This window comes from Prosopis cineraria, unplaced genomic scaffold, assembly GCF_029017545.1.
Source record: "Prosopis cineraria cultivar Desert tree isolate PC_DT_omini unplaced genomic scaffold, ASM2901754v1 PC2, whole genome shotgun sequence".
NCBI lineage: Eukaryota > Viridiplantae > Streptophyta > Magnoliopsida > Fabales > Fabaceae > Prosopis > Prosopis cineraria.
In genome coordinates this window covers 45,552,892-45,624,980 of record NW_026555333.1, presented here as the reverse complement: position 1 = coordinate 45,624,980, position 72,089 = coordinate 45,552,892, and the positions used below count along the sequence as shown (strand labels likewise).

Sequence of the window (72,089 nt, the reverse complement as noted above, 5' to 3'; positions counted from 1 at the left end):
ACATATTCACCACTGTGATACATTCAGCGAGATGTGTTACCAAATACACAAGTAAGATCTTAAACAGCATAATCATATATACACATTCACATACACTTAAGCATCTTAGTTGGCAACTCAACATTTAACAACATTATATATCTTAAACAATTCAATCATATATACACATTTACATACACTTATACATCTTAGTTGGCAACTCAACATTTAACAACATTATATACATTCATTACACTAAGAGTAGTCATACCACTATCAAAAAGAAGCTAATCCTTCCTCACTTCTTGTCTCGACCTTCTTGTAATCTCTTCACCTGTATCTAAGGTAACGGAATGAGACATATGTCCTAATAACTTAGATAAATCCCAAATATTTGTTAATAAGTAAAATCATAAACAAGAGATAAAGTATCATCATTTTCAATAAAACAGTATAGATTAGCATATATACAATATCATTCTTATCCACTACTATGCTCATGCACTCCCAGTTCCCCCTAGCGAAGCAAGCTCAATGCTTAGACCAAGACTTTCAACCTTACACGAAATAACGCCAACTAACTCATTGTCTCAAACTTGGTATCATACATATGGGTGGTCTCCTAAGTCCTCACTAGCAAAGCATACTCAATGCTTGGATTATCAAGACTTTTTAGCCTTACACAGAGTAAGGCTATGACCCCCTATCCTAGTCTAGGGTACACTTGTGGATAATTGTCTTAGGTCCTTTATAGCGGAGCAAGCTCTATACTTAAGACCTTCATAACTTCCTAACCTTACACAAAGTAGAGCCATGACCCCCTAACTTAGTCTAGGGTACATTCACGGATGTAAATGTATATGCCTCTTCACATATATGTCAAACATCACTCATACTCACACATGCATATTACTTTTGCAATATTGCTACTTTACCAGTTCAAAAAACACAATGCCTATAATTCATATAAAATACTTGTAAATTATTTTACAAATTAACAAATAAAAGAGTTACTCTAGTTACATTTTACCCTTTTTACTAAGAGTTATCATTCCTGCTGAACTTTTCAATTTATGTCAACTTCCATGACCAATCCTTGCATGCTTAATCTACATAACAAACATCCCTTACTCAATTTCTAACATTCACCCAGAGCATTAACTTGGCTAAGCCAAATCTCTCAACACATGAATTAGTTCAACTAACCCATTTTGAATTCACATAACCCTTTATCTATAGTTATTCGCCCTTTAGCTACCCAAATGACAAAAACATTCCTGTTTCTCATTTGTTAATCAACTTTCCCATTTTCAACCAAATAACTTAAGTTAATGTAAGCCTTTATCCTTAAAGTTTAACCAGTAAACTTTAGATCAATCATAAAACCTTAGTTTTACATCTAAGACCCATTTTGAAACTTATTCCTTAGATTTTAACTCCTTAGAACTTTCTAATTCAATATTTTTCTACCAACTAAACTTGAAGAAATTAGGGTAGAAACATAGTACAGGGTAGTATGAAACTTACCCAACAAATCACTGGCTAAAGCAAACTCACAAACCCTCAATAATTGATGCCCTAGTAGAGATGAACTACCTCTCCTCTCCTTTGTGTGTTTTCTAACTTTTCCCTTATGATTTCATGAGCTGAGAAGGTCAATTTTATCAAACTCTGTGCCATGGCCGTGACGCAAGCAGCACATGTCACAACGCGTGGCATAATGAGAAAAATATCATTAGTACTCGCTCGTTAAGTCTCGAATCACAGTTCTACCATCTGATCATGTAGCCACACCAACCAATCAATACCACACATTAATCCCCTTTCTAAATCTACAATCAACCCACTAATTATTAATTTACCCCCAATTAGCAACTAATTTGCTTGGATTGAAATTCATGATGTTACACAACTTGCATTGCTTAGGAATAAATCTCAATATATGATAACACTGCCCCTCAAACTGAAGATGCCTTTGAGTTAATAACTTCTTGCATTGCTTGATCTGAAGAATATATGACAAAGAAATGAGGCTTTGAAGAGAGCAAATATAAACTTGGGGTGATTCTCTCATACATGAATCATAAATCATCCCTAAACAAAATCTTTAAAGTCCTGTTTGCTTACTAAAAAGCTATGAAATGGAATGGATTGAAAAAATAAAGGTAAAAAAGATTATCAAAGAGAATAGGTAAGTACATTCATAAAGGAGACAAGTAATTTAGTTTATGGAATTGGGAATTATGATGCATGAAATTTTTGGAAGGTGTAATTATTCTCATATTTGTAATAAATATTAATGAGTTTTATTATGTTTACCATAGGGGAATGGCAATTTAATTCATTTTTGTCTTAATTTTTTCAATTCATTCCATTCCTTTTTAGTAAATAAACAGGACCTAAGTGATTCTCAAGGGAGATGAATCGGTTAATAGTATAAAATTTGAGTGATTCTTCAAAATGAATCACTAAACCAAAAAGATTCGAAATGATTCTCACAAGAATGAATATGCAAGTGGAAAACTCAAGAATGATGGGAGATGAATCACTAGGCAAAAACCTCAAGAGTGATTCTTAGAGAAATGAATCACTAGGCGGCTAGAAACTTAGGAGTGATTCTCACAAGAATGAATCACCAGGCAAAAAATTCAAGAGTATTTCTCTGAGAGATGAATTATAAGACAGAAAAATCATGATAAATATTATATATTTTTATCCTTTTAATTTAGACTTTTAAATATTTATTTGAGACTAATTGAGTTTAATTAGATATTATTTGATTTTATTAGCCAATATTTAGTTTTGGGATTTTAACTAACTGAATATTTGATTTTAAAATATAAATATTATCTTTAATATTTTTGCATAGATGCTATTTAATTCTATTTTATTTGTGTAGATCTTCTAAATTCAATTTGGAAGATATTGATAGAGAATATATTGGATAAGAAGAATAGGGGCATCACGTCTTTTGTTCTGTTCTTCAGCTGCTGAGACGATAATTTCTCAATTTCTCATCTTATATTGTTTGATTTTTAGTTTTATGGAGAGCTAAATTTTTGGTGTGATCAATCACAAACCATGATCTTGAATTTTAATCAGAGTCTTTAATATTTAAGAAAGAATTTATTTTAGCTTTATTTCAATTTACTCTTCCTCTTTCTACCTCTAAATTTTATGCTTTAACTGCTATTGCTAATTAGAGTAGCTTTATTGCATAATTTTTAGATTATAAATTTTATTTGAGGTTTTGCTTGTTATAATCAATTGATATAGTAACATAAGAGTAATTTGGCCTAACTTGGGTGATTATTCATGCTTTGCTTCTGGTGTGGCTAACTTAAAATAATTGTTAGGTTGCGGGTTGAGAGAGATTTCAATTAACCTATAACTTAATTTCTTGTTTAATTCTCAAATGATAATTTGAGAAATATATAATAAAACTAAAATAATAAAGTTAAATAAAATTAATTTAATTTGTGGATGAGGAAGATTAGATTTAGGTGATTGGGTTGTGATTGATTGCGCTGCTTGTGCTTATAATTTTCTTAGTTGAAGTTCTTCTATTTATTTATTTTTAATTTAGTTTTAAATTTCATCATAAAAAAACCCACCTATTATTTACATTTTCATAATCATAATTCAAATAGTTACTCTATTGACTCTTAGGGAGACAACTTAGATTACACTTTACTGTAAAATCTAATTTTTATTAATTTTGATGCTATTCGACAGTAGTATCAAATCATGAGTAATTTTTATGAATCACTAGGTATAAAATTTGAGAATGATTCTAAAAAATAAACTATAAAGAGGAAGGGAGGGCTAGAGCTTTGCTATACAAAACAAAGCACTAATTTGAACGAAGTATAAATTTGATTAACTAGGCTATGATATGATGAAAGAAGTTATAAGAGAAAGAAATGGGGACTGAAAAAAGTGTGGCTCTCTGTTAATATAAAAAAATTACAACATATAGAGGGTCCTAATAATAATTAATAAATATCCTAATAATGATTAATGAATAACATAATAATCACTAATAAATACAAAATGTTCCATAGCTTTCTTAACAAAATAAATCTCAATAAATAATATATTCTAGTACTAATAATATTGTCATTGATTTAATTTGTGGGATTGCAGATGGTGACATGATATGGGGATTTGGTGATGTGGTTCGTGCTTATTCAACTTTTGTAGTAGAGGTTCTGGCTATCAAGAGAGCCTCAATATTCTTGTTGAACAACATATTACTGCTGTTGATATAGAAACATATAATGCTAAATTGTTCTGGTGTTGTAGGAAAAGTTCAATTTTTGGTGTTGAGTGGAAAGGCAGATGGGGATGCAAGAGGTTCTAGATTTGCTTTGAATTTGGCTCGGAAGGGTAATGCATTAGTTGATTGGATAGCTTTGTCCTGTTCCTGTAAAAAGGGTAGTGCCATTGGGTGGGTGAGTTCACTAACACCTCCTCTAGTTAAGATTTCAAACAATGATGTTGAGTCTTTTTGTTCCACTCGTGCAAAAGATTAGGGGGTGATTTTGAGAAATGTGGTGTTGGCTAGCTTGGTATGATTTTGCAGGTGACAATTTATTTTTTGGCTGATGACAGTTTATTTTATCTTTTGTTTTTGCTTCTTCACTGATTGTTCAATTAATGTTCCTGTTTCTTTGGTTTTTTTCATGTGCTGTGTGTTTAGTTTCTAATGTATAGGTTTGAGTGTTTTTTTTTTGTTTTTTTTCTTTCGGCCATTGGTATTTGTATATATTTTGTTTTATGATTAATAAAATTAACTTGTGTTTGGCAAAAAAAAAAGTTTAAAAATTCAATTGAAATTAAATTAAAACTATAAAAATTAATTTACACCAAATAACATAACATATAAGGAAGGAGTTGAAGGAAAAGACTAGAGAAGATTACGAGGACACACAACCCATTTGACTGCATGCCAGCTTGTACACTTGGCATGCCAGCTTGTATTTTCTGTTGTTTTTGTTTTGGGCCCTTGAAATGTTCTCTCGAGGGGCTTGAAGTGTGTGAAATGGTTTTATAGTTTAATAATATGTACTTATTTCAAAAACAAAAAATTCACTCATGTTTTGAACTTCTCAATCAGCAACGTGTGGTGTGATTTTTTTTTTTTTGCCAGTCACTTGTTTAATCAAAGTTCTCAAATTCAAGTCTTAAGTAAATTCTTTTCCTTCTCGATGAAGGCATTTCCTAAAGTCAAGCTTCGTAGGAAATATATGAATGTGTTACCTGTCAAGGTACATGTGATGATTATTTGATGAGATGAAGTGATTATTTTTTTCAACGGTAAATGCTATTTACTTTTGGTTCGTAGGGTACCAGCTGAACATAATTAATTTTATTAAAGAAAAATTAACATTTGATTCTTATAATTTTGACTCAATTGTTACTTAATTTTTAAATTTTGACTCGTTATAATTTAACTTTTAAAGTTTTTACTCGATTATAAGTCAGTTTTTAAACTTTAATTTTTGCAATTCAGCTCTTGTATTTTTAATCATTTAAACATTGGTTTTTATATCTTAAAAAATAAAAGAAAGTTATATATATAACTGACATAATATAAATATCTCAATATATATATTTATATTCAATTTTACAAATATACAACAAAAAATATATACTCCATCCATTAAAAAATATAAAACATTTTTAATTAAATCTCATCCTAGTAAAGTAGTTACTTATCTTTAAACTAACCATATCTTTTTATATTTACCTTGAAGGTGTTTTACCCTAAAATAAATATAAATTGATATATGTAATAGGATTACTATTGGAAAAATGTAATAATTATAATTTAAAAGACTATAAATGTTTTATATTTTTTAGCATCCAATCTCTTAGAGAATACTTTATATTTTTAAATAGATGAAGTGTGTGTATATAAGTTTTACTCGTCAATTTTTCATGATATAAAAATTATTAGCTATTATATTTATAATAAATATTTTAGTAATTTTATTTTTAACATAAATTATCAATTAAATTAGTGAAAATTTTACTATCCCATCAGTATTAAATAATTTAAATGTATCGTTACAATCGAAATTTCTGTAGCCCCTGCCTCTGCCCGCCTTTCACCCTTGCCCCGGATCCCGCGCTCTCCATCATCTTGTAATCCTATAATGTCTGAGAATCTAGAAACAAGGTACTAGGGTTGAAAACAACGATTGAACAGGGGAAGAATTGTAGAATGGGACAGGGGAAGCTAGAAGACGAGAGAGAGATAGTAGTGAAGGAGCTATCGGTGAGATCAAACTTGGGGAAGAAGTAGTTCTTATGCTTTAGACCTTCGAACGATTACTTTGTTTTCGCCTTCTTGCGTCACTGTAAACTGATTGATCCAACTCAATTTCGCGATTCTTTTTTTCTTTTTTTTTTTTTGGCCCTGCAGCTACGCATACTGACACTTTCGAGATCGTCCTGGTGTAAGAAGAGGAGGATTCTGGAGATGTTGAGCCAGAGAAGGGAAATGGGTTCTTGATTGATAAAATAATCTGGAGTTTTGTGTCAAAATAAAATCAGAGAGTAAATAAAGCAATAGCATCTGCAAAGAAGCTTGCATCTTTGACTGTAAACATATTAAATAGGGAGAATTACATCTGGCTCTATCTCAGAAATTAATCATGAAATAAATTGTTATTAAAATAAGACTTATTGTTAATTCTTATATGTGATTAATCCTTTTGAAAGGAGACTGGACGTGATTTTTCCTATCCAGTGACAGGAGACATCGAAGAGGATGTAGGTACCTGGTAGAAGGATCACACATGGAGAATATAAAATGAATATGATTATTATTGTTGCAAAATAATACTTGATACACTAAACAAGCAATCCATCTCTCTTGATTCGAAAAAACTTGTCATAAGGATTCTCATATATACCTTTGGGCTTGTAATCTTGTATGTTTGAGAGCAAGTTTTTATTGAATCTACAATTACATGGACAAATCTAATCACCCTCACGGTTTGGGTTACATCACCATTTTCACTCATAGAGGAAATTTCAAGACCCTTGATTAAAAAGTTGATTGCTTTGCTCAAAATGTTCTTCAACTTCTCAGCTACTTTAATTCTGCTAATATTGAGAATCAATAGTCATAGTGGCTAGTTGATCTTTTTCTTTGTGATTATCCTTTTTTAATTTCTTTTGAATTGTAAGACTACCTCTTTTATGCTTTTTAGCTAATATATTCATTTAACTTTCTTTTTTAAAAAATAATTTTAATGAATATAAAATATAAAAAATCCCATGAGCCAAATGACATCCACTCTAGTTTTAATTGAAAGATTTTTTTTTTGGGTGAAAGATTTAACTGAAAGTTTAAATCTGAAAAGAGTGAATCAAATGAAATGAGATGAAAAAATCTAGTTTTTTTTTCTTTTTTGGAGTGTCCTTACAATTGATAGCTTTTGACAAAATTTAAGCATCATTTAAGGGGTTGTTTTTTTTTTTTTTTTAGGCTATGCTCTCTCTATACATCTTCGGAAATCAAATATTGGAATGGTGTTTAATGGGCTGGGACTACTATCATTCGTGTCACACTTACTTGGTAAATCTTTTTTTTTTTTTTTGTCATCAAGTCCAGTTTTTGGAAGATTTAATCCAACCTTGTCCGATGTTCTGTCACCAAAATTCTACTCATTTAAAATTTTAAAATAATATCTACCTAATTTTAATGTAAGACTATCTTTGTTTTATGCTTTTTAGCTAATATATTCATTTAATTTTCCTTTAAAAAATAATTTTAATGAATATAAAATATAAAAAAAATCCAATGAGCCGAATGATATCCACTTTAGTTTTAATTGAAAGTTTTTTTTAGGTGAAATATTTAACTGAGTTTAAATATGAAAAGAGTGAATCAAATGAAATGAAATAAAAAAATCTAGTTTTTTTGAAGTATCCTTATAGTTAATTGCTATGAGACTAATATATCAAGAAATTAGTTCATCATTTAAGGGTTATTTTTTTCCAAGCGATGCTCTTCTCATACATATCTAAGAATCAAATGTTAAAATAATGTTTAAACCGCTAGGACTAATACTATTCATGTCACACTCACTTGGCAAATCTTTTTTTTTTTTTTAGTGTCATTAAATCTAGTTTTAATTGAAAGATTTAATCCAACCTTGTTCGATGTTCTTGGGCGAGGCCCAATGAAGAAGACAAAAAGACAAAGCTAGAAAGAATTGGGTTGGACCAATGAAAAAAGGATGGGAGGGAGGAGGACAGGATCCTCTCCCAATGAAAATTTTGTTTGTGGCTTCTCATAAGAATTTATGATCGAATTTTACTAATGCCTTATAGGAGCATTTTTTAAATTTTTGTTACAGCCTCAGAAAATTACCATGATGCCCTTAAAGAAAAGAAAGATGAGATCACACCGTATGTTTTTTTTTCTTAAGAATTATATCCAACCTCCTTTCAAAAAAATTAATCACAAATAAAGATAAATAATACTCTTTCCGTTTAAAAATTACATTATTATTGATTACATAGGAAGTAATTATTTTCTATAATGGAAATCGTAAATAAAATTAGATAATTTTGGAAAAAAACATTTAGTTGATAATTCAAGGATGAAGTTTGTTTGTTCTTATGATAACTTCTGAGACATATTTATAAAGTGATTGATGAAAGGGTTGAGAAATGAAGTTAATGGAATTGGATAAACATGATGATAACGTTATATAATCAAAAAAGAAGTTATTTATTTGATACTTTGAAACTTGGAAAATTTGTAGATGGGCTGTTGATAACGATGCATTACAGCCGTGACACTTGATTTCGTGTATCTAATGCCTGAGTGGTTGGATTAATTAATATTTATCTTCATGAAGAGTGATTCTTCCCACATTTGATATCTCAAATTAGATGGCCCATATGCTTTCGGCTTGATTTGTTGAAAGTGGTACTTGTAGGAAAGTAATCTTTTGAAAGTGGGTCTGCCCAATATGAAGAGAATGACCAACATGAGAAGGTATTTGATTTTAAGGTTCATGATTGTCAATAATATCTTATATGTTCCATACTATTTTTCCTAAATATGGTTGATTTAGTTTTCTTGTTTGAATGTTAGCATTTGAGTCGATAGAAATCTAAAAGTGTTTCATAGTTTAGTGAAGAAACATTGCTTACCATGTTGATAGCTATTTGTCTTAACTCGAACCCAAATTTAAAGCTTTCAAGATTGTTAATTATTAACTTGGTTGAGCTATCCTTGTAGTCCTCAAATTTCACTTGATTTTGATGTTGGTCTCATTTAAAGTTTGTAATTTAGTTTTTTGTAATGTTAGGAAAACCTTGATTTTATTTTAAATCGAGTAATAATTAAACATGTATTATTAAATTTATCAGAATAGAGCAGCTAAAGTGTGGAGGAGTGCTATTGAACACTATGGGTTCAGATAGCAATAGAATGTTGTTTTGTTGTTTTTGATTGCTAGGCATGCATATTTTTATTCTCTTGCATTCTATAGGGAATCCTGATGGAATGCTTAAGAAAAGAACTATATAGAATTAAGTATTTATTTTATTCTCCTTATTGATTTATAAGCGTTGGATATGTTACTTAGGCTTCACTAAACTGTAGATAAAGAGTTGAGTCATTCATATTTGGTTAGGTATTCATTCTCTTGAATTTCTTTCGTTTAATTATGTGCTGAATAGACTTTGAAAATATCAAAAGATGTTGTAACGTGATTATATTGTTTCCAAGTTGTTGATTTGCTCTTTAGCAGAAAGAAAGCTATTTGGCTCCTAGTATGTCTGAATATTAATTCATATGGTGGTATTGTGTGAAATTTCAATTTATTGGGAGGTTTATTGTACAACTATTTCTGAACTGAATGCATTAGCTTGTAGTATACATCTATCTTGGGTTGAGTTTGACAAATTGAATTTTGAAATGGGTTAGTAGAATATTTATGCATAAATGAGGATTTGCTTTGGTATGACTTATAAACTATGTTGATATATATATTTATTTCCAAATTATGAATTTCCATTGCTTAAAAGGGCCTCATCGAACCAAAAGAGATTTTAGCAAGTATTTGGATATCGATTCAAAAATGAGATTTAGCAAGTATTTGATGAATATTTGAAATTGAGATTTTTGCAATTATTTTTAAAATGATGACAAGCATATAAGAGTCTATGGAAGAAAGTTTGGAAAAATGACTTACAAATATTTCTGGTTTCTTTATAGCAAAAATTTCCACACATTGAAAAGTTGACTTTTTGAAATACCTTTTATAGAGGAATAAAACATAGTGCGCCTGTTATTAGTGGCCTATGTGCTATGCTTGATATTCATGGTTTTAAGATGTGCTGGATTCATTACTTATCCTCATGAATTATGTGTTCACGCTTATTTCTCATTGTCTATGAGCCATGCCATATTAGTGATTTACCCATATGGGTTGTGCCCATGATAGAAATATTGTGTTGTATGAATTCCTCTAAAGAACTTGTTTTGAATTTTTTTTTCCTTCTCTAAATTTCTGTTTTTGGAAAGGAATTATTATCATGAATTTTCAGATGAGTTGATTGTAGGATTACTATTACAAATTTTATTTTTGTTGCTATAATGATTTTGAAAGTATGTTTCATGCACTTGTTGATAATAGTATTTTTCTTTTTTTATATTGTGAGTATTGTGTCAGTAAACAATTATCCATGTCCATGTTTATATATTTGAAGTATTATCTTATGGTCTTAAGGAAATAACGTGATTTGAAATATATATATGTGTTTGCGCGCGCATGTTGATTTATCTTGTACTTATTGAATTGTTTGTATTTGAGATAATAGAAACCATCACCCCCTCCATCTACATTATGAAGCGGGTTTGTTAAATAATTGTAAAGTTGAATTTATATTACATTTGAATTATTGTCTTGTGATATTTGATAGTTGTTCCAAATAACAGGCAAAATATCCTTCTCTTTGTTTTTATTATTTATAGATTAAGGAAGTAATTCTTATATTTTGTTTAAATTAGTTGTTTAATCATTTTAAATATTTTATTTTTAAAGATTTATTGAAAATATTTACGGAAAGTCACGAGTGTTATAATATTGTTTGATTTTATACCGCTGAAGTGTTTAATTTTTTTAAAATGTAATTAGGAACATGTGTTTTAATTAGGCTTGTCAAGCAAAGTTAACTTTGTATGTCGTGCTCACGTTCAGTGTTTTGGGGCATGACAATCGCCTTCTGTCTGCTTGTTTGATTTGATAACAAACAATATTATATTTTATTTCAACCTACACCTAATTCTCCCTGAAGTTAATTATAGTCCCGACAATCTCATTGCAAGAAGTAGCGGGTCTATTTTTCTTCACTGACAAACAAGCATTCCCCACTTTGTCGGATGCTGTTCATCGTCGTTGGCCCTGCGTGGTCGTTCTCGGGCAAGTAGTGAAGAAGATTTGAACCCTAAGGCTTTATCTTTCCAACGGTGAGATTAATTTGTTTTATCAGGCTTTGAATCTAGATTTCAAGTTGTTCCCCGCGTCATCCGTCACCCGCTTGACCGTTCTTGCTTTGTTTTAATTTTTTTTTTTCATTTTAATTTGGCTCTGAATCTGGTTGTTAATCTGGTTGTCATAAGTCCTCTTGTTAACATGAATCCAGCATCGATAAGGTAATATTTACCTATCATAAAGGAAAATAATTACTATAATAATTTTACATTCACAAATATAAACTTTATCAAAATTGGTAAAATATTTACCTTCAGGAATTATAAGCTTATCTTCTCGTGTTAATGCATTTTTAATTATTCTTGAGTCAGATGCAGTACCTTCTCATCCAGGGAGCACATAAGTGAACTTTAGATCAAAGGTACATGTTGCTAAGACGTTCTGTGTCGGAAATTTCTTCCTACCACGATATCTAGGAGCATCTAAAGAAGGCACCTTGACTCGTATATATGTTCTATCAATAGCACCAACACAATCCTTAAAATATGGGAAGAATTTCTTATCTTTTTCAATTTCAGGAAGGATGGTTGAGCCATTAGGTTGAACAAGAAATTTTTCTTCTAAGTCAATAATAGCTGTCAAAACTTGATGAAAATGACGACTAATTGTCTCACCAGAACGCCTAAACCAAAAATTCACTTCACGATTTTTTGCATTGTGTGTCAATATATATAGAGTTTTTGCAACCATTTCTTCCACACTTGACCATCGCATAGGTTGCAGGCCAGCCTCTCTTTCTAACATACCACATAATTCTTAAAAAGTTCTAGGAGTCATTCTAATGATATTTCGACTAGAGGGACAATCACTAATTCGGCTCATTATTTCATCACGTACCATTTCTCTCTTGCCACTCAAATTGTAACTTATTTTTTTCGAACATATGTCACTTGCACATACTTTTACAAGGACACAAGCAAGAAGAGCTAGTGCTCTTCGACGCAATTCAAACAAATGTTGCACCAATAAAAGATTTTCAGATTCCTTGCTCATCTAACAAAGCAATCAAGAAGAATAATGGAAATCAATAAACAAGCCACAACATCATAAATAAGAGCAAAAGATTCAGTTTCATCAGCAAAAAACAATGATCATATATAGTACGAGCAAAAAACAAGATTTATGTGACTCTATAGATTCCAAACTTAGCAATCTCAAGACAGAAGCAAAAGAACTAGCAATATTCAATGCAATATCACATCTAAAACACGAATAGTAAAGACCCTTCTTAATTTGAAAGACACTAGAGTCTCACAGCTCTATCTAGTTAATAATATATGCGTCAAAATATAATATGACATTGGATTTCTTCAAGACCAAATTGAAAGGTGATGACCAGATAAAAGTAAAGCATTCAACTGGATCATCCCCAATTGAACCTCCGCCCCTCCCCAGCCCAATACATGCTAAAACAAAGTTAAATAACCACACCTTCTAACCATGCAAAGCTTGCAACTTTCGAGTTTCAAAGATCAGTATAATTTACAGCGTTCGGGAAATCGATTCTGGTGAAAAGAAAACAAAAAATATGATCACCGGGTTCGAAGAAAGATATCATCAATTGAAATCGGCTACAGTGAATGCCACCATAAACCAGGAATGCAAGTTCTTCGCTTTCATCCGATGATCAAAACATCAATTTTATAGCCCTAAATAGACAAAAAAAAGCATGAAATTTTACAGGGAAAAATGAATGGGCATGGACCAAATTACCGTAGAAGGAAACCGAAAGGTAGAGATGATCACAATCTGTGATCGAAGAAGCCAAGGAGATAAATTTCCCTGTAAATCTCTATCTATCATTGCCCCATACCAGACCCAACTTTTACAAAACAACCAGAACAAAGATCAAAGCCACGCATCTGACGGGATGAAGAAAATAGAGCAACCACAAATCTCAGAACAGGGTCCGAATGGAAAGAAAAGAATGAAGAACGAAGAAGAAAACCAGGACGAAACTCAAATCAAACATAAATCAAGCAGATCGATTTAAAGAAAAGATAGACTGAGCAAATGTGAGGAAGAATCTGACTTGAGAATGCACGGTGAGAGCTTCGAAGAGGAGGACCTGATGGGACGATGCACGGCGGGGCTTCGAGCACAGCAGACCAGAAGCACGGCGAGAGCTCCGACAGACTGAGAGCTCCGACAGATCGAGAAGAAGACCCTAGAGGACGAGACAGACCGAGCTTGTGGAAGAAAAAGAAAGCCAGCGAGCTTCTGTGAGTCAAACGTTTTTATTGGGTTTCAAGGGCAATATCGTAATTTTATAAAAATAATGAGGGCAAATTAGTCAACAAATTTAACTCTCCCTCCAAAAAACCCCAATTTGGAGGGAGCCAAAATGAGTCCTCCCCTCCAAAAATTTTGAACCAAATGAAAGATATGGAACCCCTCCCCTCCCCTCCCCTCCATTTACCTCCAACCAAACAGGCCCTTAGCGATTGAATTTATTATTTTTTTAATAGCTTTTGCTTTAATGGCACGTGATTGGCTATTTTACTCTCTGCCCTCTTCATTTTTTTTTGGGGAATATGAAGCTCAATACGTTCAAAAACTAAACATTATAGAAATTAGTTTAAGACCTCTCTCATCATTCTCCACCACTAGGTTGAGAGGTGGTGGATGATCAAAAATACAATAATAACTATCTAAACTATGATAGCAAAATACTTGCTACTATGTAGAAGTTCTGTAAAACAAGGCTCTAATCCTTGTGATAGAGTCATAGAGTAACTTAGCTCCTTCAATAATGTGATGGAACGAGTGGGAAGCTTCACATCCCTTAGTGATTAAACTAATGGCTTCTAAGCAATCATAAAAGACCATAACTTTCCTGTAACCATAATTCCATCATAAAAAGAGTTATTGGATAATGGGAATTATTTCAGCCATAGCAATGTTGGAAATTGTGCCCTAGGTCCAATCATTATACTATGCACATTGTTATTTAATGAATTTCTCTTTTGTTATCATAACAATTGCATGTTCAATATGATAACTGTATCATTGGACAAACTATAGTGATTGTCATAAATGTCCATGGTCGGTCATCTTTGAGGGATCATAGATGAAATAAGACTAGTATGACTTTGATTAATTATAGAGATATAAATTAAAGTCATAGGCATTTGAAAGAGTATAAGGTGCTGGATTGACCCGCTATGAGAAATTTGTATGGTACAAGTCATAAGCTTATCTTATATGTAACTATATCACTAAGCCCTTTGACCTGAGATCATCATGGATTCTTACATGATGACCACTGAACTTTGACTTAGTCAAAAGTCACCTTGGATCGAGTGATCATGAAAGTTATAATTGAGTTTAGTGATATTTATGCAGAGAAATATGAGTGGTCAAGATGAAATTTGTCCCTTATATTAAGTGAGAGATATTACTGGGCCCCTTCATAAGTAAGACTGAGAAAATATATGGTCATAATACAATGAAAGAGATTTTTTAATTGCTACTGTCAGCCTACTCAGAGATCGAGAAAGTAATTGTCAGGTAAAAGAGAATGACAATTCCATATCTCATACTTGACCAAAATATCACATGATAAAAGGGATGTGATATGGTTGCATGATAGGTCATATCGGATCATCGATCCCCATGTGAATTGGATATTTGTAATGTTTTACTAGAGGCCACTTGTAACTTGTGGGCTAATAACGTAATTAGCCTACTGCCAATTTCATATAGGCCTACAGGGTCACATACAAGAACATCCCAACTCGAGCTATAATGTTCAAGTTCATTGAATTTGAAATATATCTAGATTGAATGAATGTAATATAGGGTGAATGAATTTTATATATATATATATATTTGAATATTTATTTGATAAATATATATATATATTTATATGAAATATAAAATTCAAAATATAATTTTATATATATATATTTTTTGAAATATATATGTATATATATTCGTATATGTATATATATATAATATAATATGTATATGTGATATATATTATATTATATTGTGTTATGTTATGTTATGTTATATTAGTTTTAAATTTAATTTTATATGATACATTAAATTTAATAACTAACATGATATGAGAGAATATCATGTTAATTTTATAATTTAAATTTATAAGATAAATTTGAATTAGATATGATATTATGAATTAAATTTATGAGATAAATTTAATTAAATTTTTGTGGGCTTTTAAGTGGAAGATGAAAACCCTTATCTAGATACTATATATAGATGGGGACATCCTTTATGAAGGATGAGAGAGTTAGAAAAGTTTTGACGGTAAAAACACTCCAAGAGCCACGAAACACCTTATAAAAAGGAAAATTAATGTTTCAAAGAAGAACGGACGCTAAGAGCGCTAGCATGCTGTTTGAGTTAGAGAGTTGTTTGTGTAGATACCGATAAAGGAAGCAAATCTATGTTGTTGGCTCTTGAGATCTAAACTCTTGAAGAGAACGTGCACCAATTTCAAAGAATTAAAAGGTAATTCTTCTATCCATCTTGATTTAAATGAGTTCATTCGGTGCATATCAGGATAGGGACTTTAAAATTTTAATCTTCCGCTACACCTCCCCATCCAACAGTGGTATCAGAGCCAGGTCGAATTTTCATTTAAGTTAGATTTTCGTTGATTATGTTCTTAAATTTTTATGTGATGAACTTCATTATATGAACGTTGCTTGAGATTTTAAAATTTATATATGATATTTATGAAATCTATATATATTTTTCATGTGATGTTTTTGAAACATATATATATATATATGTGTGTGTGTGTGTGTGTGTGTGTGTGTGTGTGTGTGTATATAAACTCATTTTATATATATATATATATATATATTCAAATTTATATAAATTTAAATAAATTAATATTATTAATGTTTAGCTATGTGATGTGCGTCCTCAATATGACTAATGTTCGTCCATATGATGTGCGTTTTCAATGTCATTATTATTCGTTCGCATTCTCATATGGTTTAAGATGGATTGTCAATATGATTGATGAATCCAAAGGGTCTGAGACAGCAACTCATTCAAAGAGAATAAGCTTTTTGAAAACTCCAAGGGGTGCTGCCTCTTGACCCTACCTGCTAGCTGGCTAGTAGGACCATTGTGGCTAACTTTGTATAGCGCAACCTAATTCACAAGTTATAGCCTTTCATTATATATAAATTGTTTATTTGTTGTGGTTTTTTGCCTTGAAGTTGTTTGAGTATGGTGACACATATAGCTCTAGTTTTACAAGGGTTGTAAATTTTAAATATGGTTGTGTGTCGTGTCTCTCTCTATAAACTTTGAATATACATTATCTTCTCATCTCAATCCCCTCATGAATAAATGAGGTTTCTTGATGTAATTTATCTTCTTAGAGAAGTCCTCTCATTGGCTTGGAATAGATATAGGTTAGGTGAGCTATATTGTGTCACGTTTAATTATGCTTTTGATTAGATCATAATATGCATGATTTTATATAAGATACAATTGCTTTCACTTTACACATTTATTAAATTAATAAATCAAACTCTCTAATCAAAATCTTAAGTCATGATGCCATCAATGAATGAATACTTGTCAAAATCTAGATTATTCAAATGTAAGATCCACCAAAGTAGATACATTTGGGTTATCTTGGTGAGATAAGTGTGAGTAATGGTGCTACTTACCAAGATTCATTATTGTCTGACTTAATTAAGATTATCAAAACGGTTTTGGATCTCAAGGCATTAGATGTGATTGAACATGCCAAATCATATGATGATTGAATCCCATAAAGATCTAAGAGTTACATGTGATGTAAGTGGTAAATGAGTTACCTACCTAAATAACTTAATTTTAAATGTCCTGCCAAAGCAGACTTAAATTTAAGTGAAATATGGGTCTTAGCCCACTAATCAAATTTGAGGGTAGTTAGTTTTAGTGGGAGATATAAAATTAACTTTGTATATTTTATTATAGAATCATGTTGACTAGTAACACTGCTACGCTATTGTTACAATCAGTTCTTGAGAAGTGTAAACTCAATAGGAAGAACTTTTTGACTAGTTTAGGAACTTGAGAATTGTTCTCAAGCAGGAAAGAAAGGATTTTGTCCTAGACTAACCCATTCCTGAGGAGCCTACAGCTAACGCTCCAAGAGTTCAAAAGGATGCTTACATAAAGCACATCAATAACTCGGTGGATGTAAGATGCCTAATGCTAGCTACCATGGTTCTAGAACTTCAAAGAGATTTGGAACATATGGAGACTTATGAGATGATTGTGTATCTTAAAGAAATGTACCAACAACAGGCAAGGCAAGAGAGGTATGAGACCACAAAGACCTTACACTCCTATAAGATAGTTGAGGGTGCATCAGTTAGCACTCATGTTTTAAAGATGAAGAGTTATATTGATCACTTTGAGAAGCTCAGATTTCCCTTAAGCAAGGAGTTGGCTACAGATTTGATACTGAACTTACTCCCAAAAAGTTATGACCAGTTTGTTATGAACTATAACATGAATGACATAGAGAAATACATTTCTGAACTGTATGGAATGCTTAAAACTGTTGAGCAAAACATTACAAAAAAGCCAAGCACTATTTTGACGGTTCAGAAAGGAAAAGGTATGAAAAAGAAAGGAAAGGGCAAGGGCAAGGGAAAGAATAAAGGCTCAGATGGTAAGACCAAAGAGTTAAATAAGCCTAAAATCAAGCCTCCAGCTAAGAAGGCAAAGCCTCTAAAGGAAGGAGTTTACTTCTTTTATAATGAACCGGGTCATTGGAAGGGAACTGCAAGCTCTACCTGGAAGATCTGAAAAAAGAAGAAGGATAGTGAGGCTACTCCTTCAGGTATTTATATTATAGACATTCACATTTCTACTTTTTCGACATAAGTATTGGATACTACATATGGTTCTCACATTTGTACAATATGCAGGGTCTCATATATAGTAGAAAGTTGATGAAGGACGAAGTGGACCTACGAGTTGGAAATAGAGCAAGAGTTGCTGCTTTAGCCATAGGCACTTATGAATTACTTTTGCCTAGTGGGCTTTTGTTAGTTTTAAAGAATTGTTATTATGTTCCTGCTTTAAGTAACAACATTATTTCTCTTTCTTATTTGGATAAGGAAGGTTTTACTTCTATTACTGGGAATGATAAATGTTCTATTTATTGAAATGACATTTTTTATGCTAATGGTGATTTGCATTTTGGTCATTATCTTTTAAGTTTAGAACATCCTAGTAATAAAGACATCTATAATGTAACTACCAAAAGGATCAAATCAAATGATTTAAACCTAACCTACCTATGGCATTGTCGTTTCGACCATATGAATGAGAAATGCATTTTTAAGCTCCATCAAGATGGACTTCTCAACTCATTTGATTTTGAATCTTATGACACTTGTGAATCTTATTTATTAGGAAAGATGATGAAATCACCTTTTCCTGGGCATAGTGAGAGGGCTAATGACTTATTGGGACTCATACGTACATATGTATGTGGATCAATGAGCATAGCTGCCAGAGGGGGTTATCTATACTTCATTACCTTTATTAATGGCTACAGTAAATATGGATACATCTATTTAATGAAACACAAATCTGAATCTTTTGAAATGTTTAAAGTATTCTAAAATGAAGTACAAAACCAACCTAGCAAGACTATTAAAACTCTTCAATCTGATCGAGGAGGTGAATATTTGAGCTAAAAATTCATTGATCATCTAAGGAGATGTGAGATAGTCTTATAATTAACTCCTCCAGTAATATCACAATTGAATGGTGTTTCTGAGTGGAGAAATCAAACACTATTAGATATGGTTCGATCCATGATGAGTCAAGGAGATCTTCCACCATCCTTTTAGGGCCATACACTAAAAACAAATACATTCACACTAAACCGTATTCCATCTAAAGCAATTGAGAAGACACTATATGAGATATGGATTGGGAAGAAATCTAGTTTGTCTTTTCTCAAGAGTTGGGGAAGTGAGGTTTATGTTAAGAAACAAGCTTCAGAAAAGTTAGCACCTAAATTCACAAAGTGCCTTTTTATGGGGTATCTTAAAGAAAAAAAGGGATACTATGTCTACAATCCCACCGATAACAAAGTGTTTGTCATTTGAAATGGTATCTTTCTAAAAAGAGAATGTGTCTCTAAAAGAATCAGTAGGAGCAAGATACATCTTGAAGAAATTCAAGAACCACAAAATAGTATAGAGTTATAGATGGAAAATCGAGAAGACTTATAAGAACTAAATGAGCCTACTCAAATAATACAAGGCCCATGAAGGTCTAATAGGACACGACATCATCCTTAGAGATATGGATTTCTAATTAATGAATTTCGTGATGTGTTGCTCATTGAACACAATGAACCAACCACCTATCAAGAGGCCATAGTGGGACCAAATTCTAAGAAATGGCTAAATGCTATGAAGTCTGAAATGCAATCCATGTATGATAATAAGACATGGACCTTAACGATCCACCTGAAGGAATAAAAACCATCAAGTGCAAGTGGATTTTTAAGGAGAAAATTGACATGGATGGCAAAGTAAATATTTTTAAGGCACGATTGGTTGCAAAAGGATTCACTCAAACTCATAGTGTAGACTATGATAAAAATTTTCACTGATTGCAATGACCAAATTAATCAAAATCCTCCTTGCCATTACAACATATTATGACTATAAAATATAGTAGATGGATGTTAAAACAACATTCCTTACTAGATGTATACTTGATGAAGTGTACATGACACAACCTGAAGGTTTTGTGAGTCTAGAGGACTCTGGAAAGGTGTGTAAGCTTTAAAGATCTATTTATGGTTTGCAGCAAACATCTCAAAGCTGGAATCAATGTTTTGATGAAGTAATCAAAGAGTTTAGATTCATTTAAAACATTGATGAATCTTATGTTTGTAAAACGGTTAATGACAACATAATTATATTTCTAGTGCTATATGTCGATGATATCCTACTTATTGGGAATGACATTCTTACCTTGCAGAATGTCAAATCTTGGTTAGAAAAATCTTTCTCTATGAAAGACTTAGGTGAAGCCACTTACATTTTTGGGATTAAGATCTATAGAGATAAATCTAAAAAGCTGATAGGCCTAAGTTAGAACACATACATAGACAAGATACTACATAGGTTCAGTGTGTAGGATTTAAAGAAGGGTTTTCATCCTCATGTCTCATGGCATTCATCTTAGTAAAGGCTAGTGTCCTAGTACACAAAATCAGTGAGATCGCATGAGTAAGGTTCTATATGCCTCAGCAATTGGATCTATCATGTATGCCATGCTATGCACTTGACCGGATGTTTCATTTGCCCTAAGTATGACCAGCAGATACCAAGCAAATCTAGGAGAGGATCATTGGACTGCTATCAAGAATATCCTGAAGTACTTAAGAAGGATTAAGGATTTATTCTTGATATATGGTGGATTGGATGACGAGCTAGTTGTAATAGATTATATAGATGCAAGCTTTCAAACTGATTAAGATGACCTTAAATCACAATCAAGATATGTGTTCACCTTAAATGGTGGCATAGTGAGTTGGAAGAGCCTAAAGCAGAGAACAACAATTGATTCTGCAACAGAAGTTGAGTATATAGTAGTATCAAATGTAGCTAAGGAAGCTGTTTGGATCAGGAAGTTTATTGCTAAACTAGGAGTGGTGCCTAAAATCTCAAATCCAATAAACTTGTTTTGTGACAATAGCAGTGCAATTGCATAGAGCAAGGAGCCAAGGTCACACTAAAAGACCAAGTATATACTCAGGCATTTCTACCTTATCAAAGAGATCAATGATATATGTGATATAAAAATATGCAAAGTAGTAAGAGAAGACAATATTATTGATTCTCTTACAAAGCCTTTTGCACAGGGGAAGCATGAGTGTCATGTCAGGACAATGAGAATTAGACAAATTAATGATTGTACCTAGTGTAAGTAGGAGGATGTTGGAAATTGTGCTTTAGGTCCAAGCATTGTACCATGTATATTGTTATTTAATGAATTTCTCTTTTGTTATCATAACAATTGCATGTTCAATATGATAACTGTATTCTTGGATAAACTATAGTGATTGTCTTAAATGTCCCTAGTCGATTATCTTTGAGGGATCATAGATGAAACAAGACTAGTATGGCTTTGATTAATTATAGAGATACAAATTAAAGTTATAGGCACTTGAAAGAGTATAAGGTGCTGGACTGACCCACTATGAGAAAGCTGAATGATACAAGTCATAAGCTTATCTTATATGTAATTATATCGCTAAGTCCTTTGACCTGAGATCATCATGGATTCCTACACGATGACTACTGAACTTTAACCTAGTCAAAAGTCACCTTTGACTGGGTGATCATAAAAGCTATAATTGAGTTTAGTGATATTCATGCAGAGAAATATGAATGGTCAAGATGGAATTTGTTCCTCACATTAAATGAGACATATTACTGGGCTCCTTGATAAGTAAGACTGAGAAAATGTATAGCCATACTACAATAGAAAGGGTTTTTCTATTGCTACTGTCAGTCTACTTAGAGATCAAGAAAGTAATGGTCAAGTAAAGGAGAATAACAATTCTATGTCTCATACTTAATCAAAATATCGTGTGACAAAAGGGATGTGATATGGTTGCATGATAGGTTACATCGGATCATCGATCCCTATGTGAATTGGGTAATTGCAATGTCTTGTTAGAAACCACTTATGACTTGAGAGCTAATAGCATAATTAGCCTACTACCAATTTCATATGGACCAACAAGGTTGTACACAAAAACAGCCCAATTCGAGCTATAATGTTCAAGTTTATTGAATCTAGAATATGTCTAGATTTAATGAATGTAATATAGGGTGAATGAATATATATATATATATATATATCTATTTGAATATTTATTTGATAAATATATATATATATATATTTATATGAAATATAAAATTTAAAATATAATTATATATATATTTGAAATATATATGTGTGTGTGTATATATATTCGTATATATATAATATAATATGTATATGTGATATATATTATATTATATTATATTAGTTTTAAATTTAATTTTATATGATACATTAAATTTAATAACTAATATGGTATGAGAGAATATCATATCGATTTTATAATTTGAATTTATAAGATAAATTTAAACTAGATATGATATTATAGATTAAATTTATGAGATAAATTTAATTAAATTTTTGTAGGCTTTTAAGTAGAAGACAAAAACCCTTATCTAGATGCTATATATAGATGGGGACGTCCTTTATGAAGGATAAGAGGGTTAGAAAAATTTTGACAACAAAAACACTTTGAGAGCCATGAAACACCCTATAAAAAGGAAAATTAACGTTTAAAGAAGAACGGATGCTGAGAGCGCTAGCACGCTGTTCGAGTTAGAGAGTTGTTCATGTGAATACTGAAAGAGGGAGTAGATCTACGTTGTTGGCTCCTGAGATATAAACTCTTGAAGAGAATATGCGCCAACTTTAAAGAATTAAAAGGTAACTCTTCCATCCACCTTGACTTAAACAAGTTCGTTTGATCCATATCAAGATAGAAACTTTAAAATTTTAATCTTTCACTGCACCTCCCTATCCAACAAGCAATGCCCTCTTCATTTTGATTATTGGCAACTTGTATGCTTTGGACTGTGTTGTTTTGCAATGCTGGAATTGTTGTGTATTGGCATTCTGTTTATTAATTTCTTTATATTATCATCAATTTAGAAAATTCTCTAGGTATTTGTGAAGTATGATCTTGTAAATGACTTGTCTCGAGTGGTGTCAGAGTATGTAGAACATAAATTAAAAGGGTATTATATCAACTATGCATATTTCAAAGACTTCTAGGGGCAAATGCCCCCAGAGTGTAATTTAGGCCCGCCCATGATTCCACGTCCTTGTCTCTGTTTTAATCTGCTGCTACGTGAGAAAATGCTAATGGTCATTATATTTCTAAACTACTTCTATATATGTTGTCTCTTCTGTATGTATCAATCCATTTTTGTTTTGGTCATCATTTAAATTTCTGTTTGGTCTCTTTCACAGAAATTATTTAATTTTTTAGAAATAATTTATGCAGATTGACAATGGGAAAGAATTCGCATCAAAGCAAAGGGGCTGCAGAAGCTTCGATGGTACTGCCAGATGTGTCAGAAACAATGTCGAGATGGGAATGGGTCCAAGTGCCACTGCATGAGTGAAAGTCACCAGCGTCAAATGCAAATCTTTGGACAAAATCCATCTCGGATAGTTGAGGGCTACCTGAAGAGTTTGAGAGCTCATTTCTTGGCCACATGAAGCGCAGCCACTGATTCAGTCGTATAGCGGCTACAGTAGTTTACAATGAATACATTAGTGATAGACACCACGTTCATATGAATTCCACCCGATGGCTTGCACTGACTGAGTTTGTCAAGTATTTGGGTCGGACCCGCAAGTGTAAGGTTGAAGAAACACCCAAGAATTGATTTATCACATACATTGATAGAGATTCTGAGACTCTTTTCAAAGAGAGGATGAAGAATAAGAGAATAAAGTCTGACATGGCAGATGAAGAGAAGCAAGAGAAGGAGATACAAAAGCAAATAGAAAAAGCCGAGCAGTTGATGCAGCCGCTTGCTATTGGATCTGATCAACCTTCACAGGCTGAGCTTCCAAGAAAGTTGAAAGTGGAAGATGGAGTTAAGATTGGATTTTCTCTTGGTTCATCGGCAAAACCTATAACCAAGGAAAAACTGGGGGTACCGAAGGTAGTGTTCGACAAGGTTGGGGATGCCAAAAAGGAAGAAAGGAACCATGGAGGCTCTTTAAAGAGGAGAGAGAGTGCTGGTGGAAAATCAACATTAGATGAATTGATGCGAGAGGAAGAGAAGAAAAAGGAGAAGTTTAATAGAAAGGATTAGTGGTTGTAAGAGGGAATCCTTGTGAAGGTCATGAGCAAAGCCTTGGCTGATAAAGCATATTACAATCAAAAAGGTGTTGTTCTAAAGGTGATTGACAAGTATGTTGGGGAAATAGAAATGCTTGAAAGCAAGCACGTGCTCAGAGTTGATCAGGCAGAGCTTGAAACTGTGATTCCTCAAATTGGCGGTCTTGTCAAGATAGTAAATGGAGCATATCGCAGATCTACAGCAAGATTGTTAGGGGTTGATACACATCACTTTTTTGCCAAGGTGCAGATACAGAAAGGTCCTTATGATGGCAGAGTCCTCAAGGCAATTGAATATGAAGATATTTGCAAAATAGCCCGTTGAGTAAAATAACAAGGGATAAATGTGCATTGTCTTGTAAGGAAACGTGTACTTCGCATGAATATATTTGTGACTTGTCTCTCTGAAGATTTGGATAGGAGGGTTTTAATGACCATTTTCACCTTTATTTTCTTGATCTTGACAAGATTTGAAAACTACCACCTCCTCAAATTTGTGACAGGTGACAACTAAAGTACGCTTTGCAGAGACAATAGGTGGAATTTAAAGTAATGCTGAATAAATGGTTCTTTCACTTCTATTCTACAGGGAATTGCAGTAAAGCTTTTTTTTTTCCCCCCTCTCTCTCCAAACCAAGGTGGAAGACGTATTCTTTTATTGGCTTAGTGAAGAGGAACAAGATGCATAAAATAAATTGCAAATATTTTCACAACTAAACATTAAAGTTGCACATTTATCTCTCGATGAAGTTACTGCAGAGCAAGACCTCAGGAAATTCAAATAATGTTGAAGGAGATGGAGATTAATTTGCGTGAAAAATTCTAGCATTTGTTCTGCTATTTGATTTTTATTCTATCTTTGTTATGGACATTTTATTCATAATTGTATCTTGTTTTATCATTTACATTAAAATTTTTAGTATAGTATAATTCAGAAGTATGTGTAACTGTTTAGTGATTCAATTAAGGCACGTAAATATATGGGGGTGTGTGTGTCTATTGAAATTCTAAAATTTGGAAATTATCATATCTCATGTACTCTATCATATTCAAGACAAATAATCTTTATATTGGTGCTTCACAGGTGACAATTGAATAATGCTATAAATTAATATTATTGTGGCATTTAAACTTTTTTCACTGATATTCTTGATATTGAGTTTTCTAAAACCCTATATCAGCATAAAAATCCAACTATCATGATAAAACATGCATTTTCAAAAACATTAGCATAATTTTTTTTTCAAAAACATAAATTAAGGGCATGTTTGGTTTCTATTATCAAAAATTATTTTATATTTTTTAAAAAAATTAAAAAAATTGTTTGAGTAAATATTTTAAATTTAATTGTTTTCCAAATTATTCTTATTTATTGTTTTTTAAATAAAAATTTTTACTTTAGTTTTCTTGTTTTTAAAACATACTATATTTGATTATTGAAAAATATGATTAGTTTAACTAATTTTCATTATGAACCATCACCATTAACCATATGCAACTATCACTATGAGCTTATTTTTTTAATTCTATTTTTCTTAAATTAACATAACCTTTCATTTTGTTTTGTTTTTAACAATAATTTTAAAAATTATATTACGAAATAATTTTCAAAAAAAAGGAAACAGAAACCAAACTGGTCCTAAATCACTTGGAAAAAAACATTACAACAACAACAACAACAACAAGCCTTTATCCCACTAGGTGGGGTCGGCTACATGGATTGCAAGACGCCATTCTGCTCTATCATTTATCAAGCTTTTAGAATATTATTAATTAAAGATCGCGTTCAACAACTTTTAAGAGTGTTCTCTTAGGCCTTCCTCTACCTCTCTTAATCGGACTCAAAGTTATATGTTCCACTCTTCTTACTGGTGCCTCCCTTGGTCTTCTTTGTACATGCCCAAACCATCTCAACCGATTTTCTACCATTTTTTCCTCAAGAGGTGCCACCCTAACTTTTTCGCGTACGTGCTCATTTCGAATTTTATCTTTACGTGTATGTCCGCACATCCATCATAACATTCTCATCTCTGTTACTCCAACTTTATGCTCTTGCTGTCCCATTAGAGCCCAGCATTCACTACTATATAACATTGCCGATCTGATAGCAGTGCGATAAAACTTTCCTTTAAGTTTATTAGGCACCTTACGATCACAAATAACTCCTTTAGCTTTTCTCCAATTAAACCACCCAGCTTGAATTCTATGTGAAATATCTCCACTGATTTCGCCATCATTTTGAATAATGGCTCCCAAATATCTAAACTTTTCCACTTGAGGTATAATTTGATCTCACAATTTCACTTTCAAATTATTGTCGAATAGTCCTTTACCAAATTTACAATATAAATATTCCGTCTTACTCCTACTCAGACGAAAACCTTTCGACTCCAATGTCCTCCTCCATAACTCAAGTTTGCAATTAACTTCTTCTCTTGTCTCTGCTATAAGAACTATATCATCCGCGAAGAGCATACATTTCGGGATTTCCTCTTGAATATGTTCCGTCAAAACATTTAAAATCAAGTTGAACAAATAAGGACTCAGAGATGATCCCTGATGTAGTCCAATCTTTATAGGAAAATTCTTTGTTTGATCACTAGGAGTTCTTATACTAGTTTTTACCCCCTCATACATATCTTGAATGGCTTTAATATAAGCAATCCGTACTCCCTTTTTTTCCAACGCTTTCCAAAGCACTTCTCTTGGTATACGGTCATAAGCTTTTTCTAAATCAATAAAAACCATGTGTAGATCTTTATCTTTACAACGATACTTTTTCATTAATCCCCTTAGTAGATAAATCGCCTCTGTAGTTGATCTACCTGGCATAAAACCAAATTGATTCTCAAAAATACTTGTCTCCAATCTCAACCTGTGCTCAATTACTTTCTCCCACAATTTCATTGTGTGGCTCATGAGTTTAATCCCTCTATAGTTAGTACAATTCTGAATATCTCCTTTATTTTTATAAATAGGAATTAATGTACTTCTCCTCCACTCATCAGGCATTTTCTTGAACATAAAATCACATTAAATAACTTAGTTAACCATCTCACCCTTCTTCACCTAAACATTTACATGCTTCAATAGATATACAATCAGGTCCGTTGGCTCTACCATTTGCCATTTTCTTAAGAGCTTCCTTTACCTCCTTATCACGTATTATTCGATAGAATGACAAATTTTGTTCTCCTTCACCAGTTACTAAATCGTCCAAGTTACTAGATGAATCCTCTCCATCATTGAAAAGTTTAGAAAAGTAAGTCTCCCATCTATTTTTAATTTCATCATCTGTAACTAAAATTCTTCCCTCTTCATCCTTAATACACCTTACCTGTTCTAGATCTCTTGATTTTCTTTCCCTACTCTTGGCAATCTTATAAATATTTTGCTCTCCTTCCTTCGTCTCAAGGTTCTTATAAAATTCTTCAAAAGCTTTAGAACGAGTTTCACCCACAGCTCTCTTAGTTTCCTTCTTAGCCATACGGTACCTCTCCCAATTTTCCTCATTGTTACACAAATGTATGGCTTTAAAACAGTTCTTTTTATACTTGATTTTGTCCTGTACACTATTATTCCACCACCAAGACTCCTTATCTCTTGGACCAGAACCTTTCGATTCTCCCAAAACTACTTTTGCAACCTTCCGTATCTTTTTAGCCATATCCTCCCATATGATGTTAGCACTTCCCTGAGATTCCCAAATTCTTTTATCCAAAAGATTTCACTTGAAAATATCTTACTTCTCACCTTTTAATTGCCACCACCTAATCCTTGGTGTTACTACTTGTTGACATTTTTAAATTTTACTCATAATACACACATTAAGGACTAGGACCCTATGTTGTGTCGTTACAGCATCTCCGGGGATCACCTTACAATTTTTACAAAGTCTTCTATCTGTGTTCCTAACCAAAAGAAAATCAATCTGTGACCTTGAGGCTCCACTTTTGTAAGTGATAAGATGCTCATCTCTCTTCTTGAAATAAGTGTTGGCAATCTTAAAATCATACGCCAATGAGAAGTCAAGAAGAGTTTGTCCTTCATTGTTTAGCTCTCCAAAACCAAAACCACCATGCACCCTCGCATACTGACCAGCTTCCCTCCCGACATGCCCATTAAAGTCTCCTCCAATAAAAATCTTTTCACTCTGTGGTATGTGTCGAATCAACCCCTCCAAATCCTCCCAAAATAATTCCTTAAGACTGGCTTCTGTCCCGACTTGCGGCGCATAAGCGCTAACAATATTAACAGTCTCACGTTCAATTATCATTTTTAAGGAAATAATTCTGTCTCCAATTCTGCTAACTTCTACAACGTTCTTCTTCCACTCCTTATCTATAATGATGCCTACTCCATTGCGTGCACTTACTTTTCCTGTATACCAAAGTTTGAAACCTTGAATATCCTTAGCTTCTTCTCCACGCCATTTTGTTTCTTGCAGGCAAAGGATATTGATTTTCCTTTGAATCATAACCCCTACAACCTCTACAGATTTACAATTTAATGTCCCAACATTCAAGTACCAAATCTAATTTTGCTCTTATGGACTAACTTCTTTAGCTGCGTGCGTCCAGAATGACGCGGTAGCCCTTGCTCATTTAACACTACATCCGGGCGCTGATGCAGCGGCTTTAACTCACTTATCACTGTACTCGAGCCATGCAGCGCGTTACTTACGGGCAACGACCTAGCATTAACATTATAACGTCTATTGTCCATGTTCATGATAGATTCAACAAAGTTTTACATTGGTTGTTGATGGCCTAACACAACCCTCTTCCTTTAACCGAGCTTGGGACCGGCTATAAACATAGGCGGAGTTACTTGGAAAAAAAACATTAACCAAATAAAAAACTTGAACCATTCCGATTAAATTGACAATGCTCAATTCAATATATATATATATATATATATAAGTAGAACTGCAAGTAACATCCAATAACGTCACGTGTCCTTGATTATATTTTATTTTATTTATTTTTAATTTAAAAAAAAACTACCTTACCCTCAAATATCTTTCGATTATCTCAACTTCCTAAAAAAGCATAACCGCAAGCAGCATCTAATGAAAACACATGTTCCTAATTTTGTTTTACTCTATTTTTTAAATTTTCAAAAATAAATAAAAAACTATCTTTCCTTCAAACATCATCTCATTATCTCAATTTTCTAAAAAAGTAGAACCGCAAATAACATCTAACGACAACACATGTCCTTGACTCTATTTTACTTTATTTAATTTTAAATTTTAAATTTTTAAAATAAATAAAACTACATTATCTCCAAACATCTCCCCATTATTTCAACTTTTCATTTACATATTCATAATTTTAAAAATATAATTTTAAATAATAAATAAAATTCAAAATTCTAATTTTAAAATTAATGAAAAAATTATCCAACTTTCCATTAACTTATTTATTTACACTTTCAAGTTTCTAATTTAAAAATAATAAAGAAATTATATACTGCAATCAACATCTAACAGTGCCATTAATTCTAATTTTCTTTGTATATTTTTCAATTTTAAAAAATAAATAATACTACCTCACTGTCTAAATATTTTTACATTATTCCAATTTCTCATTAACTTATTTATTTATAATTTTAAATTTTTAATTCAAAAATAGTAAGAAAATTATGCACTCAAGCAGTACTTAACGCTGATGACATGTGTCCCTAATTCTATTTTGGTTTATTTATTTTCTCATTTTTAAAAATAAATAAAACTACCTTATTCTAAAATTTTTGATTAAATACATTATAATATTCTTCTCTTTTGTATATTTTTATGGCTGGATTATTGTGATTAGTTTATTTTCAAAACAAGTGTGAGGAAATTAGGTGACGCTTCTTTTATTTTTGCTATTGAATGTCATTTAATCAGTTTTTATTATAGGTGTGGATGAAAAAAATGTAATATTTTGAAGGAAATGTATTTTACATGTTTCAAATTTTATAGGTGTAATTTGACTTTGGATGACATTTGACATCTCTCACCATGGTAAGTGATTTTAGATATATTAATTAATCAATTCTTTGGCTCTTAATTGTTTGATGTATCATAAGAAGTAAAGCCAATATTAAAAGTAAAATAATAATTTAGTATAGAACATATAAAAATAGTTGAATGTATTTAAATTAGTAAAGATTCAAGATTTCTAAATTATTTTTTGATGACCGTGATCTTTTGTTCTTTATATTCATTCCTTTTTATAGCAAGTTCTTTTTAAACCAAATAAAATATAATAATCATTCATAAAATTTAGTGAAAAACAAATCTATATGAAATTAATTTTTGATGTAAATTAATTTGAACCATTTTCATTTTTTTAAAATCAATACAAGATTAATTATTGGCTTATCATTTTCAAACTTATTCTAAAGATTGCTTTAAATTTAATCAATCTTAATTGTATCATAATTACAATTACAAAAAGTATACCAAAAAATATCATGTGAATCAAAAAAATTTTAATTTAAAAGTTAACGAGAAACATTATTGTGATATTTATAAATTTTAATGTGGAATTAGCTTGTGCTTTGTAAGTGTCAATAACTAGCACTAAAGAATTTATTTTTCACCAAATAACATCTTATATTATGAATAATTATTAACTATTAGTATTTATTTATTTATTTTTTATTTTTTCACACTCCGTGCATCTCAGGGCTGCATACTAGTTTTGGACAAAAATAAAACCAGATTGAGCCTATAAACATCCTTCAAAGGCAGTGTACGTTGATGAGGCACTACCGTTGCAATAACCTTTCGAAGTGCACTTATTACATAGCAAACTGATTACAACAAGATCAGCAACAAAAATTCCTCCAAGAAAGACAACAGAAGTAAGGAAAACACTTGATCCATTACAACCTGTAATATTCTACACTGTATTTATTATCTTGTCGGAAAAAAGAATGCCAAAATCTGCCTCAGATTCAGCACATTCTTACAGAGAACCACATATTCTAATCACAGAAACTAGAGGAAGGTAACCTCCCACATCAGCATTAATGCTGGTAACAGCTCAACATATCTGAAAAATTGCTTTCCCGAAATACAACAGGAAGGATCCTTAACATGAGACTGCAAACATGATTCAAGCTGACCCGCCCAGTACTCATTCCAAGCTACAGATAAGGCAAACCAAGTTAAGCTATATCTCATTCCTAATGGATCCTCTCAATTATCAGTGAGAAAGTGGCAATTATTTTAAACAAAAGTTGACCATTCAATGAATTTTGGTAGTTTAAATCTGTTAAAAATAATTACGTATTTCATTACAAAAATCTGAATTGTTCAAATTAAATCAGGTGACTAAAATTTGTTCAGAATAAATTATTATTCCACTAGCAGTTGAGACAATTCAAATTGCATCTAATCCTATGCGCCTAAGCAAACACGCATGAAATATTATGTGCCATAAAAATTTGAGGCTTGTCATTTAGATGAAACCAGAAAAGATGCAAAGCCTGCCATTAGAATGCATAAACTATAGTATAATATGAAATCCAAACACTAGAAGATCCAGAGCCAGAAAAGCTACAAGGCATCATATGAACAAATAGTTGAAATTTCATCCACTAGATGATCGACTTTCATTCTAGTAGTGATGCCAATTATGATGCTTGAATGGAGATGAATCAGTGGATATAGGAGCTGTATTTTGTCCTCCATGATCCCAGAACTCATTAGTCATTGGGTTAAACCAATACATGGCAAAATGATTGAGAATCAATGATTAACAGGAAAACTTCAGAAAATGCTAAAATTCCCAGCAAATACAGATACAGGCGGTTGATTGAAGTTGTAAGAACTTTTGTGAATCCCGACCACTGCATCCATATTTAATAGAAGACCAAGTTGTAAATTGATTAATTAAATGCATTTCTAACATTTGCATAGGTATATAACTAAAAAACCCAAAGTACATGTATCTGTGGTTATCTAAGGCACTATCACACTATGATTTGCGATTTTGTATCATATAGAATTGTAAAGGTTTCAAATACTACCTATCATGTTGCTCCTCCCTATCCTCAAGTATAACATAATTTTCCACAGAATCTTTTGGGGACCCTGCTGCAAGATCTTCAACTGCATGGCCCTTCTTAAGCTTCCAGTATCTGAAATTTAAACATTCAAAGAAGCATTATAACTGAGGTCTACCAATAAGACATGGAAAACTAGTATATCAAATTGATTTGTGCTAGCATCTGAAAGTTCAGTTGCCTTTTTGTACGTAATATAAACTAGTGCGTAATTCATGAATTTATTCATTTTCCAGATTAAAATATTAAATAATAAAATAAAAGACATTCTCTTCAATATTCTTTAATGCCAGAGCTCTATGTAAAGCCAAAAATGTGGATTCCACAACCACCCCACAAAAAAAGAAAGGAAAACAAACAAAAGAAAAAATGCAGTTACATAAACTTCAAACTTTTGTAATTTGGGCAACAATGGAGAAAGGCTGTTCTAACTAAACTGAAAAAGAAACCATCCCCGGGAATTGAGATGTGAAAAAGGAGGATTCAATTGCCCCACTTTGCTCAAACAACAGATTGCCATGCATTTTTGGGGGAAAACAAAATGTTTCATAAGACCAATCTTAAAAAATAAGATAAAATTTTGCCTCAAAGTATCGGATTATAAACCATAAAATCAGAGGGGGCGATGTAATTTATTGCTTCAAAGATATAGACGCGGATGACTTACTTGTACCAATTGAATAAACTGACCCCAATCATAATAGTGATGAGACCATATCCTTTTAACCAAGTAAATTCATCATGAAAGTACAAGACCGCAACCTAGATACAAACAGCATGAAACCAGTAAGTCAAGTGCAAGTAAATGTCTGATCAGAGATTACAATATGAGAATAGTTAAGAAAAAGAAATAAACAATATAATACACTTATGGAAATCATAATATTTGACCATACAACTGTGATAGAATCGGTCCATATTTGAACGGAATTGCAGTCTGAAGAGCATATTGATTCTTAAGAAACAGTATGAGAATATTAAAATAACAACACATTATGTTGAAGCACCTATCTATCAAACATCTTAAATACATTTAATTTTGCCTTTACAATCATTGTAAATTATATAAACTGGGCCTTTTTTTTCTTCAGGAAAATCAGTTTTTTTTCCCCTCAAAAGAGTAATGAAGAGATTGGTGGTGTTTCTGAACAAAAGGCCTGAATACCCAAGTTTCTATGTAATCACAATATCAATCTCACTTATAATAAATATCCAATAGGCATAAAATGACTATTTAAAACTCCAGTTGTTGTTTATTTTCATCGACATTGACAGCATAAAATGACTTAGTTCATATTTTTCTGACAGATAAAATAACTGTTTTCAATCTTCTTATCTTATCCAATAGGCAAGAGTAAAACAATCACGTACAATATCACCTCATGAAGTGAAATGCAATAAAAATTCTGAAGTGAATTTTATCAACCATGAAAGCCTTTTGCATGATAAGTAATAAATATTTACTCTTCTGCTGAAGTTCTTTCTAGTAAATCCCATTTTTCAGTTTCTCAAGGATTTCCTAATAGCAAAAGTTTCCATTTTTACATGGATTTTTTGTTGTTACACTCTATGACACTTCATTTGGCCTGCTCACTGGTTAAAATCCTTTGCAGGTAGCCACTGATTTCATGCCAGTTGATAGGCCCTAACTAGGGTGGGGAACCCTCCCCTAAAAGCTATCTATTAAGGTGTGAGAACCATCAGAATAATAATCAATATGGGATTTACACATCACAAAATATCTTAAACTCTATAAAAAATTCTACTGCATTGCTTGAAAAATGGTGCAATTATGGAGTAAGTCACCGATACAATGGTTCTGTGAATGCTCATGTTTTTACATTGTAATTGTAATGATCATGTCGTAACTATTTGATGAACAATCATGTTTTACTCAGTACAGGTAATATAGAAATAATAGACTAAAAACTACAGAAAAACAATGATTAATATTCACATCAACAAGCATATGACAATAGTTAAATACCAAAATGGTAACAGCCTCCTTGACCACCCCTGCGACTGTGACTGTGACTGCACTAGTTACAGAGACAAGAATGTATTCAGTTAATACCTGCAGAAAGAACAAGGTCCATATGTTTTAGGAAACAGACCAAATTTTACTGATATACGTTTAAAATAAACAAGAGAGCCTGTTAATGACAGATTATATATTAAGTAAATTAGGCATATAAGAAAAAAAGGCCAAAATCGTACCATCAGAAAGGCAAGTGCCCCACCAAAAATCATCAGCAAGCAACTTCGACTGATATTTGATGGATTATTAAAGTAATTGTTATCTTGGAACTCATCCCATGGATCCACGGCAAGAGAGAGAAGAGCTGTTGCCAATGCCATTACTGGCGTTACATAGCTCATCAAGGTAAGTGGATTTTTCAGACCTAAAATTATTTTTAAAAAATAATATCAAAATTTTGGCAATAAGTAACAGCACTAATAAGTTTCAACTGGAAACTAAACATTGGTTAAGAAGACATTGAAGGGAAGAGTGTTTAAACAATAGAACATTGGAAAATGGCAATTCACTGAGAATTCAACCTCTCTGAATTTCCAAAAATAATCAATAACCCCTGACTAAGGAAAAAATTAAATTCTTATTCTTGTCTAAATAATAAATTATCATACTTCTCTAAAGGTTTAATTATGTGTTTCAATCCCACGAATGTTTCTGTAGAAAACCTTAATATATAATATTCCTAGTTCCTACAACCTAAGGCCACCAATATATCAATTGGTATTCAAGGAGGTTTGTTCTACCACCTCAACATCTAGATTTTGGGGTAAGGCTCCTCATCCCACTTAGGTTCCTTTCAATTGGCATTAAAGTCATGTTGTTGGCAGTTTTAGAGAGTGTTACTTATGGAAAGTTCTGGCCAGTGGAAGGTTTTGACCAACAAGGAAGTCAAGTAAAGTGTTATTGAGTGAAGTATCATCGAGTACAATCATAGGGACATCAACTTTACACCAAGGGTCAATTGATGGAGATGTGGTAGTAGTATAGGATACTAAATCCTATAATCAGTATATGGGATACTCAATGGAATATTTAAGTGGGTTGGTTCTCCTAACTCAACAACTAACTTTTAAGATAAGGGTTCCCTATTCCACTTATCTGCCCATAAAACTCAAACCCAAACTTATATCCTATGTCCTGTATCATAGTTCTCACAAACAAACTTCTGCTAGAACTAAATGATCAAGAATCCTATTTGTAAAATTCCTAAAATAGTATACATCCTTTCACCGATCAGTACCGGCCATTTCTCATTTCCTGGATTTGATTCAGCCTTTCAAGCATATTAATTCAGGCATACAAAATTTTAAATAAGATAGGCTTCAAAAGTATTTACACAATTGGTGAGGGTCACTCTGCCAAAGCTTTATTGTTCATAAAAAAGGAGTCAATTTATAGGCAGGAGAAGGAAAAATTAGTTCTATGCCAGTTAAGCTATATTCTCTCTGACATTTTTATAAGCAATGAAGTTTATATTCACTTAGATTTTAAAGAGAAAACAGATAAGAATGTTCTATGCAGTGAAAAATTAGTTCTATGCCAATTAAGCTATTCTCTTTGACATTTTATTTGGCAATATCCTTTTCTTCAAATTAAAGTTACTATCGTGGACACATCAGCTTTTCAACTAAATTCAAAGTTTTATGATATAGAAAATAAATAAAAAAACCCACTAATTGGCCTTTTCTTAACACTTTAAGGTTTTTGGTTGAATTGTTTCTTGATAGGCATTGGGACCTACCTGATCAAATGGTCAATATTTTATGACCAAATGGCTTTTGTGTGAGCCAGCATGTTAGAGATATTAATACTAATAATATGTGGGCCTATAATTGAAAGCTTAATCTGTGATAGGTTCTTGGCAGAGTGTGATTAACCTCTTATAACAATGTACAAATTAGTATGCTAAACTCTTCAGATTAACATGCAGGACTAACGTTTAAGTACAGTTGTGCAAAATAGTTATGAAAAAAAAAAAAAAAGTTCTCCCAAAATTGCGACTACATGCATAAAATTGTCATCTTCTAAATCAACAATTCTACACCATCATCAAGCTTTGATAAGTTACTTCTTTCAAGAAAGGCAAACTAAAACTACATTATCATTAAAAAGATACTTGAATTGCCTCAAATTTGACCAGAATCAAATGATTCATTTTCTTTTCAGACAACAGAAAAAAATTTAAAAATTGAAAAATGTCTATAAATGAATTGAATTTTGATGGTCTCAAGTGAGACTGTTAATATGAAATATTACAAAAATAATGGATGACAGTATTTGTCATAAAATTATCGGAATGGAATTATGAAAAGAACTTACCATATGCTTCTTTCTTTCACGTTAATTTTTGATGACAACATGCAGGAGGAGAATGGAATCAGGTTCCAACCCAGAAATGGAGTGAAAATACTTGGTTATTAAACGAGGAAACAGAAAGAAACAATAACATTTGTTTTTGTGTGTGTACGTAAAGAAAGGAAAACTTATAGAGAAATAAGAATTCAGATATCATACCTGCAAAAGGATCTGAGTCATGCACCAGCGAAAACCAGACATAACAGCAGCAAGCATAACTAACATGAATCCCCAAATTTCGAATTCTGTATCTTTTGCAACTACAGTACACAGAAACAAAGCTCAAGATTAAAGCAACAAATTTTCGATGAGATAAATAACTAGTGTTTAGAAAGTACAATTGGTAAATTTCATTTGAAAATGAAGAATCAAGAGGGCTTGGCATTGTGGTTGTTTTACAAGGGTAAAATTAACATTAAAAAAAAAAAACTCACAATCAATATAAATCCATAATTTTTAACTGTTTTAACTCCTTATCACAATTCTAAAATTTTTATGATAGGAAAACCATCCTTTACCACCAAACTTGAAATCTGCATGCGAAGTATGAGGAAGAAATTATATGATGTGTCAAATTCTAATAAATGTTGCAAAATACCATAAGCAAACTATTTATGTGATTGAGAAACTGATTAGCATAAAATAACTATTCTCAACTCCAGTCTGGATGCTGCCAATGCTGGGATGCCATAGTGGCATGAAAATCCTTCTCATAGAGGGAAGGTTGCAGGTTTGATCCTATGGGGTGTGAGTGTGGATTTTTTGTAGCTGTTCCTAATTAAAAGATATAAAGAAAAAAACACTCCTGTATGGATGCCATTTGAACTATTTAATATTGAAAATGAATCATGGGCAACAATTATTCTGTCTTGGAAAGGAAATATCTCTCTTTTCCTAACCACTGAACTTGAGTGCAGCCATAACTGTACTAAAGCTCTGATTCTTTCTTTGCAACTCAATTCCTATTAAATTGCACAAGAATAAGTGTGACAGTGAGAGGTGACTTCTATACCTGTCATTAGTATCCCAATAGAGATAATAATCATGATGCCTGAGAGTTTAAAGCTTGGCGTCTCCAACCTTGCCATCAAATGGCAGAAATCAGGTGACAGGGAGTAATAGAAACATTCATCTAAAAAATGTAAAGGAGTATATGGGAAATTTGAAAACATTAAACAATAAGCATAACATGTTCTACACCAAGTCGCAGAAGATTGTTTTTTAATATTATTAAAAATGAAAAATAAAATGTTATTTCTTCTTGCAACAAAAAGAAAGGAGAACAATTTACATTTTATGAGACTATAACACATAGACATATTGTAAAGTACAGCCATTTGGAACAAAACAATTTGTACAAGAATATTTAAGAAAAAGTATTAGAACATCAAAATAGTCAAAAGCCACCATAGAAGATAAGATGTCAACATAAAACTATTGAATTTCATGTCATTACTTGACATTGGGTGATAATTATTTCTAAGGCATTGGGACAAATCAGTGTCCTTTTCACCTTTGGGTTTATCATCTATCAATTATTTGAGCTCATTTTTTCATCACATTGGCAAAAGGAAAAATAATGTATCCTACTTATAATGGACAATGAAAACAGTACTACAAATCAAACAAACTTATCAGTGCAAAAATGCATGCATTCTTTAATCTCCCTGCAGATTTGATAGGTTCCCTTTAAGCATGCATTAGCAAAGAAGCAAAAGAAGTCGTTGAAAGTATGCTTTGCCATAGCAGTAGTAAGGGCAATGAAGCGCCCAGGAAAATATGAGCATAAGGAAACACCCAAATAAATGAAGGGAAAAACAGAAAAAGCAAGTTGTCTCCCAGATATTCCAACATTTCTTAAGTTAATAATAAGGACTTCCCCAAACTTAAACCACACAAACAACATCTACTAAATACTCAAAACAACTTGTACCAAACAAAAGTAACTCCAGAACAATGTAAGAAACAAGAATAACTGAGAAGATATATCCATGCTAGAAACACAAGAACCTGTGAAAATATGAAAAGTTGATTAAGCATAATGCTTAAGAATTGAGAGTTTACTAGAACTTATGATAATCCCAGCATAACAAGGAAGAAGGTGGACTTCCTGAAAGTTGAAGGTATCATCAATCTTTAGTTTCACAGGGTTTCCAGATAATACGCAGCCATTGTCTTGAAAGCATCCATTCATCGAAGTAGTTATTTGGAATACATAATTATGGGTCTTGTGAACTGCGTGCTATCAATGACACAATTCCACCACAAACCTTTGGCATTCAATATGACAACACATAACTAATTTTGTCTTCTAGTGGGACAAGACTTCATTATCAAAATTTATCATCCAATCAACAATTACACAGTCCTTTCTTCCACCATCTTAGTAATTTGACCCTCGTATTTTAGAATGTTCAACTTTTATTCAATCATTCACTTTCATAATTAGTGTGGGCACGTGCACATTTCATCATTAATGAGAATATTTTTTTATTGACTTTGCTGAGTTGTATATGAGTGTACAGATCAAAATCAATCAATGAAAAGTAGTTTTTGTGGCATTATTCTTCAATCAGATAGGTCACAAAGACCAAATGGAACAAGGAAAGAATACCTGAAAGCAAAAGCAAACAGAAGCAGAAAAATTGGAGCACCAGACTTGCACTGCAAGAACAAATAAAAGGACAATGTAGATGAAGCTACCTCCACAACAATGAAATAAAAAATGTGGAGAATTTAGTAACTTCTCCAGGAAATTGAACGATTTGACCTTCCTCCTCTCATGCTACATGACAAGAAAAGAAATATCACCAACCATTGTAGCAAATGTGACAGAGATGGAAACAAGAGATGCATTGCTCAGGTTAACATCCATTGCTGTTCCAAGAGCAGTTGGTACAACTGTGAAAGGCAAAGTCCATCTGTGGCATTAGTTGATAGAAAAGTTAATATAATAAGAAGTTAAAATTGTCCCATAAAGGTACAAGTGTGGAAAGACAGCATGATAGGGGAGAAAATAAAATTAATAGAAAAAATGCATGTCCAATGGCTCAGTCTGGGACAATCCTGAAGGGGTTTTAAACATTTCCAAGCATTCAGAAAGATATAGGAAATTTTGGCTTAAGCCTCAAGAAATATAAAGAATTGGTTTTGGGTGAAGAACTTTTTGGGGGTAATTTTCAAATATACAAGAATTAGTTTATCCATGTATTCTTTTCTTGCAAAACAAAAAACCACTTCTCAAAGAAAAAAAAAATCCAAATTAGCAAACAATGTCTTTGTTTTATAAGCCAATATAGAGATTACACATTTTGAATAACAATGCCACCAGAATCTTGAGGAGTTAGAGAAAAGAAAAACAATGCCTGACTCACAAGAGCTATCACCACATGCAGCTAAAAAATACACATTATTCTAAGATATCAAGCATATAGAAAAACAAGAGTCACAAATACTACCTAAGTAGGAAAGATGTTTAAAAATGGTTTAGCTCGGCTGGCCAACTTAACAAACTAAAACAGAGAGAAAAGAGAAAGAAAGGAATATGTTAGTATCTCATAATTATGGGCTCTTTCATTTCCCAATTGTCCATTGTTTATCATATGGAGTTTTAGCATCATAGTTGACCTATTTCTTTCCTTTTATATTTCTATATATATGGATTTCTTTATCATTTGTTTATTTCCTAACCTCCCTTCTTGATTCATGGTATTGGTTGGCCAATTCCTAGGTCAATTATCTCCTTTATGTTTATTGCTCCTATTTCAAAATAAGATGAATCACAAAAAAATTTGAACTCCAGAATTCTACAAAATATGAGTTGCAGAACAATTGAAAGTTTACCTCTTAAAAAGTAATCCCTCCAAGTCATGACAATGCTAGCTGGGAATTTATGAGACCAAAACGAAGTGATAAATTTTGATATCACAGCTTGCATTGCAAAGTGAACAGTATTCATCAATAAAGGAGCTGGGAACTTTCCCAAATCATCTCCTAACAGAGTTTTATTGTACCTGCTTGATCCATTTCAGAATAAGAAATAAAGTAAGAAGAATTTGCATAAGGAATAACATTAAGCAGGGTATCTATTAGATGGAACTTACAAGGTCAAAAATAGGCTGCAAGTGTACCATAAAAGTATGAAAAACAATGTCTTCAAAACAGAAAATGAATTCCTGGAGACTTTTTCCAATGATCCATGAGAATTCACAGAAATGGGGGAGCCAACAATTGTACCCCTTCCAGTCCCATTTTCAATGTCAAAAGCCACCTGCTTCTCAGTTCCAGTAGCCCTTAAATGAAAAAATTCATTATCCATGTTGCCAGTACCATTCATATGCAAAATCCCTCAATGGAAAGAGTCTCTCTTTATCTAAAGGTTTACTTTGAGGCTCATTCCTTTCAAAGAAAAGCTATTCAAAATCAGAATCTTCTTCTATCCATCCACATTACCAAATTGATAATTTACATTGACCATTCCATCTTTCATCACACTAAACTGAAAATGAAAGCTCGTGGAAAAAAAAAAAAAAACTAGGCTTCCACTATCATTTTTGCTGATTCTTTTTCTAAAATCTTTTGTTTCTGAATCCAATTCACTCCGTACCATCTCCTTCTCCACATTGAGTTATGGCCATTTATATACACCAACGCAAATCAGGTCAGCTGATGGCTTATTAGTATCATCACTTGCCACCAAGTCTGATAACATAAGTTAGCTTAAACACAGCTAGCATATGAACCACTGTTCAGGCTTGGGTACCTGGATTAACTAATACCAGTAACTAAATTTCAACCATCTTCACAACGTAAAGATATCAAGATAATATCTCAACCTAAAAGAAGCAACCGCTCTAGAGCTCTTTCTTAGATCAAACTAAAGACTCCAACTTGATCTGTACAAGTCAAAATTTACATAGTAATTATCGGAGTTAAATTTGAATTTAGCCGAAATACAGAGTTTGCTTGCAGAGAAACTATCTAAAAGCTACTAATACATACAAAGCATTACACAATGAAGGCATAAAGATATAGTATAGTGTTTAGCTGCAATTTGAAGTGTTGTAATAAGTCAAAGTGTCGCATACACCACCACAAGTTTATCTGCTTTACGGTAAGCCGCAGTGGAAACAGATTTCTTTTTAGTTATTTTTTTAATTAAAAATGAATCCAATTGATGTCAAAATTCTGTCACAGTAAACAGTTATACCCAAGAGCAAAATTACATAATCAGGGGAAAACTACAAGGAAATTTATCAACACGAAAAAAAGGAATTAAACAAATTTTGTATTTTTACATTCAGTAACGCATATCATCATGATTCAAAAATAAATAATAAATATGCACAGCATCCCAGATTCGCGAAATTCAACTCAAACTTGCCAAACTCGAAGAATGCCAGCAAAATAAAAATCAATAATTCAGATAAAAGGTATCTTTTGTTCATGCATTCATATTCGAGAAAATCAAGGGGGAAATTGTCATTCAACTCTTGATTACATTCAATCATTATCAACGCATTATAACGAAGCCAGAGCTTGATCATCATACAAGCCAAGGTGAGCATAGAACTAACCTGATAGATTAATGAAGAAAATGGGAGAGATCAGATTTTGGCGGGTGGGCTGGGCGTTAGTTTGTGGGATTAGCTTGGATGAATTACCATTTTCCTTTTTTATTTTCTTTATTTTCCCCCATCTCCACTGTAATATTTCTGCATACGAAATAATATAAAATCAAAATTTTCCCATAGTAGAACAAGAAAAAAATATAAAGTAACAAATAAAATGGTGAAGGAAAAATCATATCACATATGATAATAATTGATTAATTGGAAGATTAAGATACCACACCCGGTCTTAATTATAAGGGTTTTTTTTTAACAAGGATAAGACTTGTGTACTATTTAAATTTATTAAATATAGTTTGAAATCTTTTTTTTTTATAATTTTTTTTAAAAACACCCTTCGTGAATGGGAGAGGATGAAAAAAAAATTATTTAAGGAGTGAAATAATAAAAAATAATATTATAATAGTTATCATTAATGGGGTCATATATTTTTTTTTTTTCAAAACATCTTATATATTAAAACACTAAATCACTTTAAAAAATGTCAATAAAATGAGAAGGTGGAGGGAATACTTCAATGGCAATTCCTGTAAAACACTAAAACATAAAGATGCTACTATCAAGTGATATCTTTTTCTGAAAATAAATTGCAACATATCATTATAGGCATCGTTTAGAGGAAAAAATATGTAGTTTTTATTATAAGTCAACGTATTAATTTAACCATGTATCATAATTTTACTATTTAAGGCAAAAAGTCAAAAAGTATGCATGGTGTAAAGGAAAGGTGCCTTGAAACGGATCCAATGCAAGAGTCAAGACAAAGCTGAACAGCATACATGTCCCCCAGGATCAGTAAGACAAAGCTGAGAGAGATTGTGAGGCTTTGTTATTATTATTTTTCAATTTCTAATGTTTGTTCTTTTGCGCAAGGATGAGTGAGTGATCCTAATATAGGCCAGTGCACTAACGATAATCATTAAGCCAACTTGTCTAATGGAGTGCTAAAAGTCATTTGTTTAAGGTGACTTCGTATGTTAAACTTGTTCTCTTCAGAGTAGCTTCGATCACTTGCTATGTCAAAGAAATCATTTTATTTTGTTGTCCGGATAATTTGGGGTTCCTTTTCGTTCCAAGAAAATTCACAAAAATCGTGTGTAATATGGATTCAGGTCCAGGTGGCACGTAATCTATGGGACCAAAGATATTTAGATTCAATGGATTCCAGTCAGGCAAGTCACTGTTCTTTTCTCTTGAAAAATATCTCCTTCCCGGGAGATAATATTTAATTCTTCACCATTTCCTCCTCCACCAGCAAAAGGCATCTCCTTCTCGATCTTCCTTTTCAATTCTGATTTGCTGAAATTGGGGATATGGAGAGTGAAGCAGTGAGACGCAGAGTCCACATGATCGCTGCCCACTTTGCATCAAAGGATGATCTCTCGCCAACCCATCTTCTTCCTATGGTATTTCGTTTTTCTTTTTGGATTTTTTTCCTTTTTCTTTTGTATCGCTACCTTCGCTGCGTGCCCTTGGGTCGATCTGCCAACACTTCTTTTGATAAGTTCCCGCTCGAAGATATTTTTGGATCCCGAGAAACTGCTGGAAAATGAAGGAAATTGATCGAGATATGTTTATGAGTTTTCATTAGATAAACACACTAGTGAAGTAACTTGTATATAACATCCCCTTTTGTACCCGTATCTGGTTTCGTTTTATTTATCTCTTGTACTCATCCATTTCAGAACTGCAGTGGGGCTTTGAACTCTGTGCTCCGAAGATGTGATAGTAAAATATATTTTGCACGCCAAGCGTCTGCATCCCTTGGTCCTTTTATGAGGCAGGCTTCTCTTGCATCGAAGGATGATATCTCACAAACCGATCTTCTCCCTAAGGTATTTGTTCTTTCTTTTTCAATTTTGGAATTTTTTTTCTTTTGCACTGGAAACTGAATGATATTGATTGAATTATGTTTATGTGTTTTCATTAGACAGACGCACTTGTGAGATAAGTTTTGTAACATCCCCTTCTATCCACGTATCTGGTTTCATCTAATTATTAATTCATTATTTACTCATCCATTACAGAACTGCTGTGATAGTTTGAACTCTGTGCTTCGAAGATGTGATAACAAAATTTATTTTGCACGCCAAGCTTCTGCATCTCTTGGTCCTTTTATGAGGCAGAGTTCCCTTGAAGAGGTTCTTACGATTGCTTTGTTTTTTTTTTTTTTTTTTGCCTGGTTCAAGATTCCTCTTATATGAACATATTCTGTGTAATTTTTCATAATTGATTCTTTTTTCACTAGTTAATAGTTATCTTCCCACAATAAATTTCCAGGGTCGCTTGACTTCCTCTGTCGCTCCCAAATCCTGTGATGTTGCATCTGAGACTCCTTGTAATGTAAGGGAACCTTGTTTTGCTAGACTTGCAAGGACAGAGTCAAATTTCCAGAGTAGCTTGACTTCCTCTGTGGCTACCAAATCCTGTGGTGTTGCATCTGAGACTCCTTATAATGTAAGAGAACCTTGTTTTGCCAGACCTATGGGGACCGAATCAAACTTCTCAAATGTTTCAATGGGCCAGCCCCTGGTCCAGAGCTATGATGTTATAGCACCGGACCCTCCTAGTTTCGCAAGACGAGGCAGACTGGCAGCAAAAAATGATCAGTTACATTCTGAGAAGAAAATGTGCCGTTCTGAAGTCAGCGGTTAGTGTTTTGAACTCTGTATTATTAGGATTTCATGGGAAAAAGAATCTATTATTCTGAATTGTTTTCTGTTTGTGGACACGGACTTTGTTAAAATAACTACAGCAAGCAGCCTTAAATCATATCTTTGGGATAAAGGCTTCATGCAGTTGCTGGAGTGACTAAGTTCTGTTAATCAAAATAGTCTTCATGCAAGCAATCAGTGGTATCCGTACGATAGGATCAGTTACAGAATTGGGAGACATTTGGTTACAATTTGCATATGTTCCTGCTGATGCAGTATGTTAAATGTTATTTGTTTACGGGTGATTTGGAGTTATTTGTGTTTTTTATTTAGTGGAATTTTATATTCTATTTAGGTTACTCCTCACATTGATTATTGTAATTATTATAATCATTGTTGATTGTATTTTCTTGTCTTACAATTCTTAAGGTTTCATATTCTTGTTTACGTAAGCCTGCACAAGTTGAATGAGTAGATACGATAATAAAGTTTAACTTCAACATTGCCTCTTGTTTTGCTTCTTGAGTTGTCTCCCTTTAAACTTGATCTATTCTCACAATGATCTGTTTGAGTTTTTGATAATGTTAACAGTATGCAATGTAGAATCTTATAATTGTCATTTTGCCACTTTAGTAATGAAACTAAATTTTCTTGGAATTTTCTTTGCAGGTGTAGAGTGGTCCCCAAGGATGGATATTGCAGAATCAGAAGGAAAATATGTTATGACAGTGGAAGTTCCAGGTGTCAGTATCAAGGACATAAGAGTAGAGGTTGATGATCAAAAGTACGATGCTTTTCTTATCTACAGCCATTCTGGTTTCCAGTGTCAACACATGAAGTTGAAAAAATAAGGACCACTATGTGTTCAAAGCCATTCTAGATCTTGAGTACAAATTGTTCGAAAGTTTTAGACATCTTCATTTCTGATTGAAATACCACTGTGTGCCATGGCAGGTTGTCTGTCAAAGGTAAACGTTCCTCTAGCTTTTGGAGAGTCACTGGTAATCCGAATGGTTCATTTTCTTCATATCACAGAAGAGAGATATTATATGGACCATATGAGGTTGTTTGGCCACTTCCTGCTAGTGTGAACAAGGACAGAGTATCCGCTGAGTTTCTGTAAGTGCCAAGGCATCTTCTCATTAATTCATTGTTCGTGTGTATGGCAACAGCTATGACATGGATTGTATTTTTAAATATTAAAAATCATTGCTAATTTGATCTGTTGCATTATGTTAATTTCATCCAGTTTTCACCTGTTTGCAGTCACTGGACTCTTGGCTGATTATATTAATTACTGACAAAGTTCAGAATTAACATTCTCATTGTGGATTAGTACTGTTAGGCCTGAGTTGTCAATATACAGTGGGAAGACTTGTGAATCTAACAACTATGTTCGTTACTTTTCCTTCTGATGGGAATTTGCAATTTCTGATTGAGGTTCAAGAGCGCCTCTATAAGAAACAAATGAGAATTTTACTTCATCTATGAGTACATGAGGATTTCTCTTGTTCATATCTTGGTTTTTCATTTCATGGGCACTATGTTTTCAACTTACGCTGTGAAATGCCCATATGGGTTGGGACTGTTTAGAAATTCAATAACTTCAGCTTTATTTAACTTATGCACCTAAATTTTTCTTCTGATGATCCAAAGAAAATTATGTGCCCATTGCTCCCATTGATCAAGATAATAGATCACATTAATTTTCTGACCTCTTAAAAGCCTGCTACATTGCCTTTATTATATCATGAGCTCAAATTAAAAGCTTGAGCAGTACTGGTTTTTGAGATGTGATTTTTAAAACTTAGGCTTCTATGGTTCCCTAACCTCTTCGTTATGTTAATGGATTGGAAATGGTTTTAGCTTACATTGGTAAATTCCTAGGTGCACATGATATATCAGCAATAATAAGTTCCGATACAAAAAAATGTAATAGCTAGATATTGTAAGAAACTAATCTTAAACAGTTTTGCATGTTATTAATACTAAAAGGGACTATACTAAAAGGGACTGTAGTTGGCATTTTCTGGTTATAGTATCATTTCACTGTATCTCTTTTGTTACCGCATAAGTTAATCAAATCTAGATCAAGTGAACCGAATGTTACAAGAGGACTTCTTTATTGTTATCCTGAGTTCCTACTGATTAATTACAACAATTGGCCAACGAGTCTACATAAAAATATCTCTGTTTTCTGACATCAGTATATATATATAGATATGCTGTAAAAATGAAACTGATGATTTTTTTGGTTTTCAATTTCAGGGATGGATTTTTACAGATTATTATTCCTAAGCTTTGAAGGTGATGGAGCTGGTACCTATCATACTTGGAATATTCATATCTACATATATCTTTTTCCTTGTAGCATATGATAACTTCATGCATCTTCCTATCAACCATGTTCATGGAGAAAAAAAGTGAGTGATTGTGGCTGTGAGCCGAGAATCTATGTCTTCTCTCTTTTGTACGCTGCTCTAAAGATAGATGTTATTACTGTGAATCAGCCATGTCCTCCTTTCCTTTTACGTATACAAAGACAATAACTCTGTGTGTGTGGATGTGCTAGAGTAGAATGGTATATATTATACTTTTTAAATTATTTTTTGGATCAGGTTTTTCTCTTTTTTCAAATTGAAAGTAAATATCATTATGGATAAAACGACTATAAACTAACAGGTTTGGTATGTTGGAATAGATTACGGAGAAACAATAATGGAATGATGCTACTAAAATAATCTTCTTAGAAGCTTTTTTTGTTCGTCTGTGCAAGTATTTTGTAAAATCCATAAAGCAATTATTGCAATTATTATTATTATTATTATTATTATTATTAATGGTGCTCTTACTATGAATATTGCTGAGCAAGTGTGGTGAAGAGAAAATTGAGGGAATTAAGTAAAAGTGAGTTAGAATGTAGGGAAAATGACAATAATTTTTTTTAAATTATATAAATAATAATTTAATTTTTAAAATGTCATAATTTTTTCAAAATCTTTAGGAGTTTTTTTATTATTAATAAATTTATATAAATGATTAAATTGTCTTTGTTAAAAATAAAATGATCATCTTATGTTAAATTCTTAATATTATTACAAATGTTAAAAATAACAAGCAATAATTATAAATTTTTATTTAAATTATTACAATTTGGCTTTTTATATTCACAATAATATAATAAAAAATTATAATTTTGCATGTTAAATTTATAATATTGTTATGGGTCTTAAAAATGATAAATAATGATTATAAATTTTGTTTAAATAATTATAATTTTATTTTTTATATTTACAATAACACAATAACAAATTGTAATTTCGCATGTCAAATTTTTAATAATATTATAAGAATAATTTGATCGAAATTCATTGATGATAAAATCTCTAAAAATTTTAATAAAATTATAACATTTTAAGGGATAATATCAATTAATTTTTTCTGATAAAATAATATCAATTAATTTTAATTAACATTTTTTATTTGTGAGTTAAAAGTTACTTGTACATTGAAATTGAAAAAGAGGGAATATGCTACAGGGCATGTTACATGGTATGGGCAAAAAAAAAAATAATGTAATAACAAGTCGGCCAAAAAAAAACTATAACAAGAAAGAAAATTATCTAATAACAATTTATTAAATTACCTACAATGATAAAATTTTAGTTATATACTCCTCCATTAAAAATATTTTTAACTAAATTTCAAACCCTCCAATAAAATAACTATTGTCTTTAAGTTAATATCATTTTTTTATATTTATTCTTATTTAATGAAGTATTTTATTTTAAAATAAATATAAAATAATTTATTTATTAGAGGCACTTTAAAAAAACCTCAATGATTATATCTTAAAACACATAAAATATTTTTTATTTTTTTTTACATTTAACTCTTAAAAAATACTTTATATTTTTTAACGGAAGAAGTAAATATGAGTGCAATTCACATTTTTTTATACTATTATGTAAAAGGAATGGTTTATTTCCATTTTTATTGAAAATAGAATGAGAGGCATCAAAATTCAAGAAGCGTGGGTAGTCCTTTTCCAATTCCCTGGTCAATAAAAGGCAAAAAAAAAAAAAAAAGCTAATCGTTGTATAAAGAGAAAAAGTGAAATATCAATATTATCAAATTTAGATGAAAAATACAAACTACATATATATTTTAGATTTTAGAAGCGTGTGGAGTGGAGAATTCAGAATTAAATAAATGAAAGTGACTAATAAATTGCCGAGATATAATTGATTGATGGATCAATTACAATGTATTAGTAAATACGCAAATAGACCTGTTCAATTAAAACTTGATTGTAAATACATTTAATAAATTAGCAAATAGACCTGATCAATTAATTACATTATTGTGGTAACTATGTAAATTGTTTTATTTAATTTATTTTTAAGAAAATAAAAATACCTTTCGTTATAAATCTTTGATAATTATTATATTCTAAGGGCTAATTAAGTATAAAAATTAATATAATATAATGAACAATAAAATGAACAAAAGTTCAAAAATGATTTGAATCATTATTTAAAAATAATAAAATTCAGATAAAAATATTGAATAATTATTACATGGTCATAAATATTTTTTAAAAAATCCTTTTTCCTACTCCCTCCTTTCCAAAATATAAAACATTTTTTAAAGAGTTAGATATTAAAAAATAAAAGATATTTTTAATTTTTCGAGATGTAATCATTTCCTTTTTTTAAATACCCCTATTGATAATGACTTTATATTTATTGTAGGGTGTTTAATAGGGATAAATATGAAAAGATAGAGTTAGTTTGAAAGTAGGTAATTACTTTATTGAGGGGTGAAATTCAATTAAAAATGCCTTATATTTTTTAATGAAGGAGTAAATCAAAAGACCCTTGTTTCCTCCACAAGACAACTAACACCCAATAAATTCAAGACAATAATAATTCATAAGAAAATGAACAATTAATTGCTCCAATTAAATTTTGATGACTACCTTTTTTTTTTTATAAAACAACACAACCTTACATGTGGAAAGGCAAAAGAAAAAAAGAAAAAAAAAGAAAAAAAAAAACAGAGACAGGAATTTTTATTTTGTGCTATAAAATTGGAATTTACTTTGAAAAAGGATCGACAATCTTGTCATGAAGCAAAAGGGCACCTTTAGAACATGAGAATTCCTCCACGACTAGTGACAGTTACCAAAATGATTTCAGTTTTCACCATATTTAACTTCTTCTTTAAAGCAAACCATCACGTCCCCATCGTTCATAAATCCAAGACAACAAAAACCAATTGCCAACACTACATATATATAAACGCTCTCTATTTAAGCTTCCAGAATATAAAATTCAGATACACACATTTTGGCAATGGCTGTTCCTGTTGCTGTAATTTTGGTGGTAATACTAGTACCATTTAGTGGGGTTGTGAATGGAAAAGAAGAGCTTAAGGGGTGTGATATATACAATGGAAGATGGGTTTATGACTCTTCATATCCTCTATACAATTCAAGTCAGTGTTCCTTCGTAGAGATACCATTTGCTTGCCAGCAAAATGGTCGTCCTGATAATCTTTATGTCAAATACAGATGGAAACCCTATTCATGCAACCTGCCAAGGTACTTATCCTTTTTGTTTATTTTTTGATGAATTGTGAATCTTTGACAATGCATAGATTGATAAATTTAAGTTTTAAAATTCCAGAGTGAATTCCTATAAATATGAATGTGTAGCAATTAATGTGACACAGGTTTAGTGCAACTAAGTTCTTGGAGAAGTATAGGAATAAGAGAATAATGTTTGTGGGAGACTCCATAAGCTTGAACCAGTGGCAGTCACTCGCCTGCATGCTTCATTCTCGAGTTCCTCATGCTGCTCACATTTCAGAGCGAGTCGAAGGTGTCTCTACCTACACCTTTCTGGTCAGCTTTTCTTTCTCTTATAATCTTTCATTGAACAAACTACATGATTGGATTTAAGGTGCTCTTCAATATATGTTATGTACCTTATCATTTATGATGACGTAACAAGCGTCCACAAATTTTGATGGCTTCATACTTCCCACGAAATCATGATTCCTGCACCAAATAGGACCTTAGAGTTTTTGCAAATATGCAGGACAAAACTGAAACTCTCCTTGTGTGTGCGCGCGCGTGTGAGAGAGAGAGAGTCAACCCTTTTTACCTAAATCTTTTTCCAGATAAAATGGCAATAACTAAAATATAATGTGGCATAAGTGTAAGACCAAATACAACAACAAGGCTTTATCTCACTAGGAGGGAGTAAGACCAAGATAATTAAAAACAAATATGTTCACCATCCAATAACACAATGAAGAACTAGAAAAAAGTAGGTAGAGAGAGCATCCATAAGGTTTTTGAAGTGAGTTTCTTGTAAAAATGTTCGACAAGACAAGCATGAGATTGGATTATACGGTCAGCCCCTACAACCTTCTGAAGTTGAGTTCTTGCATATTCATGCTGAATAACAAACAGTTCATGTGCTCTTCTGTAGGACCACAATGTGTCGTTGATACTTTCCAGAAACGCACTGCTTGTAGACATTGCTCACAAGTCATGGGGGAGGGTTCTGAAACTGAATTCCATTTCTGAAGATGATGCTAAACTGTGGCGAGGGAGCCATGTCTTGGTGTTCAACTCGTGGCATTGGTGGCTTCACCGTGGCAGGAAACAACCGTAAGAACATAAGACTAATTGACATATATAGATGAAGCTGAATGTTCTGTTCTCATTCAAAAATCAATAACAATATCAACTAGGCTAAAGATACAATACATTAGAACAAGGTCATTCTACAGGAATTTCTACCTATGAGGAGATTGAGCTATCATATTTTATTTACTCAGACTCTCAAACTTCTAAACTTTAAAAAGGTTAGAATAGATTCTTAAAGTAGATCTAATTGTCAGAAGGTTTGACCTTGTTGAGAGATACCACGTGGAAAAAATCATGTAAAATGTTCCACGAATGAACTTAAAGGACCTATAATCACAAATATATGATCCTTAATGTAAAAAAAAAAAAAAAAACAGTACATGAACCCGTTTTTGCCCCCAGTTTTATTTGTTTCACGTTGTAATTTGTTTGCAACGGTTTTGAATTGAATGCAGATGGGATTTCATTACAGATGGAGAAGATTTACATAAAGACATGGATCGTTTAGCTGCCTACGAGATAGCCTTGTCAACATGGGCTAAATGGGTAAATGAGAACATTGATTTTACCAAAACTGAAGTATTCTTCCAAGGGATTTCACCAACGCATACGAAGTAAGTCCAATAATTTTAGATAAAAAAAATATCAAAATCATTTACCAGTTACTTATAACATTAATTGGAATACCGGCATCTCATTAGTACTATACTCACCATCACTAGATTTTGGAGCAATTCATATTGCCAGTGGCCAGTGCTAAATTTAGATAACAATTTGAAACCATTTACCTGTTTCTCCATATTCTTCATTGGTAAAAAATTCTGCATTCTTCACTCACTGTATATTTCAACAAGAAAGAACAAACAGTCAGGCATAGACATCTCATTAGTGCCATTATTGCCAGTGCTAAATTATGGGGGAACTATGATGGAGAGAGTTGCCGTGAAGAAACAAGGCCAATGTTTGGTTCACCATATCCAAGAAAAAGGCTTCCAGCTGAAGTGATAGTTGAGAGAGTAATAGGCATCATGTCTAAGAGGGTACATTTGCTCAATATAACAAGACTGTCACAGCAAAGAAAAGATGCGCATCCTTCTGTTTATGGCATACCAGAAAAGCATCTTCAAATTGGCATGGATTGCAGCCATTGGTGTCTTCCGGGAGTTCCTGACACATGGAATGAGCTCTTGATTGCTGAGCTCACAAGGAGTTAAGATTGTATTGCCATGCCTGCACTGAATGGATTAGGGAGGCACAAATATCAAAGTAATGAAAGAATATAAAGTAAATGATTTTCTATACACCGCTTCAGTTTCAAGTAATTAAGTCCAGAAGTACAATAATCGGCCTATTTTCCTGGTGTTCTTTATCTATGAATTGAAACAGGAATAATAATTTGGTCTGTCTCCTGATTAGACCAAAAGAAAGATAGATGCAAGTTTCATGTCAATTTCAGATAATATTTACCTTTCAGTCCGTTCTCTTTCATATTAACTTTTATGCTTCAATTCCAGTTATCTTTCCTTTCAAAATACTAATTACTGTACATTTTATCGTCCAAATAGTTACTTTTGTTTTGGGGGAAAAGAAAAGAAAGAATTATTTGTCATCATACATTCTGACATTGGTAATATCACAAATACATTCACGAGCTCATGTTACTAACTAAACTTGCAAGTATTTTTTATTTTTTATTTTTTAAAAAAAGAGAAAAAAAAGCTCTACCCCAACGCTCTTGATAAAAATCAATACTAGAAGACCCTAACACGTCCAACAACAATAGTTCTTGTACAAGGGAGCCAGAATGACAAGGCAGAGAAGAGAGAACCAGACATTATTTAGATTTTACCAAACATTCTATTATATGTGCAAATTTAAGTTTACTATTATTCTGATAATTGAGAGAAAAGAAAACAGTCAGCTATAACCATGCTATGATGCATTGGAAGCTTAACTACAGGATCTACAAAATGAATATTTTGTTTTCTTAATGAAAAGGATCAAATAAATGTTATTCTCAAAGAAAGAAAATAGAGAGCAACTGCTTATAGGCAACAGATAGATACTGCCATACTGGTTGATGTGTTAAATATTGTTGTGAACATTCAAAGGTCAATCAGCTAAAAGGGTGAATTGAATCTGATAGTTAACATTAGTAAATCAAGCGGTATCAGCATAAAACATAGCGAGCGAACACAAAAGGGTTGGTCCAAAAGACAGCATTATATCAGGGAAGACAGTTTTCTGCATCTTTTGTGGAAAGATATATCGTCAGCTTCCCTTGGCACACCTTACTCCTAACAATCAAACAAACCCCTAGTTGAAGCTGAAATTGTTATGCAACAGATAAATTAGCTTAGCAATATATGTGCAAGCATGTGTATTCATGCACATGTGTATTCCTAGACTAACCAAACTTTGGCAGCAACAACGAGAAGTCTTATCCCATATTGACTACATGAATAGCACGGCACTATTGCGCTCTATACTAACCGAACTTGGCATCAAAAGAAAATTCCTGATAGTAAATTGTACGAGTAACAATACTGATACTTAATCCAATTTCCTTCTTTTCCTTCTCTAAATATAAATATGCCAATTTCCTTCTTTTCCTTCTCTAAATAATAATTTAAAATAATAAATTTTAGCGAAGTAAATTTATTATTATATATTTACGTATTCAACGGGCGTGGGCATAAAATAATAATTTTTAGAATAATCAATAAATAATTGGATCATAACTGCGATTATCTCATAAATACAATATCAATATTCTTGTAGTAAACAGCTTTCCTTAATTAGTACATTGGCAGTTAATGATGGAGACATCCACTTCTACATAATCCCTAACATATTATAATCATATATACTATATGGAGATAATTACAGAAGATTATCAAGGTGCTTTGCTAAAAAGTTTAGAACTATGTATAGTAACACTTCAGACATTACAACTAGATTGAGAACCTTCTCTGGTGGGACCGCGAGTGTGAAACCTCCATTTTAAGAGATAGTCCCTGGATTCGCAGGATAATCTGATGACGTCACAGAAAGCGTTAAGTGAGCTGATTTTTTCGTTAGTTTTCCATTCGATTCTCACCCAGCATGTAAACCCACTTGATGAAATCGGTATACTTGAATCGCAAAGCAGTGTCACCTCCCCACTGATTCTCTTGCACGAGCGACGTGGAAGTCTTCCATCACTGGTCACCATCGAGTCGAGCCAAGGGCATTCTGGTTGACCCACCATCTCCTTGTAAGCAGAATTTGCCATTCTAACCTGGTTGTTTGAATCTGATATAACAACAGGCAAGGCCTCAGACTCAACCTCTAGCTCGACCTCCTCTGGCGTTTTCGGGGCTCGAGCTGTTAGGGGCAGGCTAGGGTCTTCATTGATGCACCCCACGCTTATGCTAGACCCAAGGGGGCGAACTGGCCGAGGTGCGATAACAATGCTTACTGTTGGTGTCTGCAGCTGCTGCAAGAGATCTTTTTCTTCTGGGATTTCTGCTATGGCGTTCAAATCGATAATCTCTTCTCTTCCCTTGACCATGTCAGGTTCAGGCGGAGAACACGGAAGAAGTGGAAGTGTCACTAAACTGGGAGTATCATTGTAAGGCTTTTCCCAGCCGGAGTTGAGCACTCCATGGTTAGGAGGAGGAAGAGGGAGATGAGGTAGGCCATGGCTATGAGAAAAACTCTGTAAACATAGGTTCTTTGCGGGAGATGTTACATGGCAAGGCGAGCAAAAGCCGAAAACATGGGTCTTCTGGCTCTTGAGGGAGGGCAGTGGTATAGAAGCTCTGCCTCTCTTCCGGGTCCTGGTAGGGCGTGCCTGCAACTGCGGCCACAGGTTCCTGAGGTAAGGAGACTGCTTGATCTTTTGACACAGGGAGGAACCCTCAGTCATGGAATTCCCGGGAGTCTCAGGCTTCGGAGCTATGGGCCTATACCTGGACATGATTTCAGCAGTTTTTGCAGTATTGGAATAAGGATGTAAAGTCTTAACCATGGTGATATCTAGCTTTGTTTGAGCTTGAGAGTATTTTGTTTTAGCAGACGACGCATAGAAAATTGAGTGAAGAAACTGATAGTGAGGAGGACAGAAAATGAGGCTGAAGCAGGAGAGTTATAAAAGAAGGGGATGACTATCGGTGGTGTTGAAGTAGGAGAAAGAGCCAATGAGGAGTGGGCACAGTAAGGGGAAGGAGGAGGAGAAAGTGACACTTGTAAATGAAGGGTGGGTACGTGTTGAAGGGGCTCAGATAGGAGGACATATGGGAATGGAGAAACAAAGAGAGAAGGGGAGTGCAGAGTCATCAATCTCTCACGCCAATCAGGGACCTTGCCTGGCTTCTAATTATACGAAAAGCGAGAAGGTGGGCTCGCATTATAACGCGTGTGGTGATGGCCGCCATGCGTGAAAACACCTATCCCTCTCCAGTCGGTTACATTTGTTCGCTCTCTACGTGTCACAAATCAGATAGCAAGAAAGAGAGTCAATCATACCTGAGTGCGATAAAGAGAGAAACGGAGGGAGTCGAGCTCGAGCACACCACTAATACAGGGCAGACAGCAAGAAGACTTCACGCCTTCAGGGATTCACAGATTCGACAAGGAGAGGCAGAGGAGCGGGAGCGAGAAGGGACGGACGAGAGCGACAAGACTTCACACTCGCACAGCACACTTGCTGACTCGCAGCCTTCGTTCGGCGTTTAGGGGAGGCGAAGGGGAAGAGAAAGCGAAGCCTTCGTTCCGCGTTTAGGAGGATCCTCGTTCCGTGCTCATCACCCAAATGGGCGATCTTGCCTTCCATTTCACCTCATAATATCTGCAGTTAATTTTAAATATTATATTTGTGAAATAAAATTTAAAAATTACTAAAAAAATAATATTAAATCTGGTACTAGTACATCTACATAGCGAATTTGTAAATATTATAAATGATTTTAATCTTAAATTGAATTATTCAAATTATAGTCAATTTATAAAAATACTTGAATGACAGTTAAAGACCATTTACCTGTTTCTTCATGTTTTTCATTGGCACAAAAATCACCATTCTTCAGTTACTGTATGTTTCAACAATAAAGAACAAACAGTCAAGCATAGACATCTCATTAGTGCCATTTTGCCAGTGCTAAATCATTGGGGAACTATGATGGGGAGTTTTGCCGTGAAGAAACAAGGCCAATGTTTGGGCCACCATATCCAAGAAAAAGGCTTCCAGCTGAACTGAGAGTGGAGAGAATGATAGGCAGCATGTATAAGAGGGTACATCTGCTCGATGTAACAAGACTGTCACAGCAAAGAAAAGATCTACATCCTTCTGTTTATGGCATGGATTGCAGCCATTGGTGTCTTCCGGGAGTTCTTGACACATGGAATGTGCTCTTGATTGCTGAGCTCACAAGGATTTAAGATTGTGCTGCCATGCCTGCACTGAATGGATTAGGGAGGCACAAATGCCAAAGTAATGAAAGAATATCAAGCGAATGATATTCCTTATACAGCTTCAGTTTCAAGTAACCAAATCCAGAGGCACAATAATTGGCCTATTTTCCTCGTGGTCTTTATCTACGAATTGAAAAAAGAATAATAATTTGGTCTGTCTACTGATTAGACTAAAATATAGATAGATGCGAGTTTCATGCTTCAATTTCAGATAATATTTACCTTTCAGTCAGTTCTCTTTCACATGTAACTTTTATGCTTCAATTCCCGTTGCTATTTAGCTAGTTATTTTTCCTTTCAAAATACTAATTGCTCTACATCTAATCATTCAAAGTAGTTACTTTTGTTTTGAGGGAAAAGAAAAGAGAGAATTATTTGTCATCATACATTCTGACATTGGTAATATCACAACTACATTCACGAGCTCATGTTGCTACCTAAACTCACAAGTATTTTTTATTTTTATTTTCTCTAAGAAAAAAGATCCACCCTAACACTCTTAATGAAAATGAATACTAGAAGATTCTAACACGTCCAACAACAATAGTTCTTGTACAAGGGAGGCAGAATAACAAGGCAGAGAAGAGAGAACCAAATATTATTATGATTTTACCAAACAGTACTATATGTCAGTTATAAGCAACAGATAGACAGAAACAGGGAAAATACCATCTCCAACCAGAAGCAAAACTCGTAACCTGTCCGTACATTTTGGCAGTGACGGTGTTAAATATAATTATGATACATATCAATCATGTACAACCTGCCCTGGCTTAATGGTACCAACTATCAAGGCCTCTCTTGTTAATCTAACAGTTCAATCACCCCACTAATTCAACTTAAGCTACTTTGGAGAGATACCAATAACAATGTAACGTACAGTGAGTCAAGCACATACTTTGCCGCTGCATTCTATGCAGTCCATCAAAATTTTCCACATTTTTGGTTAGAGACCATGAGATCTTGATACTGCCATACTGGTTGAGATGTGTGAAATATTGTTGTGAACATTCAATGGTCAATCAGCTAAAAAGGTGAATTGAATCTGATAGTTAACATTGATAAATCAAGCAGTATCAGCATAAAACATAGCGAGCGAACACAGAAGGGGTTGGTCCAAAAGACAGCATTATATCAGGGAAGACAGTTTTCTGCATCTTCTGTGGAAAGATATATCGCCAGCTTCCCTTGGCACATCTCATTACAAACAATCAAGCAAACCCCTAGTTGAAGCTGAAATTTTTATACAACAGATAAATTAGCTTGGCAATACATGTAAAAGCATGGGTATCCCTTTACTAACCAAACTTGGCATCAGAAGAAAATTCCCGATAGTAAATTGTACCAGTAACAATATTGATACCTACTCCAATTTCCTTCTTTTCCTTCTCTAAATATAAATATGAATTTTGCAGTCCTTGGCCAGAACAACATTTTAGTCCTTGAGGAAAACCTTGTCAGTTGTCACAACTCTTGGCATACTTCTTACTGCCATCTTTCACCCAGCATAGATTTAGATTATTGAGAACATTTAATCCGACATCTTCTAAGACAAATAAGCAGAACTGCTAGTCCAATTCTTGACTCCTTTAGAGCCCAATAATTAAAAAAAATTATAGAAAAATCATAATCTTCTCGCTCAGTTAATCATCTCCAACTGATCAATCTAAAAGGTAATCAGGGACAAAATGAGAGGCCTTTAGAACCAACTGACATCTAAAACAAATAACGTTACTGGTCACCAACCATCCTCAATTGGCAAATTAGTATTCACTTGGATGTATTGTGTAATTGAGACTTTTAACTAATAATAAATATTCCATGATTACCAACAAACAGTGTTTGTCACCAATAATCACCACACGAGCAAATTCCATCTTTAAAGTGATGGAAACGGTTTGAATCCCTTACAACAATCTCCCTCTCAGTAAGTTTGGATATGTACTTAGTTGCGTTATGGCAATCGCCACAAACACGTAAGTTCTTAAATATCCTAATTATGCTTCTAGGTGGCGTGCTTATAATTCCAAATGCAATTGCCAACCTCTCACTATGACTTATCAGAATTTGCTCCTTCTCATCATCTTCAACATCCTGCAAGACAAAGCTATAGTCTGGAACATAACCAAGGTTTTTCATTCTTGCAGTCAAAGATCTTAATTCTTTGTATATTTCCATGCATTTTGGATGAGTTTGGTTGCCAGTATAAAATATTTCAACTTTACTGCCCACTATGACAGAACTCCACCCAGGAGTCTTCCTCAATCCTCTATCTCTGGCTAATGATCTTACTTTAACTGCACCTTCCCATTTTCCAACTTTCGCATAAATATTTGACAACAACACATAGTAACCAACATTCTCTGGATCAATTTCAAACAAGCGGTTAGAAGCCAATGTACCCAATGCCACATTCCCATGAACTCTACAAGCAGCAAGAAGAGCACCCCAAATGGATGCATCAGGTTTCAAAGGCATATTGCTCACCAAATTATACGCCTTTTCCAAGTGCCCTGCTCTACCTAGTAAATCCACCATGCAGCCATAATGCTTCAAGTTTGGCATGATCCCATACTCTTTCTGCATGATGTAAAAATACCATTGACCCTGATTGACTAAACCTGCATGGCTAGAGGCAGACAACAGAGATAAAAAGGTTACATGATCTGGCTTTACTCCTTGAGCAAGCATATCTTTGAACAGTTTCAGAGCGATATCTCCATGTCCATGAATTCCATGACAGGATATTATGGCATTCCAAGGAATTGATGTATCCCTTGGGATTTCATAGAATAAAAACATTGCATTATCTAAACTCCCACATTTTCCATACATGTCAATCAAGCAGGTACCCACAAAGACATCCAAGTACAAGCAGCTTTTGATTAGCCTCCCATGGATTTTCATTCCTTCTTGCAAAGCTCCCAAATGGGAATATGCAGGTAGAATGCTCACCCAAGTCCCTTGATTTGGGATTATCTCTCCATACTCTTCCATCATGTTGTAAGCATCAATTCCCTCACTTGCAAGACCATTATGAACATGACCTGCAATCAAAGTGTTCCATGAAACTACATCTTTGATAGGAAGTAGTTCAAAAACTCTACATGAATAATCCATAGCACCTAATTTTGCATACATGTTCACTAGCGCATTTCCAATCACAACATCCTCCTCAAGCCAATCATGTCTCATAACAAATCCATGAACAGACCTGCCATGCTTTATATCACTTAACTGACCAAAAATAGAGGCCAAACTCACAACTGTTAATAAGTCAGGTTGAATTCCTATCAGTTGCATATCTTTATAAAATTCAAATGCCATAATTGGATCACTATTCTGCTCATATGCAGCAATAATGGAGTTCCAAGTTACCAGGTCCCTCACTTTCATGCGATCAAAAACTCTTTGCGCATCCCTCAGGTAACCAAACTTGGAATATGTGTTGATTAAAGCATTAAAACAAATAGATGAGTTTCCAGCCCATGTTTTATAACATACGAATGAATCAAGATACCATTAATGATATCATCTGATTGTGCACAAAGTGGGAGTAGACTTGATACAGTAATTGGATCCATGTTCACCCCCTCAGATTTCATATTATTCAAGACCTTCAATGCCCCAGCTGCATTCCCATTTAGGCAAAACCCAGAAATCATTGCATTCCAAGATCCCAAATCTCGAACTGGCATGTCAGCAAATAATTTGCAGGCAGCATCTAAGGTACCAAACCGTCCGTACAAATGGATCAAGGAAGCAGCCACAAAAACATCTTGCTCAAATCCTGTTTTGAAAACCCAGGAATGTATTTTCTTCCCATCAACCAGATGCTTACATGCTTTCAACACAGGAGGGAAGGTGTAAAAATCAGGTCGAAGACCAGAGATGGACAAGAATTCACTGAAACATTTTAAGGCTTCATGATATTGGCCACAACGAACATATGCAGCTACCATTGAATTCCAAGTATGGATATCCTTTTTTTGAATTTGATTAAAACTACACCGAGAGAATGAGACATCCCCAAGATAAGCATACAAATTGACCAGTTTAGCAGACAGAAAAACATTTTGAAATTTTCCCAACACCACAAGAAGAGCATGAAGTTGCTTAGCATCATCCACCTTTGTGCAGGAACGAAACAGAAAATCAAAATCAGAAACTCTATTCTTGTTCTCAAAGCCATCCAATATGAACTGCAGATAATTTGCAGTTACTGAAAACGATCTATAAACGATTTGATCCAATGGCAAAAGTTTGGATAGTGGCTTAGCGTTGCAGGTTGACAGCAGTTTGAGAAGAGAAAGCATAGAACATCAGCAGGAACGTATAAAATCTGGGTTGATTTTACACCAGACATAAAACACGAACAGGATAGCTACAGAAAAGAAATATAAGACAATTTATCAGTAATGCATACAAAATAATTAATTACAGAAAAAGAACCATTTTTATGACTGTAAGCACAAAAGACTAAGAAAGGATGTGGTAAAGTCACGATCTAAAGAATGAGATTTCCCACTAAAATAAGAAATAGATAGATATTACGCAACAAGAAATGCCATGACAAAGCCAAAGGTCACTCTTATAGCATGCCTTAACTTTTCACTTTAAAAGAAAGTGTTTAAGCCTTCTTCTTACAAAGGCATAACAGAGAGTGCACGCCTACAAGAACTTGTAATAAACGTTTTTCAAGTGAAACAAAGCCAACTTCACGACTTCAGCATCAGAGAATAGCAGAATGCCAACCGTCCCGCTACATGCTAATGCGCATCAAGTCACTTAAAATCACCAGCTGAATTGACTAATTGAGCATCTATGACGCATCTAATAGATTGGACTGAGCTAGCGACAAATGCTCTGACATGCTTAACCAAACAGCTTTATGTTAGGATTTACAATGCAACGATTAGCTAAAAGATCCAAGAGGTTGATCAGCATTCTACCAAGAAAGGCTTGCGTGATGAACAAGGGCAAATGCTGATTCAAGGAGAAAAGGGCTGGGGTAAAATTCTAACTTCTCATTTCCAGTCAAAAGGAATCGAGAACCCAGACAAATATTATTACCTGTTACATGACTAGCTCTCAGTCCTTCTATGTGAGACTGCGCCTCCTCGGACTCCCGCCTCTGCTATTCTGTCTTCTCTCAATCTCACCCTCTGCTCTGGCTTTTCTTATCTCTTCCAGTATAGCTGTGTATTTCGTATACCCGAAGGACGTGATCTTCTTGTTCCAATCTCTTGAATGAAATCGTCCTCCCTGGTGTTCTCCGCTTCGAATCTGTTCGTCCTCCTTCCCGTTCTTTCTCTACTGCAACCATGAAGAAGCTATAGTATAGGCTAGCAAAAGGAGCAGCCTTTTTTTTTTTTTGTCAAAAAAGAAGAAGAGGCTATTCTCTTGTCTAAAAGCGTGTGCGAGACCCATTTTCCATTTTGGGCTCTAAGGCTAATGGGTCAGCTATAATTTGATCTGTTTAGGGTCTCTTTTGGGTTTGTATGGGCTTAATATTGAGTCAAATGTTAAGCCCTTTACCTAAGCTCTTTTTTCTGTTTTTTTTGAAGGGATAAAAGTGCAAACTTGATCTGTTTATGTTATGCAGTGGTATAAAATAAATCATAAACTATTAAAAATAAAGTGCCCAACACCTCTCGTTAATTTTCAATGGAAGAACATTAGTTGACTGGCTGAATATGTTATGTTGATCAAAGATCTGCCTAAGTGGCTATACATAAGGCAAAATTCAATCCACATGACGTCTACATGGCAAAGGAAGAAGACCAAAGGGCAAAGATTATGCACAAAAACCCTAACCTAACCTAACCATTTTAGAGAGCTTGAGTTCATTTCTCCATTCATTGTAAGTGTGCTTGAGTGTGAAAGCCTTGCCCTCACCAAACTAGAATCCTAAGCCATTAACAAGAAGATACAGGGGGTAAATTTGGGAGCTTTCTTCGAAGTGGGTCGCATGTGCTTAAGATTCCTTCGCTACAAGAAGGTACAAGGAAAATGAAAGCTTTATCAATCTGAAGAAAAGAAAGAGTCTCAAAGTGAAGTTTGAATAAATCTTGAAGATAATAACTTCTTCACATTATAAAATCACACTTAATTCCTTCATCTAACTATTAATTTTTTCATTTGTATAGTGAAATTGCTTATAAGCCCTCAAGATGTCGAAACGTGAGGTTAGCAATGATAGAGCAAATGATAGCTTGAACTCTATGCTCGAAGAAAGGAATAGTTGTTGAATACATAGAGCATAATGTAGATCCAGACACTAGATTTGCTCCCTTCAATAAGCAAGAAATTAGAAAAACTAGTCAAAGCACTCTACAAAATTCCAATACAGCCATTACCATTAAAAGGATAGCATTTTCTAATAAAGGATCAAGTATGTCACATCCCTCTAATCTTTCATACACACAATGAGGACTCATGTGGAATAGATAGCCGGCCATAACAACTTTATAACTACAGGCACAATCACATGTTGGGACTAAAAAAAAATCTATCACCGTAGTTATGTTATTAAGGCTTCTCTTTTGTGGCCTTCAGGCTTTAATTTCAAACTTGTAACTTAGTCATTCTATAGTTGTTGTTTTCATAACTTGTAGTTGTATTATTGGATGACTCTTATGGCCTTAAGGCTTTTATTTTATGACATTAGTTTTTTGGGATGATAATGAAGCCTTTGAGCTTATGTTTTGGAATTCATGTTGGAATTAATGTGTTTGGGCCTTTATTTTTGTTGATGGCAAGAATGGTATGAAGTAATGGTGTTTGAATGCCTTCATGCTTCCATTAACTTGGTTAATGTTTAATGGAATGACAATTTATATTTTGTTCATTGGGATGATTTTTTTTTGTTTCTTATTTATGTACATCTTAGTTTCCAAGACATAATCACCCTTTAGCCTCTTTATTTTAGGCAAAATCTAACAATTTAAGGGAAATTGTCAATACACATAGTCAAATTTTCATAATGACATGAAGAGTTAAAGAGACATACTTAGAAGTAAGTAAATAGACAGAGTCAAAAATTGATAAAATCATGAGTTTCATATCCCTCTTATTTCAATTACATAAATTACAATGTTATAAATTTATAAAGGACAAACAAAACCCATAATAGAGCCAGAATTGTTATTGCAATTTTCATCTTCCTCTTCTTGGTGGCAACTTCACTTTCCTTTGTTGCTATTCTTCTTTACATCTTCATCAAATCAAAATAAATTAAACTAAAATCTACACCCAAGCCTTCGCTAATGTCTCTACTTCTCAACTTGCAATTCAATTTGTATAGCTTGGCCATATAATCTAGAAGCTCTTTGATCACAACCTTTGACCTCTCTCCTAAATCATTATCATGCCATGTGAAATACCCATAACCATCCCGGTCAATTTCTTTGACAAATCAGACATAAAAATAAGAAATGATATGGGTGAATGTGAAATTATGCTCATATACTAACTTGGTAATGCTTTTAATACCCATAAAATCTTTTTCCTAAGGTACTTTTAGTCCATGCAGTCTAGTAAGGAGCAACTAATTTGCAATGACATACTCTCTTTGGACCTTCATATTCGACCTTCTTACCATGTTTCCTCAACAATGAAATTTTTATGGAAGAGATGAACTCAATTCAACCATAAGACTCACACTCTACACCCCTTCTTTGACACGTGAGTATTAGTTGGGGAGTTATTTCTTCATTAAAGGTGAAGAATTTACTCACATCTACTTGTCTAATGGTCAAATAAAGGGAGGTCCATCCATTAAAATTTAGTGGGCCCCACATAGGAAATGAACATTAGTCCAAATTTGAGGTGTTAAGTGCTCCATTTTTAATAGTTTATGATTTATTTTACACTACCTCATAGTAAATAATACAAGGTGCTTCTTGAAAAATAGTATATGGTTAAATTTGCACCTTTACCTTTTGTAATAACATATTGTCCAGTTTTCCTAACTTTTATCTTATGTTAGCAATAATGGTTGAGTTTAGAGAAAGGGACTAGTCCCTCACAATATGGTGAACAAAGCTTTGAATCCCTATTAGGAGAATTCCCATATTAAATGCCTAACAGTATCTCAAATAGGATTGCATCCAATATGAGGATATATGTGAGTAAAAAAAACTTCTACTTGTTTTTTAGGTTAAAGGGAAAATTTGTCTTGTAAGTTTTTCATTATGTGCAAATGATATTCTTAAATTTTAATTGGTGCAATGTTATCTTAGAAGTTTTAAAACCCTACAATGATGTTGACCAAGGTTAATCATTTTAAAGTGTTAAAAGGAAATTTTGTCTCAAAAGTTTGTTTGAACAAATAATTGATATTCTAAACTTTTAATTGGTGTAGTGTTTTTGGACTATCAACTTTCAAATCGATAAAGAAGAATCCAACACAATTTATTATAACCTAAAATCAGAAGAAGATTTTAAGTTTAATTACACTGAATGCCTCTAAGTCATAATCCAAACTAGTCTATTTCAACCATAAGCAAGTATGAACAATCTGTATTTAAGCCTATGCAAGTCGAGAACTACTCATAGGCATTAAAAGGGCAAGTCCAAACTTTAAAAAAAAAAGTTAGTGGAGTATTTAGGGTATAGTTGATTTTGTATCAAAACAACCTCAAATAAAACCTTTTGTCAAAATCCAAAAATATAAACCATTTTTAATAATAACTAGTGTCCTGCCTTGTGCGATGCACAGACAAGATATCATCTCATTATGTTTATTTATATGTATTCTCACCATATGTGATTAGATGAATTTTTAGAGCCTCTAATCATAAATAGATGCCTATTGTGAGTTGTAACTATTAAAAAAATAAGAAATTTAAATTTACAATAATAGTGCAAATGTAGATATAGCTAGTACCGTCATCCTTTTTAGGATCTTGTAACTCTACTTTCTTCTCTAAAATTTAACATGGTACAAGAATTGTTTGAGACATCATATACCCATCTTATATAAATTTAAGAAATATGATCAACAAAACAAATGTAAAATGAAGTCTGTTTTGCAAGCTTGAAAATTGATAACAATTAATCTTCCAATATAAATAAAAATGTATGCTCAATAGCCAACTATAATTTAAAGTATAAATTACAGAAGGAACCTTAAACTAAAAAGAAAGATCTATTATTGCTATTGCTAAATGGAATTAAATGAATTTTCAGAGCCTCTAATCATAAATAAATGCCTATTGTAAGTTGTAACTATTAGAAAAATAAGAAATTTAAAAAGCCTCTAAGGATATATTAAAGGTGTCAGTTCAAAGAAAGATAGTGTCAAGTAAAACAACTATAAAAAAAGTTCTAACTTTAGAAGATAAGTGGTAAGAAGGGCATTGGTTGCTTGCAAGATTATTAGCTCAATCAAGCATTACAAGCCTAAACTTAAGACTATATCCATTAGTCCACTCTCAATTATTAGAAATAGTCCAAAATAGATAACCAAGCACAAGCACACCCTATAAAACTAGAAAAGGAAGGCCTGACATAAAATCAATAAATACAAGAAATTGCATGATTTAAAGCTAACTAATGGTAAATTCAAAGTCCAAACCATTGTCATGGTTGCATATACAACAAGAAAATATTCCAACAAATATAAACCTCGAATTAGATCTATCTAATCAAATACCTCATTTTCAATAATGATGAATGGAACATTTAGATGTTTGTATCTTTCATGGAACTAAAGCAACATGTGATACAAGCCATCAAGATATACCCCATGACCAAATTCATACTCATCTGTCTCTATAAGTTTCACCCCATACCAAAAACTACTTCCTAAATGTCAAAATAGTTACATAAGTATGAGCCTAATGCACATAGTGCATTCATTAACATTATCACTGCCTATAGTAGTTTATGCTATAAAATTTAGCTTGTCAGAGATACTATTGATGTATGGAAAAGAGAGTTGAGGAATTAGCCAATGAAACAGCAACAACATCAAACAAACTATAAGGTCGCATGAATAACACAAGGTGTGCTACACCAATTATGAGTTTAAATGACACTACTATGAAATTAGCTATACTAGATGACTATTATTAGAGGGTTATTTTATATAACTGTCCAGTATGTATAAGCAGAGAAGCATACTAGATGGTTTTAAAGAAAACCATCCAATAATGCCTAATATGTTGGACTATTATTTACTAATCTATGCAATATATGATTCAAAATTTTAAAATATTTAATTTTTTAATTTGAAATTTGATATTGGATAGTTTAGTAAATTAATCGTCTTGTATTATTTACTTATATTAGATGATTATTATAAATAACCATCCAATAAATGATTTAAAAGTACCGAGAACCCTTTTTCCTCATTTCTACATTTTCTCATTCTCTCTTCCTCCTTTCTCCATCACGGTAGCATTACCCTAGTTTCTTCTTTATCATCACAGCTCATTTTCAATGTCATGGGTCTCATTTTCCTCCCTCTTTGATGCCATGGGTCTCGTTTTTGTTATCATGAGGGTGTTCAAAGTTCATTTTACCCTGAGCTATTCCACGGTCAATCCCATTTCCTTTTCTTTTCTCCTTTAGCTTGATCTTTCTTGTATGTTTGTGTTGTTGTATTGAATTGCTATTAGGAAATTGTGAGCATGTGATTTTTTTTTGTTGGGTTTTATTTTTTTGTTGAGTTTATATTATATAGATTTTGTGTTTTGCACACAAGGTGTTTGATAAAATACTCCAAAGAAAAAATGGCATTTGACCAAATGTTACTTTATGTTTGAAGCTTTTACGGAGGTCTACAATGAATTTTTGGATTTAAAATTAAAATTGAGTTAACAATTCTAATTGGGGGTGTTAGCCCAAATATATAAGTGAAAATTGTAAGGGATCAAAGCTTAAAATTAAGTTTAAATTCAATGCTCAAGTGAAAATTGTTCTTTTTACAATAGGTTCTTTAAAGAGTAAGGGACCAAACCTTTGAGACCTTGCTTTGCCTATTTCTCATGCAATTTCCTTTCTTAGACTTGCTTAGTTTATTGTTTGAGATTTTTTATTATTGTTTGATTATTTGATTAATGGGTTGTCGACTAGAATTGTTGTGGTAAATGGAATTAGCTATAGCACAATTGTTGTGAACTTTCCTAGTTTTTTATTAAAATTTCCCCCAAATGTGTATATATATATATATATATATATATGTATGTATGTATGTATATATTTGTTATTGGTTATGTTTATGATTGAAATGAGGTTAAAAGCATAGGAAAGTCCCATTTTCATGCAGTTATACTATTGGATTTTACTTTGAGTTGTGATAAAATTTGAAAGTAGTATTACTTAACTTTCAAATATTTTAATATTTGTTGTTAATAATATGGTTGCTATTGGGATTGAGTTGAGTTATAATTAGGTTATATTAGACAATAATTAGATTAAATTCAATGAAAATAAAGGGAAAAATGCCTGGAAAAGTCCTACTTTTAAGTTGTTTTTAAGATATAGTATTTGCACTTAGTTTAACATAATTGTAAGCATTATCTTAAATTTAATTAGCTTAGATAGGGATGATATAAATTTGAAAACATATGAACCATAATTGATTGAGTTAATAGTTAACTTATTCATTAAACTAACTCTTCTAATATGATTAAGCCATTAATATTATTTCTCTCAACAATTCTTGTTAGATTAAGAGAGATCATGGACAAAAAATATATGTTTGCAAATAAAGTCATAAAAGAATATGTGGATGGGGTAAAGGCATTTGTTAGATTTGTACTAGAGCATGGGGTAGATCATAATAGCATTACTCACTCTTAGGCTATGTTTGGTATGAGGTATTGACAGGTTGAGACTGGGACTGGTATTGAAGAAACTCATAGATACAATGTTTGGTATGATGGATTCTTTAACCCTTGGGTCTGATGAAACCTATGTAGATGGGATTAATGAACCCATGAGGGAGGTGGTATTGGAAATTTAAACCTGGGATTGAATTTTCTTAGACCAAAATGCCTTCCATTTTTTTACACGTCTGGCCTTCCACCTTCGTCTTCTTCGATCTTGCAACCACCGGCCAATGCAAACACCTTCTCCTTCTCCAATCTCGCAACCACAGCCTTTGGATCTCGCAATCGTCACTGCGTTCTCCTTCTTCAATCTCACAGCCATGACCTTTGGATCTCGCAACAATTGCTGCCTTCTCTGTCGCTGATCTTACAGCCACAGCCTATGGATCTCGCAACCGTCGCTGTGTTCTCCTTCTCCGATCTCACAGCCATGACCTCTGGATCTCGCAACAATTACTGCCTTCTCCATCGCCGATCTCACAACCACTGTCATTAAGATCTCAAAATCACTTTCGTCTCCTTCTCTCACAGGTCCAAACTCGATCTCCCTCTCTCAAAAGATGCACAGTCGCGAAATGAAGAAGATGAGCCTATGCTGCTATGGTTTTCGAGAAAGTGTTCCAATTTTTTTTAAATTTTAAGGATAGTATAGTCTTTTCATACTTTACATTTAATTGTAAAATAAAATAAAAATAATTATTCTCTATAAGTATTATCTCATACCAAACATGATTTTAAAGTCTCATTCTCACTACCAATCCCATTACCAATCTTAATACCAATCCTAATATCAATCTCTCTAAATTCAGGCTTGTGTACCAAACAGGGCCTTATGTAAAGTGTAGCCTGTTAAAGCAGGTTAGTGCGAGTAAGTTGGAAAACTATTTAATGTGCTTTAGAATTTATCATATTTATACATGTTGACATAAGTATAGTGAGTCGAGGGATACAACCAATAGAAGTTGTAGGCATAGCAGTACGTACATGTCACATAACTTCAAATAAGTTTAGACGAGAATGATCGTGTTGAAGAGATAGCAAATGTGTAACACACTAAATTTTTTTTAAATAATTTAACTCAACCATAGTTGGGTTACAGCCACCTAACACATTTTATATCAATAATTTCAATATAAAAATATTTTATAATTAGCTTTAACTTACACAATACAATATTTCAGCTAAATTTTTACCTCCCACATGCCATTAGGTCAAATCACATTTGTCCATCCTTATACTCCCAACAAGTAAAATAAATAATTTAGTCAATTTTCAAAACAAGCCAGTTATTTGGCCTTATAATCATGCCATTTTAACTAATCCAAAGTAAACCAAATGTTAAAATTACAGTCATCCAAAGTGTACCAAAAATAGAAATAGTTTGAAAGGCATGATTACATTTATATATTCATATAATCGTCAACAAACAAAAAGCTCTAATATTGGCAATATAAAACATTATAAATCATAAATCAAATATCCAAAAGAAACAGTGGATCTATGCCACTAAGCCTCTGGGACTCCTTCACGTGTCACTCATGGCTCTTCTCCTGAAAATTGTTAACCACATAATGAGATTTAAAAGTTCTAGTAACTAAAGCCAATTTATGATAGTGTATACAAACAGTTAAGCGTGTGCTTATTAAGTGAGAATTAAAAATAATATAATTCTAACAAATATAAGAAATATTACAATACACACAAACAACCATCCTTATATCCCTCCATTAACCTCGACCGTAGCCCTCACTCGGTGCTAAATTACCCGGTTAAAGGTAGATTAGCCTGAGCCCTTACAAACCACCTATTGAGCTTCAATAGGGGCATATCACGTGGCACATAATACAACAATAATAGCAAGTCTCCCAACACCTCCCACAATAATGAAACAAATTCATAATAATATTGCACAATTATACAATATTACAAAATTCATAATTTTCTCAATAATCACCCAATTAACATGAAGTAACACTAATCATAAATTAAAAGCATGGTTACCTCGTGGCTTTTTCAATAAATTATTCCTTACAAATTTCTCTCCCACTACAATCTTCACCAACAACACAATCTATAAATAATATATTATTTATAAATATTAGTTTTAATTATTGAAACTAATAAAATAATTCTAATAATAGAATTAAAAATATAAGATAATTCCTAATCTCAATCTTAATACAAATCTAGAGTTAATACTATTAAGTAAAATTTTTAACTCCTTTTACTCATCAATAAATATTAATAATCTAAAAATAACTTCTAAACTAATTTCTATTATCAAAATTTTCTTTTTATTTCATAAATTCGCACCTAAAATATCTAAAAATTAGAAATTAAGTCTCAAGTTTAGACTCATAATCCTATAGCCATAATAATTCATTTCTCATCCCAAATAATCATCTAAACCTTAATAAATCAACATATATTTTCATATTTAATAAAAATTTAGTCTAGGATTTGATCCTTAAGCCACAAATTCAAAGATCATCAATAAATTTATACTCTAAAACATTTATTATACTACTAACAACCTCAAAAACTATATTTATTTAACATAAATTCATCCCTCTTCCAAATCCTAAATGTTCTACCACTACAAACTCAGAAACCAAAGAGAAAGGATGGCTAAGAACAAATTTTAAATCACTTACTTAGTCTTGAAAAGCTTGAAATCACACCCTAAATATCCTATTAAAAACTCTTACCTTAAAAACTCAGATCTCCCGTACCGGCAACTTGCGCTCACAGACGCTCTCTCTGTTCGCACACAAAAGAGAAAGGAAATAAAGGAAAAATGAGAAGAGAACGGTGGTTATTAAAAATGAATGTGGGTCCCACAATTTTTTTATTATTTTCCTCTTTCCTCTCTCTTCTTTCTTTTGTTTTTTTTATTATTATTATATATACATAATCATTGCACCGGGAGAGTGTCGAAAGTTCACTTCTTCTTCC

General features: G+C 32.9%; 5 protein-coding genes and 1 pseudogene across 11 annotated transcripts; 3 read left to right on the top strand and 3 right to left on the bottom strand.

Annotated features, from left to right (window-relative positions):
- Positions 1 to 13,586: 13,586 nt before the first annotated feature.
- LOC129302817 (KIN17-like protein) lies at positions 13,587 to 24,896 on the top strand (annotated as a pseudogene).
- Positions 24,897 to 31,172: 6,276 nt separating this feature from the next.
- LOC129301792 (probable sugar phosphate/phosphate translocator At1g06470) lies at positions 31,173 to 42,602 on the bottom strand. Of its 5 annotated transcripts, none has more exons than XM_054940392.1 (13): positions 42,472 to 42,602; positions 40,999 to 41,187; positions 40,739 to 40,908; positions 39,711 to 39,796; positions 39,510 to 39,559; positions 37,908 to 37,975; positions 37,055 to 37,155; positions 36,860 to 36,872; positions 34,723 to 34,907; positions 34,493 to 34,579; positions 33,173 to 33,267; positions 32,470 to 32,580; positions 32,012 to 32,289 (listed from the first exon to the last, which is right to left on the bottom strand). In XM_054940392.1, exons 3-13 carry the CDS (start codon positions 40,851 to 40,853, stop codon positions 32,220 to 32,222), a joined length of 981 nt encoding a protein of 326 aa, XP_054796367.1. In that variant the 5' UTR covers positions 40,854 to 40,908; positions 40,999 to 41,187; positions 42,472 to 42,602; the 3' UTR covers positions 32,012 to 32,219. The 5 variants fall into 5 exon arrangements, with proteins under 5 accessions (XP_054796366.1, XP_054796367.1, XP_054796365.1 ...); XM_054940390.1 differs by having other exon boundaries at positions 40,999 to 41,790; positions 42,472 to 42,526; XM_054940391.1 differs by lacking the exons at positions 32,012 to 32,289; positions 42,472 to 42,602 and adding an exon at positions 31,173 to 31,584 and having other exon boundaries at positions 40,999 to 42,442.
- Positions 42,603 to 43,720: 1,118 nt separating this feature from the next.
- Positions 43,721 to 47,784, top strand: LOC129301796 (uncharacterized). Of its 2 annotated transcripts, XR_008591098.1 has the most exons (8): positions 43,721 to 43,931; positions 44,211 to 44,360; positions 44,553 to 44,666; positions 44,806 to 45,175; positions 45,849 to 45,963; positions 46,134 to 46,298; positions 46,446 to 46,573; positions 47,448 to 47,784. XR_008591098.1 is itself a non-coding variant. In XM_054940399.1 (7 exons), exons 1-7 carry the CDS (start codon positions 43,839 to 43,841, stop codon positions 47,482 to 47,484), a joined length of 1,044 nt encoding a protein of 347 aa, XP_054796374.1. In that variant the 5' UTR covers positions 43,723 to 43,838; the 3' UTR covers positions 47,485 to 47,784. The 2 variants fall into 2 exon arrangements, 1 of the variants encoding a protein (XP_054796374.1); XM_054940399.1 differs by lacking the exon at positions 46,446 to 46,573 and having other exon boundaries at positions 43,723 to 43,931.
- Positions 47,785 to 50,506: 2,722 nt separating this feature from the next.
- LOC129301795 (protein trichome birefringence-like 41) lies at positions 50,507 to 53,054 on the top strand. Its single transcript, XM_054940398.1, has 5 exons — positions 50,507 to 50,784; positions 50,916 to 51,087; positions 51,680 to 51,861; positions 52,296 to 52,454; positions 52,745 to 53,054. The coding sequence occupies exons 1-5, from the start codon at positions 50,537 to 50,539 to the stop codon at positions 53,052 to 53,054; spliced, it is 1,071 nt and encodes a 356-aa protein (XP_054796373.1). The 5' UTR covers positions 50,507 to 50,536.
- Positions 51,089 to 58,273, bottom strand: LOC129301794 (uncharacterized). Of its 2 annotated transcripts, XM_054940395.1 has the most exons (4): positions 54,808 to 58,273; positions 52,951 to 53,075; positions 52,629 to 52,677; positions 51,089 to 51,838 (listed from the first exon to the last, which is right to left on the bottom strand). In XM_054940395.1, the coding sequence occupies exons 1-2, from the start codon at positions 55,850 to 55,852 to the stop codon at positions 53,041 to 53,043; spliced, it is 1,080 nt and encodes a 359-aa protein (XP_054796370.1). In that variant the 5' UTR covers positions 55,853 to 58,273; the 3' UTR covers positions 51,089 to 51,838; positions 52,629 to 52,677; positions 52,951 to 53,040. The 2 variants fall into 2 exon arrangements, with proteins under 2 accessions (XP_054796370.1, XP_054796371.1); XM_054940396.1 differs by lacking the exons at positions 51,089 to 51,838; positions 52,629 to 52,677 and having other exon boundaries at positions 54,808 to 55,793; positions 56,350 to 58,273.
- A 132-nt stretch (positions 58,274 to 58,405) lies between these two features.
- Positions 58,406 to 62,623, bottom strand: LOC129301791 (pentatricopeptide repeat-containing protein At4g33990-like). The gene is given in 3 exon segments (XM_054940389.1): positions 58,406 to 60,758; positions 60,761 to 61,678; positions 62,368 to 62,623. Coding segments are annotated over 2 exon segments (2,469 nt in total). The 5' UTR covers positions 61,611 to 61,678; positions 62,368 to 62,623; the 3' UTR covers positions 58,406 to 59,139.
- Between the last annotated feature and the right edge of the window lie 9,466 nt (positions 62,624 to 72,089).

Bases quoted from the DNA above. Each gene is read 5' to 3' on its own strand.
- LOC129301792 (XM_054940390.1), bottom strand. From the start codon at position 41,231: ATGAATGGTACTGGCAACATGGATAATGAATTTTTTCATTTAAGGGCT. The intron at 37,976-39,509 runs GTATTCTTTCCT...TTTGATGGCAAG, and splicing joins CTGTTTGCTTTTGCTTTCAG to GTTGGAGACGCCAAGCTTTA. The intron at 32,290-32,469 runs GTAGTATTTGAA...ATATGGATGCAG, and splicing joins AGGGAGGAGCAACATGATAG to TGGTCGGGATTCACAAAAGT.
- LOC129301796 (XM_054940399.1), top strand. From the start codon at position 43,839: ATGGAGAGTGAAGCAGTGAGACGCAGAGTCCACATGATCGCTGCCCAC. The intron at 45,176-45,848 runs GTTAGTGTTTTG...TTTTCTTTGCAG, and splicing joins GTGCCGTTCTGAAGTCAGCG to GTGTAGAGTGGTCCCCAAGG. The intron at 45,964-46,133 runs GTACGATGCTTT...GTGCCATGGCAG, and splicing joins GTAGAGGTTGATGATCAAAA to GTTGTCTGTCAAAGGTAAAC.
- LOC129301795 (XM_054940398.1), top strand. From the start codon at position 50,537: ATGGCTGTTCCTGTTGCTGTAATTTTGGTGGTAATACTAGTACCATTT. The intron at 50,785-50,915 runs GTACTTATCCTT...AATGTGACACAG, and splicing joins TATTCATGCAACCTGCCAAG to GTTTAGTGCAACTAAGTTCT. The intron at 52,455-52,744 runs GTAAGTCCAATA...CATTATTGCCAG, and splicing joins ATTTCACCAACGCATACGAA to TGCTAAATTATGGGGGAACT.
- LOC129301794 (XM_054940395.1), bottom strand. From the start codon at position 55,852: ATGGTTAAGACTTTACATCCTTATTCCAATACTGCAAAAACTGCTGAA. The intron at 53,076-54,807 runs GTTCTCAATCTA...TAATCCATTCAG, and splicing joins TCGCGGTCCCACCAGAGAAG to TGCAGGCATGGCAATACAAT.